This window comes from Impatiens glandulifera, unplaced genomic scaffold (assembly GCF_907164915.1).
Source record: "Impatiens glandulifera unplaced genomic scaffold, dImpGla2.1, whole genome shotgun sequence".
Classification (NCBI taxonomy): Eukaryota; Viridiplantae; Streptophyta; class Magnoliopsida; order Ericales; family Balsaminaceae; genus Impatiens; species Impatiens glandulifera.
In genome coordinates this window covers 38,297-110,385 of record NW_025919589.1, presented here as the reverse complement: position 1 = coordinate 110,385, position 72,089 = coordinate 38,297, and the positions used below count along the sequence as shown (strand labels likewise).

The following is a 72,089-nucleotide window of genomic DNA, read 5'->3' as shown; positions in this document are numbered from 1 at the left end:
TTAGAGGGATTCGATTTATCGTCAATGTCAATTGCTTTGTTAATCTTGATTATTTTTTTTGGAAAACTGTTTAACACAATTTTATTAAGAAGTCAAAAGTGGAAGGGTTAAGAATTAAAACTAGACAAACTCTAGTTTTGATTATTATATGACAAACAAACGACCTTAGAGTTCTAAATGGTAGTGTGGTAAAATACTATCACCCTAAGAATGAAGATGAATAATATCAATCGCAGTGGAATGCATAACAATAGCGTAAAAGTAAGAAAAAAACGAAAATAACAACACAAGAATCTTACCCAAGTTCGGACCAACAATGTCATACGTCCTGATTTTGGAGAATCGATTCAATAGAGTTATAATAGGGAATACAAACTCTAACTCTCTCAATTTACAATCTATATATAGGCTTTTAGATTCATAATTAGAGTAAAGATCATGTGATATTTTTGACATCTCCACCATGATATGATATCGTGGTGAATTAGTTGATATTTCTATAATAATACGATTTGATTGACATCTTCACCATTATGTGATTTCATGCTTTTTTAAATCCAACAAATAATCGCACATATTTTCCTTCCCCTTTTTGTACATAACATTGAGACACACCAAATTGGGCCTCAAAACCCTAGGCCCAATTCCACAAATTCTCCACATTGCCTCTATGTCTATTGTTAAATGAATGATCCTCATCACAAAGAACACCTTAAAATTGATTCTCTTACTTCTCCGATTACGTTCCTACCTTTGTGACGTGAATTAAATCGTAACATTTCCGAAACTTGATTCCCATCACCACCTTTGTGGACATAACTATGGGATTCTCATCTGTGTGAACCTTCTCCACAACTACCGCTCCACTCGCTATGACATCTCAAATGTAGTGAAGCCGGATGTTGATGTGCTTTATGCGCTCGTGAAACATCGAGTTCTTGGACAAGTGTATGGTGCTTTGGTTATCGCAAAACAACTCCACTTTATCATGCTTCACCCCAAATTGACCCACGAGACCCTTCAACCAAAGTGCCTCATTGATGTCCTCCGTCACAACGATATAATCGGCCTCCGTCACAACGATATACGCGGCCTCCGTTGTTGAAAGGGCAACTACGGATTGTAATTGTGCCTTCCAACTTATCGAGCATCCAAATAGGGTAAACACATATCTTGTTAGGGACCTTCTCTTATCGAAGTCACCTACAAAATCAGAATCAACATATCCTCTCAGCTCATCATCACCTACACCCACCCATTTAAAATAAAGACCGACATCTAAGAATCCCCCAACATAAAAGAGAACCACTTCATCACCTCCCAATATTCTTTCCCCGGGTTCTCCATAAAGAGACTAACAAGACTAACCGCATGAACAAGATCGGGTCGCGTACATATCATGACATACATTAGGCTCCCGACGACACTCGCATATGTGGTGTTTCCTATTTTCACATTTTCCTCCTCGGTATCGATGATATCTTTTAGGAGTGGTTAAATGAGTAACTAATAGCATTTGAACCGCCTTAGCGTCAAACAATCTGAACTTGGCGACCACTTTTCAGAGGTAGCCACTTTGAGACACGAACAAGTAGCCTTTCTCTTGATCCCGCTCAATCACCATCCCTAAAATTTTCTTTAACAGCCTATATCCTTCTTCTCGAACACACTCCCTAGCAAACTTTTGACCTTGCAAACCTCTTTCTTGTTTCCTGATACGATCAACATATCATCAACGTATAACAATAGGAATACCTCGCAACCATCAACCCACTTTACATAGACACAATTATCGAAACTACTCATCACGAAACATGAACTCATCAAAGTGAAAATATCCTTGTCTGGAAGATTGTTTCAAACCATAAAGAGGGAATTTAAGAAGACATGCCTTTCCTTCATCACCGTGTTGGACGAACCCATTGAGTTTTTCCATGAATATCTTCTCCTCCAAGTTCCCATGAAGAAATATCTTCTTGTCTATTTGCTCGAGCTCCAAGTCAAACTGATTCATTAGAGCGAGCAACACGTGAATGGACGTGTGCTTCACTATCGGAGAGTAGATATCGTTAAAGTCGAATATTTTGCGTTGTGTGATGCCCTTAGCTACCAATCTTGCCTTAAACCTTGGCTTGTTACTACCCTCTACACCTTCTTTTCACTTGAACCAACCACTCTCTAATTCTTTAGTTTGTCCACCGAGTCCCACGTCTCATTTTTGTCAAGCGATGTCATCTCCTCCGGCATAGAACGCTTACATTTAGTTCTCTCCTTACTCTCCATCGCTTCTCTAAACAATCTGGGCTCTGAATCTTGTGCCTCATCTTCCACAAGGAATGCAAAATTCGCCAAATTGGAGTAGTTAAATCTCTCCGGAGCTTGAATTGTCCTGCGGTCTATATCTTGCGCTAACTGATAAGAGCTAAGGTTCTTGTTCGGATCTGCAACTTCCTCCTCTACACGTCCATCTGTTTCATCCTCTTCACTAGTCTCCTCCGTGTCTACTAATTCTTTAGTAATCCCTCCTAGGAACTCCATCTCAAATTTGGTTCTCTCTTTAGCGATTTCGTCAACTTCGACTGATTGTGTTACTCCATAATAGAACTTGGTTTCCCTAAAGACCACGTCACGGATAATGATGCACTTTTTTGTCTCTCATTCATTATAAAATAGTTTCCAACCCTTTACTCCCTTAGGGTATCCAATAGACATACACTTCTTCGCTCTCGGATTAAGCTTTTCATCTCATTGGTGTATGCAAGCCACGCACACAAATACCTTAAAGTTATCGAGTTTTGGAGGAGCATCATTTCAAACTTCTTCTAGTGTCTTGCATTCCAATATCGTCGATGAACAACAATTGATAACATAAACCGCAATATTAACCGCCTCACCCCAAAAACGGTTCGTAGGTAGGCCTTAAACAACATACACCGGACACGCTCAAGTAATGTTCTATTCTTCCCGGTGTAAGTCTCTACTATTTTCTTCCATTCATTGAACTTAGCAAATGCTTCATCCTTGTGCTTCAAGATGTATACCCAAACCTTGCACGAACCTTCATCAATGAAGGTAATAGATAAAGTACCGACCTCCACCTAGAGTTGCAGTCCTCGTCGGCCCCCACAAATCTGAGTAAACATAACTGAGTGTCTCCTGAGTCACTTCAACCGACCACCCAAACTTCACCCTTGTAGCTTTACCGTATACGTAGTTCTCACAAAACTCCACATCATCAAGTTTCTCCTTGCCAAAATAGACTCTCTTATTCAACTCCTTCAGACCCCTCTAACTCACGTGCCCCAATCTCTTATGCCATAGACTCATGGGCGATACATATTGAGGTTTTGTAAGTGCCGCCATATCACCAACCAAGATGTTGCATTGAAAGACATAAAGACTCTTCTCTCGTACGCCTCTCATTAATACTAGCGATCCCTTTATGACCCTCAATACGTTCTTCTCACCCTTCCATGAAAAACCATGTTGGTCTAGTGAGCCGAGAGATTAAATTCCTCTTAAGATCTAGGATGTGTCATACGTCCGTCAATACCCTCTCGATTCCATCATGCGTTTTCAAATGCACTATTCTGATCCCCATCACCTTGCAAGACTTGTTGTTACCCAATAAAACATCGTCCACCGAAGTCTTCTCATAGGTCTTGAACCTACTCTCGTTAGGTGTCATATAGAACGAACACCCGTAATTCATAATCCAACGTTTGTTGGACTAATTAGTGGAGACACCGAGAATATCCACACTTTCGTACCCATTCTCGACTTCTTGAACGATCGTTGCTTCTCCACTCTTCTTCCCGTCATTACTCAAATCTCGACAATCTCTCTTAAAGTGTCCCTCCTTGTCACAATTGTAGCACTTAGTAGATTTCTTCCCGAGAGACTTTGAACACCTCTTCTTCTTACTTTTATTGTCTTTCCTCTCGGTTCTTCCTCGAACCAAGGGTCCATCTCCACTTACATTGCTCTCTTCATTCTTCTTTTTTTGGTCCTTCGATCTCAACGCACTCATCACATCATCGAGGGTAAGCTCATCCCTCCCATGCTCGAGTATGTCTACGAACGTCTCATACAACTTTGGTAAAGAATTCAAAAGCATCGGCGCCTTATCCTCATCCTTGTATTTCTCCCCGATGTTTTCCAAATCAAGGAGAATCTTGACATAATCGTCGAGATGCGTCTTCACGTCCTTCCCCTTAGTCATTCTAAACTTGAAGAATCACTACTTGGTGTAGATCCGGGACGACAATGTCTTAGTCATATACAAAGACTCCAACTGAAGCCACACCTTTGTTGTCTTCGTTACACTAGTAATCTCTCGCAACACCTTATCACTAAGACTAAGAATCAATGTGTTATAGGCCCTTTACAACACCTCCATCTTTTTCTCTGCGTCCATCAAGGCTGGTAATTGTGATTCTCCCTTGAGTGCTTTAGCAACTCCCATGTGGCATAAGTGTGCCCTCATCTTCATCTTTTATAACCCAAAGTCCTCTATCCCATCGAACTTCTCGATATGAACCCTAGAAGTGACTCATCTTAAATCTTCAAAATAATTGATCGAATCAAGAAAACACACAAAAAAAATCGAATTGCGTCCGCCTTAGCCCAACTTGGCTTTAATACCAGTTTGTGGTGAAAAACTATCAACTTAAGAATGAAAGTGGAATAATAGCAACCGTAGTGGAATGCAAAACAATATCATAAAAGTAAGAAAGAACGAATTCTCAATATCAACCATATAAGTCAACCCCATCTCAAACCTTCACAATAATTGACCGAATCAAGAAAACTCACCAAAAAAATTCGAATCGCAACCGCCTTAGCCAAACTTGGCTCTGATACTAGTTTGTGATGAAAAACTATCACCCTAAGCATGAAAACGAAATAATAGAAACCGTAGTGGAATGCAGAACAATAGCGTAAAAATAAGAAAGAACGAAAATAACGACACAATAATCTTACTTAGGCTCGGACCAACAATGTCATGCGTCATGCTTTTAGAGAATCGATTCAATAGAGTTATAATAAGAATTACAATCTCTAACTCTCTCCATTTGTTCTAGGTTTTTAGTCTCACTCTCTTATCATTTATAATGTATATATAGGCTTTTAGAATTCAAAATTAGGGTACGCCCTTTATCTTGAAAAGCATTTAGTGCGAATCTATGTTAGGCTCGTGTCCACTCAACAAAACAAAATTATTTTTCTTCAACGGTGAGAATGTGACATCTCTTAAATTTTTTTAATTTAATTCATTATTTGCTTCTTTAATTCGTAAAAAATGAGATAAAATTTACGTTTATCCACTCATTTTATTTGTATTTTTCTTATTATTTTTTAAGTCAACACCAAATTTTTTTTCAAGCCCATCCTAACTCGAATCATGGATTCGTCCTTGAATATATATATAAATATATAAAGAAAAATCTAATTATCAAAATGGATTAAAAATTGAACTTTTTGTGACTCATGTTATGAATCTAAATCGAGCACACAACAAACAACAAGATCTAGAGAAGGGAGCCGAATTGTAATCTTAGTCAGAGAATCGCATAGGCAGAGGCAGAGGCCTGTCCCGGGACCGGAGAATCACGTAGGACTAATGAATTATTTTCCTATATGATGCATGATAGGTTGAAGAATAAAATGAAAAAATTACAAAAAAAAAAATATCTAAATATAAATGACAAATTAACATTAACGAGTGACCATAACGTTTTAATTATTTTTAGGTTTTGTTGGAGAAAGGAGATACATGTATCAAATATGCATCTACAATAATATAACCTTCAAAATCTACTCATAAGATTAAATTCAAAATTATTATTTAGTCCATAAATTAATTATTCATTAAATTGCTTTTTATCTACTACAGTAAATCATGGTGATTCTATAATTAATTATTAAATATATGTAAAACATATAAATATATTAATCATTCAATGTACTCATATATTTAAAACATAATACACTAATAAGATGTTACAATGTCAATAACTAGTTATAATATCATTCTTATTAATATATATCTATATATATATATATCATTTAATTAATATTAAAATAAAATAAACGGTTTTATCTTTTCAAAATAATTATTATAAAATATAAATATTATATTACTTTACTATTATTGCAATTGTTTTTTAAAAGGTAACTATTTCATTAATTCATAAATACAAGATAGATTAAACTAGTATTTGTGATGTATTAACAAATCCACAAGTTACACACATAATTTAATACAAGTAATGCATGATATAATATATCTTACACTAGTAAAAAAAACATATTCAAAATTGAAACATCTATGTAACATATTTAAAGTTGAAACATTGAATGACTTTTATGTACAAAATCAAAATGCCAACTAAACAAAGAATTTTAAGCAATGTTATTGAGATGTATCACTGGGAACTAAAAATAAATAATTCCAGATTTCACGCTCTTGTGATATAATAAGGCGACATAACCACTCATTCAAATAGTTAACAATAATGTTGGATACTTTTAACACATACATGAGAATGGTAAACTACATAAAGGTTCAATGCTAAGTTAATTTTAAGCCATAACTTAATAAACTTGATACATTTAATATTTCTCTAAGCCTTTAGATGCATATTAGTAGAGGAAATATGAAATGCTGAATAATAAAGAATCATATTCTTTTGAGACTTATATATATGTAAAATAATAAAGAATCATATTCCTTTGAGACTTATATATCTGTAAAAGTTTTAACATACCATAAGTTTAAATTTAATGAATATGAATCCAATGCACCTAGTAATGTGAATAAGACTAAAACAGTAAAACATTAATTGATCAATTGATCTCCTCTTGGCCCTAGCGGCAACAAGAGGAGGGAGTTTAAGCCCGTCAGACGACAAGTTTTGCGCATGGTTAAATGACGAAGTGTGTTTACGAGTTATTTGTTTAACCCCTTGTGACCACATTTTATCCCATCTTCTAGCCTAACGACAACAAGAAGTGGATATTCCCAATCTCCTTGAGAGGTCCTGGGTTCGAACCCGTCATATGACAAATTTTACGTCCGATTAAATGGTTAAGTATGTTTACGGGTTATGTACTTAACCTTGTAATCAATTTGTCATAGCAATCTTTTCAGTTGCTGTGATCTTTCTAGCGAGTGCAATAACCTATATTAATTTTTCCAGTAGATATCTAAATAATAATACAAATTCAATCTTATAAAACTGTGACATTTCTATGTGAGATTAATGAATTACAAAAATATGATTCAATGAGAGGGAGAGAATTCTTGTAAATAGACTAATAGAGTTAGGATAATTAAGCAAATATGTATAAGAGTATGAAATGTTTAAGCTAACATTTTAGGACATGTAGCCATAGTTAATGACAGATCTCATTTTTAACAAAAATAACAGGATTATAATTAATACATTGAGCAAGTTGGAGAATATCAATGGACTTGCTTACTTCAATGTTGGGCAAACGATAGAAAAATGGTTAATTATTGAAGTAATCATCGAGCCTCACCTCCCAATGTTTTCTATTATATTTTTGCGGCACAAATACGTGTCGGCATATTAGAGTTGGTAAAACTAATATTTATTGTAGTTTATTTTTCTTATTTCACCCGTAAAATTTATAATTCTTATTTTCATAATACTGAAGATTCTCATTCTCAGTCAGCTGCATAGACTCCATGATGTCATTTCTTATTGTTGGGTTCTCACCAGATAGTCATCAAAAAGACACACCAGTTTATAAAACTGCAGCATATATATGTTGGTGTGATTTTGAGTCGAGGAGCAAATAATCATATTCCCCGTTTGCCAACATAGGCATCATATTGTCTCCATTAGGAGTTGGTTTGGACGCAAAATAACGTGTTTCATATGTCGACACGATAACCAACTCTAAGTAAACATAACACAACATACAAGTGTAAACACGAGTTAACACGACACAAATAAACATGTTGACAAAAGTTATCATGACTCGAATAGGCCTCATTGTATTTTCAAGGCATGATATGACACGTATAAAATGAGTTTCGACACGACACGATACAATTAAAATTTCAATACGATGTTGAGGCACGATGCACATCTTTAATCTCATCCGCAGCTACATTCATTTATCGTTCAAATTTAAAAATCATGAAAACCATATACATCTCATTTATGGACACAAACTAAGTTGATTGCGTGTTATACATATGATTTTTCATATCAGCTATTTTGCAATGTCACACGATCAACAACATCTGAGATTTTGAAGTTTTCACACTTGTTGTCGATAAGGTTGGATATCTTTGTGTGTGCTTCTTTACTATTATCTTGATTCATTCCGGTCTGAATTTGGTTTTTAAGTGATATGTTACTAATTTCTTTACTATTATCTTCAATGATCAAATGAAACTTTAATGCATAAATTATTTGAAACCCAGGCATTGTTTTTTTCAAAATAACTAATAAACCATAAACCTTCCAACCTAGGAGTGGGACCTTTCCCACCAAATAAAAAAAAAACAACTTCACCCTTAAATCTAAAAAAATATTTCTTTCATTACATCTTCTCTCTTTTATTTGCATTTTCTCTCAATCCCCTCTCATGGAGGCAGTGATAGCGCCTTCTCTGGATTTTACGAATTCAATTAGGTTTGTCGGAGACCGCCAATCCACTCCTCATCATATGTGTAGTGGCAGGTGTTTTTCTCACTCTCATTTTTTGCTTATTTCTCCCTTCAAATCTATAATTATTATTTTTCGAATACTGAAAGTCTCCCCTCAGTCGGCATCATCGAGACATTTGTGATTGTTGCGATTTCGCAAGAGAGTCAACTAGAGGACTTTCTATGTCATCATCACTGCAGCCTATGCTGTTGTGATTTCGAGAGGGGAACAAATTATCATCTCCCCCTTCTTCCAACGTCAGCATCATGATGTCCACATTATGAACTAGTTTGGACCCCAAACGTGTCCAATATGTCACGATTATTCTGGGTGACAACCTGACATGGAGACTCATCTAGAGGTGTAGTACGTAGGAGTAGAGCTAGACATCGTGCATAAACAGTCGTATTCGACTCGGGCAAGTCGTGTTATCCTCTAAATTGTGTCGTGTCATGTCGTGTTATTTCTCAATATTATTATGCGTGTTGTGTCGTGTCTTATAACTCACTCAAAATATTATGATTCACAGGCTCTTTCGTGTCCATGAATTTATTTGTGTCATAATAATTCGTGTTTAAATTCGTGTTCCGTGTTATTATGACTAAAGTTGGTTATCATTTTGATTCAATCGTCGTGTCGATACCTTTTCATGTGTATCATTTCTTATCTTGACACACTCATATTAATTATTTATTTTTATATATATATAATTAAATTGTAAGTAAAAATTATAAAATATGATAATCAATTAATTTATTTATTCTAGTTTAAAAATTTTAAATTAATTTAATAAGTTAAATGTGTTATTTAAAAATTAATTAATATTTTAAATATGCATATATAAATTTTAACATATAATTTTATAAATAATAATTTAAATTTCAATTATTTAAAATGTATTTTAAAATATTTTTTTATTCAAACATTTTCTCTCTTTTATTTACCTTTCATATCTCAATCCCTTCTCATGAAGGTAGTGATAACACCTTCTCTGGATTTTACGAATTGAATTAGGTTTTCCGGAGACCGTCACCCCAATCCACTCCTCATCATATGTGCTGTGGCGGGTGTTTTTTTCCCTCTTTTTTTTTTCTTATTTCTTCCTTCAAATCTATAATTTTTATTTTCCGAACATTGAAAGTCTTCCCTCAGTCGGACATCATCGAGTCATTTGTGATTATTGCGATCTCGCAAGAGAGTCAACTAGAAGACTTTCCGGGTCATCATCACTGAAGCTTATGCTGTTATGATGTTGTGATTTCGAGATGGGGAACAATTTATCACCTTCCCCTTCTGCCAACGTCATCATCATGATGTCTAGTTTGGACGCCAAACAACATGTCCAATATGTCACGATTATTCTGAGTGGCAACCTAACCTGGAGACTAATCTAGAGTTGTAGTAGAAGTAGAGTTGGACATTGTGCATAAACTGTCGTTTTCAACTCGGACAATTCGTGTTATACTCTCAATTGTGTCGTGTCATGTCTCAATCTTATGCGTGTTGTGTCGTGTCTTAACTCACTCAAACTATTATGATCCACAAGCTCTTTCGTGTTCATTAGTTTATACGTGTCGTGATAACTCGTGTTTAAATTCGTATTTCGTGTTATTACGACTAAAGTTGGTCATCATTTTGACTCAATCGTCGTGTCGATCTTCGTTTTCATTTGTATCATGTCTTATCTTGACACACTCATGTTAATTATTTATTTGTATATATATATATTAAATTATATTATTAGTAAAAATTATAAAATATATTTATTAATTTATTTATTTATTCTAGTTTAAAAAATATAAATTAATTTAATAATTTAAATGTGTTAATTATGTTATTTAAAAACTAATTAATATTTTAAATATTCACATATAGATTTTAACATATAGTTTTATAAATAATAATTTAAATATCAATAATTTAAAATGTGTTTTAAAATATTTTTTTCATTCAAACCTCTTATCTCTTTTATTTGTATTTCCTATCTCAATCCCCTCTCATGAAGGTAGTGATAGCACATTCTCTGGATTTTACGAATTGAATTAGGTTTGCTGGAGACCGTCACCCCAATCCACTCCTCGTCATATGTGTTGTGGCGGGTGTTTTTTTCCCTCTCTTTTTTTCTTATTTCTTCCTTCAAATATATAATTTTTATTTTCCGAATACTGAAAGTCTTCCCTCAGTCGGACATCATCGAGTCATTTGTGATTATTGCGACCTCGAGTCATTTGTGATTATTGCGATCTCGCAAGAGAGTCAACTAGAAGACTTTTCGGGCCATCATCACTAAAGTTTATGCTGTTATGATGTTGTGATTTCGAGACGGGGAACAATTTATCACCTTCCCCTTCTACCAACGTCATCATCATGATGTCTAGTTTGGACGCCAAACAACATGTCCAATATGTCACGATTATTCTGAGTGGCAACCTGACCTGGAGACTAATCTAGAGTTGTAGTAGGAGTAGAGTTGGACATCGTGCATAAACTGTCGTTTTCAACTCGGGAAGTCGTGTTATACTATCAATTGTGTCGTGTCATGTCTCAATCTTATGTGTGTTGTGTCGTGTCTTAACTCACTCAAACTATTATGATCCACGGGCTCTTTCGTGTTCATTAGTTTATACGTGTCGTGATAACTCGTGTTTAAATTCGTGTTTCGTGTTATTACGACTAAAGTTGGTCATCATTTTGACTCAATCGTCGTGTCGATGTCCGTTTTCATTTGTATCATGTCTTATCTTGACACACTCATGTTAATTATTTATTTATATATATATATATATATTAAATTATATTATTAGTAAAAATTATAAAATATATTTATTTATTTATTCTAGTTTAAAAAACTTAAATTAATTTAAATGTGTTAAATATGTTATTTAAAAACTAATTAATATTTTAAATATGCATATATAAATTTTAACATATAATTTTATAAATAATAATTTAAATATCAATTATTTAAAATGTGTTTTAAAATATTTTTTCATTCAAACCTCTTATCTCTTTTATTTGCATTTCCTATCTCAATCCCCTCTCATGGAGGCAACACCTTCTCTGAATTTTACGAATTCAATCAGGTTTGTCGGAGACCGTCACCCCCAATCCACTCCTCATCATATGTGTTGTGGCAGGTGTTTTTTTCCTTCTCTTTTTTTTTCTTCTTATTTCTCCCTTTAAATCAATTTTTATTTTCAGAATACTGAAAGTCTTCCCTCAATCTGTAGGAATTTTCTTTAGTCCTAAATTCATGATTCTAAACAAATACATATTAGATTTCTTTTCAGGCTTTAATCTATAATCTTATAGATCGATAATATCTAACATGAATGAATCACAATCCTAATACATAAATTTCTCTATGTCCATAAGTTGATTAAACAAGCGGAAGCGTACCTGAATTCATGATGAAGATCTTTGAGTTTGGGTTTGCTCTTCCGATTCTACAAGCGGTTTTCTCCCTTCTTCTCTCTTACGATGGAGGTTAATGAGAAAATGAAAACTGACGGACTTGTGAATCGGGGAACCACAACCCTTTTATATTTATTTATTTATTTATTATTTAACCATCATAAATAATAAATAAATTGACGGTTTCTACACATAACCGTTCCGTACTATTAATTATATTAATTATGTGACTTATTCAATAAAAAATAATAAATACTTAATGATCACTTTATTTTTATTGAATTCCAAATAAAAAAAATAGCCCAAACACATTATTTATATTTATTAGTTCAATAAATCTAACAATCTCCCACTTGGACAATATATTCAAATAACATAACACCCATTTGAGCAGTATGCTCCAAAAAGACCTTGGGTGGTAATCCCTTAGTTAGCGGATCCGCAATCATAGAGTTTGTACCAATATGTTCTATATATAAATGACCACTCTGAACTCTTTCTTTAACAACTAGGAACTTGATGTCAATGTGCTTTGACTTAGTTGAACTCCTATTGTTGTTCGAATACATGACTGCTGATTTATTGTCACAGAATAACTTTAGTGGTCTTTCAATTCCTTTCAGAATCTTTAGCCCAGTGACAAAATTCCGCAGCCACATTCCATGATTGGATGCCTCATGACATGCTATAAATTCAGCGGCCATAGTGAAAGAAGCAATGAGTGTTTGTTTAACACTTTTCCATGAGATTGCTCCTCTAGCAAGCATGAAGATATAACCTGAAGTGGATCTCCGACTGTCTTGGCATCCAGCAAAATCCGAATCTGAATATCCAACGATCTCCAGTTGGTCCGATTTCTTATATGTGAGCATGTAGTCTTTAGTTCTTTTCAAATAACGCATAACCCGCTTGATTGCTACCCAGTGATCCATACCAGGGTTACTCAGATATCTGCCTAACATTCCGACAATGTATGCCAAATCTGGTCGAGTACAGACTTGTGCATACAACAAACTTCCTACTGCAGATGCATAAGGAATTTTCTGCATTTCTTTAACTTCAAGATCATTCTTAGGACATTGTTGAAGACAAAATTTGTCTCCTTTAACAACGGGGGTGTTTCCTGATTTACAATCCTGCATGCCATATCTCTTTAGTACATTTTCAATGTAACTCTTTTGTGACAATCCAAGTATACCTCGAGAACGATCTCGATGTATCTGAATTCCTAATACAAAAGAGGCATCACCAAGATCTTTCATTTCAAACTTAGTTGAAAGAAATCTTTTAGTTTCATGCAGTAAGCCTGTATCATTGCTAGCGAGCAATATATCATCAACATATAAAATCAGAAAAATATGTCTGCTCCCACTAAATTTGTGGTATACACAATCATCAATTAAATTACTCTCAAAACCAAAGGAGATAATAATTTCATGAAATTTGTGATACCATTGACGAGAAGCTTGCTTGAGACCATATATGGATTTCTTTAGTTTACAAACCATTTTGTTTGGATCTCCCACCACAAAATTTTCTGGTTGGTTCATAAAAATTGTTTCATCAATGTTTCCATTTAGAAACGCAGTCTTAACATCCATTTGGTGTAGCTCAAGATCAAAATGCGCCACTAATGCCATGATCGTCCTAAAAGAGTCCTTTGTCGAAACAGGGGAAAATGTTTCTGTAAAATCAATACCTTCCCTCTGAGTGAAACCCTTTGCAACAAGATGTGTCTTATATCTTTCTACATCACCCTTTGAATCCTTTTTGGTTTTAAATATCCATTTACAACCAATAGGTTTCGCACCTTCAGGTAATGAGACTAGATCCCAAACGTCATTGTCTTCCATAGACTTAATTTATTCATTCATGGCAATAATCCATTTATGAGAATTAGAACTATGCATTGCTTGATGTAAGTTGATAGGATCATCTTCCATCATTTCAACGCTATCCTCATGTTCTTGGAGAAATACAATATAGTCATCCGAAATAGCATTTCTCCTTTCTCTCGTGGATCTCCGTAATGGCATTTGTTCTTGAGGTTATTGAGTTTGTTCTTCAGGAATGTTTACCTCATTTTCAATGGGAAGATTTGTATTATTGTCTTGAAGTTCTGGAATTGCTTCTTGATTAATATCATAAATAAATTCATGATTATCATCAGTAGCAATTATAGGAATTTGAACAAATTCCTCTTCAAATACAAATTCCTTAGTATTTCTCCCCTCAAACTCAATATCCTCAAAGAACACTACATTTTCCGTCTCAAAAATAGTTCTGTTCGTGGGAACAAAAAACTTATAACCCCTTGATTTCTCATAATATCCAATAAAGTAACAACTAACTGTTTTGGAGTCCAATTTCTTTTCATGAGGCTTATAAGGCCTTGCTTCTGCTGGACATCCCCAAATATGAAAATGCTTTAGGATTGGCTTTTTACCGGTCCAAAGCTCATAAGGAGTTTTAGTTGTTGCTTTAGTTGGAACTCTATTGAGAATATATGCTGCAGTCTTTATTGCTTCTCCCTAGAGAGATTCCGGTAAAGTAGAATGAGAAATCATGCTTCTTACCATATCTTTAAGAGTTCTGTTTCGTCTCTCAGATACACCATTCATGCGAGGAGAACCTGACATAGTGTATTGAGGTACAATTCCACATTCCTCTAGGAATTTAGCAAATGGTCCTGGACGTTGTTCTCCTGATCCATCATATCGACCATAGTATTCACCACCACGGTCAGATCTGATAACTTTAATTCTTTTACCAAGCTGATTTTCTACTTCAGCTTTGTATGCCTTAAACACGTCCAGTGTTTGGGACTTCTCACTAATGAGATAAAGGTAGCCATATCTTGAATAATCATCTATGAACAAAATAAAATATCGTTGACTATTCCAAGAAGCCGTAGGGAATGGCCCACAAATATCAGTATGAATGAGTTCTAAGACGTCTGTAGTTCTGTTGACACCCAATTTCCTTACGTTTGTTTGCTTTCCCTTAATACATCCAATACAAACCTCAAAATTGGAAAAATCAAGAGAATCAAGAATTCCATCATTTACAAGCCTTTCAATTCTGTGTTTAGATATATGACCTAAACGCTTGTGCCAAATTGATGCAGAATTCTCAGTTGTTAATTTTCTTTTAGTACCGCGATTACTTGTATGCAAAGTTTCATTATATAAGGCAATTGTATCAAATAAATATAGATTATCATAAACTGACAAAGAACCATTTGCAATAATATTTGAATTTAAAGAAAGACTAAACTGACCATTTCCAAATGAACAATAATAGCCAAATTTGTCCAAAACAGAAATAGAAACCAAATTCCGTCTAAAAGACGGTACAACAAAAGTGTCTTTCAAATCCAAATAAAAACCAGTTCTTAATAATAATCTAAAATTCCTAATAGCCTCAACTTCAACTGATTTGCCATTGCCCACAAAAATGAATCTTTCATCATCACTTGGCTTTCGGCAGCTCAGGCAACCCTGCATAGAAACACTAATGTGAGTAGTAGCACCAGAATCTACCCACCAAGTGTGACTCGGTACTGAAGTTAAATTAACCTCAGAGCAAACTAAAGTAAGAGATTCACCTTTCTTTGCACGCCATGCGTGATATTTAGTGCAGTCCCTCTTCAAGTGTGTGGATTGCCGACAAAAGAAACAACTAAATTCCTCATTTTCTTTAGTTTGTTGTTTCTTTTGCACGGGACCACCTGCAACTTCTTTAGGGTTCTTCCTTTTATTATTTTTATCTCTGAAATTACTTCCTGAAGCCAAATGAGCACTTTCCGTCCGATCTTGCTTCAATCTCTCTTCTTCTTGCACACAATATGAAATTAACTCATTAAGAGTCCATTTCTCCTTCTGACAGTTATAACTGACCTTAAACTGATTAAACTGTGCAGGAAGAGAGATCAAAACCAAATGCACGAGCAATTCATCAGAAAGCTCTAATTTTAGTGCTTTTAGTTTTGAAGCAAGGTGAGACATTTCCATTATGTACTCCCTTATGTTTCCTTTTCCCTTATACTTCATTGAGGTCAAACTCGCAAGAAGCGTGCTTGTTTCAGCCTTATCGTTTTTTGCAAAACGTTTCTCAATTTTCTCAATGAATTCCTTAGCATTAGTGACTTCAGAGATATCACCCCTAAACGTTTCTGGAATTCCTCGTTTAATGATCATTAGACACATGCGATTTGATCTTTCCCATTTTTCAAGGTCCTGTTTTTCAACAAGGGAACCTTGATCCGTAATAATGGGTCGATCAATCTGAAGCGCAAGGTCTAGATCCAAACACCCGAGGATAATCAAAACATTATCCTTCCAATCCTTAAAGTTATTTCCATTCAGTATAGGAATAGAATTGACATTGGCAGATATTGTAGATGCGGAAGCATTAACTGAAATTAAACAAAAAATACTATGAACACATTTTTCACATCTTGATTAATAAATTCACATTGAGATTTTTCCATCAAAAAAAAATATCTAGCACAACATTAATATTTAGTCTTTGGACAGAAATATTAACTTGTAAGTGATATTTTGTGCAATGATCAAATACTGACAATAAATCCTGTCAAACAATGATTCTATCTTTGGATTGAATTATTGTTCACATGGAACCGAATAATCGTCACATATTCATCATCACAGGTACTTCTGTAATTCCCGACAATATTAATCTATCTTTGGACCGATATAATATCCGCATGAATTACAGACGTACTTATCATTTAAAATCTATATACCGAATCAACATTCATAAGATAGATTACCTTGGTAATATGTTGTTTCAATTGATTAGTTAGAATAATAAACTCCTTAAATCTCAAAAGCCTAATTGAATTTATTAATTAAATTCTTAATTCCTTAAATTCTTAATTGTTTTCTTAATATTATTTTATTCTTTCATAATATTATGAAAAGAAAGAGATATATAACCCGTATATATATTTTAAATATAATTCTTTAAAAAAAATATAATTCTTTAATTATATTTTTTATGTTCCAAATAAAATAAATATATATCACATAATAAACATAATAATTAACTATTTTATATATATTCAATAATATATATCGGTTACAGTTTTCTGTAAATATATTTAATAATATATATATCGGTAAATATATTTAATAATATATATATCGGTTATTTTCTGTAAATATATTTAATAATATATATCGGTTTCATAGATTTAATAATATATATATCCTCTTAATTCTCTTAATTATAGGTGATGTGATTTATTTATAATAAAATATTTATTTATTAAATAAATAATTAAATTTTTGAACTTTTCAAAACTTAATCTTTAATTTATTATTTAAATAATAACGGTTAGACTTAGTCCTGAATTTAATTATTTATTTAAAAAAAAAAATAATAACCAGAATCGCAAACCCAAAAAATCATTATCCAAACCCAAAAAATCATTATCATCATCTTTAGTACGATATCTGAATTCATGATTTAATCATAATATGATATCATAAAAAAAATCTTAATATCAACAAACTAACATAGAGATTGGCTCTGATACCAATTGTAGGAATTTTCTTTAGTCCTAAATTCATGATTCTAAATAAATACATATTAGATTTCTTTTCAGGCTTTAATCTATAATCTTATAGATCGATAATATCTAACATGAATGAATCACAATCCTAATACATAAATTTCTCTATGTCCATAAGTTGATTAAACAAGCGGAAGCGTACCTGAATTCATGATGAAGATCTTTGAGTTTGGGTTTGCTCTTCCGATTCTACAAGCGGTTTTCTCCCTTCTTCTCTCTTACGATGGAGGTTAATGAGAAAATGAAAACTGACGGACTTGTGAATCGGGGAACCACAACCCTTTTATATTTATTTATTTATTTATTATTTAACCATCATAAATAATAAATAAATTGACGGTTTCTACACATAACCGTTACGTACTATTAATTATATTAATTATGTGACTTATTCAATAAAAAATAATAAATACTTAATGATCACTTTATTTTTATTGAATTCCAAATAAAAAAAATAGCCCAAACACATTATTTATATTTATTAGTCCAATAAATCTAACACAATCGTACAACATTGAGTCATTTATGATTGTTGCGATCTCGCAAGAGATTCAACTAGAAGACTTTCTAGGTCATCATCACTGAAGCCTATGTTGTTGTGATTTCGAGACGGGAACAAATTATCATCTTCCCCTTCTTCCAACGTCAGCATCAAGATGTCTACATTAGGAACTAGTTTGGACGCCAAACAACGTGTCCAATATGTCACGATTATTCTGAGTGGCAACCCGCCTAGAGACTCATCTAGAGGTGTAGTAGGAGTAGAGTTGGACATCGTGCATAAACAGTCGTTTTCGACTCGGGCAAGTCGTGTTATACTCTCAATTGTGTCGTGTCGTATCATGTCAAAATCTTATGCATGTTGTGTCGTGTCTTAACTCACTCAAAATATTATGATCCACAGACTCTTTCGTTTCCATTAGTTTATTCGTGTCGTGATAACTCGTTTTTAAATTCGGGTTTCGTGTTATTACGACTAGAGTTGATCAATATTTTGACACAATCGTCGTGTCAATACCTATTTTCATTTGTATCATGTCTTATTTTGACACACTCATGTTAATTATTTATATATATATATATATATATTAAATTATATTTTTAGTAAAAATTATAAAATATAATTATTAATTTATTTATTTATTCTAATTTATAAAACTTAAATTAATTTAATAAGTTAAATGTGTTAAATATGTTATTTAAAAACTAATTAATATGTTAAATATACATACATAAATTTTAACATATAGTTTTATAAATAATAATTTGAATGTCAATTATTTAAAGTCGACTCAATAAATCTCCACCTTGACTTAAATATTCTCATTTTTGTAAACCATTGTGTAGTTTCAGAACCGAATACAGTTTCTTCGTAGGTGAATGGTTCTGACATATTCACCTTCTTCAGAATGGCAATCTCAACGGTTGTTTTGCTCCTATTGATAACTTCAGCAACCCCATAAGGCCTATCGTTTTTGTAGAACCCGCATCTTGATCTTCCATATAATCTTTCTTCCAGAATGACAATCTCAATTGTTGTCTTGCTTCTACCGCTAACTTCAGTAAGCCCATAAGCCATGTCGTTGTATTAGAGTTCGCATCTTGATCTGCCACATTATCTTCTCCTCCAGAATGACAATCTCAATGGTTGTTTTTGCTCCTGTTGACAACTTCAACGACCCCCATAAGCCTTGTTGTTTCAGTGAAGCCCGCATTTTCATCTGTCACATTATCTTCTCCTCTAGATTGACAATCTCAATGATTGTTCTACTCCTACCAATAACTTCAGCAACACCATAAGCCTTGTCGTATTAGTAGAGCACGTATCTTGATCTGCCACATTATCTTCTCCACCGGAATGACAATATCAATGGTTATTTATGCTCCTATTAACAACTTCAGTGACCCCCATAAGCCCTGTTGTTTCAGCAAAGCTCGCATCTTGATTTGCCACATCGCACTCTTCTTTTGAACTTGTTGTCTTGATTCTTACTACTGTCATCTCAATTGAAAGAACAAACAATCGAATAACCTAAAGCTCTGATACCAGTTTGTTGTAACGGAACGCGTGGGATGACGTAATCAACAAAGAACGACACAGATTTTAACGTAGTTCACCAAGATAAAACTTGGCTACGTCCACCAGAAAGAGAGAATATTATTAGTAGATCAGAACAAAGATTACAACCGTATAAAGTAGGGTTATGACACGAGTTTATATAACACTCGGTCCCCCAAAACCCTAACAGTTACAGAACTGAGACTGGTGAAAACGATGCTCTCAAGCCAAAGACTTCAACTTTCTGAAGTGCACGACTGCACCTTTAAATAGTCTTCAACTAGGTCAACACAATATTTTGGTAAATAATCTCCAAAATATTATCATAATACTTTCCTAGTTATATTACCATAATAAAAGATCATATTCTTTTATTGTTAATCTTATTTCCTTAAATCAAGATTACACACCAAAAAGATATACTTTTTTTTTGTTCAATATTCTCTTTCATTGCCTCATCAATTCAAGACATCTCAACATAACTTCCCTATACTTAAATAATATATGTCCAATATATTTTAGTGCCAAATAATTAAAATTATTGAAAATGATAATTCTGATACTTGTTAAGTATGATATTCACTTTGTTCCTCTTATGAGAGTGAGAGGGAATAGAGAGTAAAGAAGAAACGGTAGCAGAGGATCCTGAATGAACAAGTATGTGATCACTTCAAAATGTATAAACACTTAATTAAAACATTCAGTTATTTTATTTAAATAACTCAAACATTGTCTCACTTTTCTTTTATTATTACTTAATTCATTAATTAAAATATTAAAATATTTTATTTATATATATAAATACTCTTTAAACTTTTTTTATCAAAAAAATATTCTCAATTCTTCAAAATCATCACAAATTATTTTTTTTTCTTTTTATTCAAATAATTTCTTTCGAACAGGCCTGGATAATAAAGTATGAAAATGAGTTGTCCATATTATTTTATCCTAGCATATGAATATTTTGTATGTGTTTTACAGACAGATGGTCCTTTATGTGCTTTACACGTGTATGCTCTTAAAGAGATGTTGATTGTCACTATTCGGATCAAATCCTATTTGACTTTTCTACATGAATAACTCAAGTTTTCTCCCCCATAATTTCCAAACAAATGAAAATATTAAATTGATAACTGGAAATTTTGAAATAAAAGAATGGACTAATTAAGGACATCTGAAACAAGTTATAATCATAACTAAATATTAATCAAGATCATGCATTGCAATTTTCATAATTTTACTTGAAGCTCTATCTTTTCTCAAATAATATTCCAGAAGTACTGTTAATGAATTACCATGCTTTTTCATAATTTAATTTCAAAATTAAGAGTGTAGACACCCATTTCTATAATAAAAATATTAGAAATGAATTTGGTAAGCAATTATAATTTTTTTAATAAACTACCAAAGAGTCTAATTTAATTAAAATATTAATTCAAAAACATTATTGAAGGATACCCTATTATAATTTTTTAATTACCTCAAAAAATAACACACAAAACAAAAAAAAAGTTATTAACAAAACAAAATTTATATAACATTTTCAAATAAACCAAAAAGAAATCAAAATAATAAAAAATAATAAAACTATTCAAAGAGCTCAGAGTGGAAGAACTTTTCTTTATTTTGTAATGCTCTACTATTAAATTATGAGTCTCCACTAATAGGGTGGAAGAACTTTTCTTTATTTTTTCATATATATTTTGTAAAACATGTAAAAATGTAGTTGGGAAAGTATTAAGTATTAGTAATATATTAATTAGATGGTGCTCAAATTCAAATCCTGATTAGAAATGTGAATTTTTAAAATAAATTAAGATTGACTATAACTTGTTTCATAACTAAAATTGGCTGGCAATCTTGGATATATATTTGAATAATAAAAAAAATAAGATTAGAAATAGATAAAGGAAATAAATAAATAAATAAATAAAAAGTTGTCCTAGAACAAGTGAACAAAATATATGACATGTAAGAAATTTCCTGGAAATTTCCATTGGACCCTACATTGTCTTTTTCTTGTCCTTCTCCCACTTTTGATTCTTCAAATCTAATGTCATTTATTTACTTAGAACTTAAATTGGGTTGCTAACTTATACTATCTCTTAAAATTGAAGGGCTTTAGTAAAAAAAGGTTGACCCCTCTTCTAACATGAACTCTTGCTTTCCCTTTTTTTAAATAATAAAATATGTGTTACATACAAATTTAGTGATAAATTGTATTTATAATGTTTTCTTAAAAAAATTGGATCTGAAATATAAACATTAATCTATTTGACAAATCAAATTATCTAACTAGTCACTTGTTATCCAAATAAATTATAATGCATATTTTTTAAATTAAATTTGTGTTTATCAATTAGATATAAGTCACATCTATAAATTTAATTTTAGTGTCTACATTATTAGCCAACCACATATACACAATTTTTTTATAAAAATTTTATATATACATTCAAACTTTTATTTGAAGAGTGATAGGGGAGGAAAATGAAAATAAGAAATGGAAGAGAGAATGACGTGACATCACCTTATTGGTTGAAAAAATAAAAAAAGTGTGAGAAAATATGGGAGCGAAAGATTTTTTTTTCAACTAATCAAATTACGCCAAATCATTTCTTCCCTCAATTATTTTTTATTTTTTACTTTAATTTTTTTTTTGAAGAGTGTTGTTCATGCCAAATATTTTGGACAATCTCAACAAATCAAAACCATGAATTCACACTTTAATATGCTGTTTCTATCCCACAATTCATAACTTCTAGCTTTTATTTGTTAGTCCATATTAAGTTACCATTACAATATTCAAATCATAATTAATTTATATATAATTAATAAAGAAAAATATATATATATATATACATGAAAGATAAAATAATAAAAATATTAATTAAGAAAGAGAAATTAGTAATTATTAAAGAAGAGATAAATTAATAATTATTATGAGAAAATTTAAAATTATTATTATTATTATTATTATTATTATTATGTATATTACACATAAAATAAGATAATAAGATATTTTATATAATTTGTGTTAAAAATATATATTTATATAAAATTAATAAAAAAAACAATATATTTATATGAGAGATAAAATAAAATAAAAATTAAAAAAAAATTAATAATTATGATAGAAAATATAAATTAGTAATTATGGATATGTAATTATTACTACCGTAAATTAAATAAATTAGGAAAGAGAAATTACATGATAGGGTGGAGAGAGAGAGAGCGTATTTTACACCTTCAATATTTTCAATTAAGCGTCATTGTATCTATATAAATATTCAAATCATATTTTTTTTTGGTGGGTACGAGTTTTAATGAGAAAATATCTACCGTAAATTAAATTATGTTACAAAAATATTATTTCATCTAAATTCACATAGGTAAAAGGATTGATAATTGTTGTAACTCAGAAAGTGTTAATTCCAAACAAGTGATATTGACACAAAAACCAAATAATTAAAGTTGTCATAAATTCTATAAGAAAACAAAACATAATAAATTGTACAAACTACTACACTCTCATATTCCAACTTGTGAGTTTGTACTAAGCAATAATATGGGTTTTCACTTGTTAGCCAGTATAGCTAAACTAACCCTCATCATCAATGGTCATTGTATAAGTCCTCTTATGGCTGGATTGGCATGGCCATTCTTCATTTTGAAGATTACTTGCAGTTTCAGTCCCATAAAAGAAGTTTACAAAGATATGATTTACGCCACAAGTCTTTTCTTCTTTCAACTCCGTCAGATCTATCGCGGTTCTGACGGAATCCTCGCCGAAGGAGGAGGAGGAGCAAGGTGGGAAAGAGCACTCCGGCTTGTTTGTCAAAGGCTGATAAGGGCGGCACCAGTTGGATTTGAATCAGATGAGGAAAGCTTGCGTGGACTATCTATGCTTGCTTTGTGAAAGATTTAATTTATTTGAATTCGAATGATCATTTGAAACTTTTGTGTTATTTCATGAGTCTTGTTTATAAAGTTGTATAAAACCTAATTTTCTTTCTTAATTAGGGTTAATTAGGGTGTACTCTCGCGGTGGTTATGAGGTAATAGTTTTTGTTTATTTCTTTTTAGTTGTTAACCGGGCTCAAATTTGTTGTTCCAGATTAGGTGCTCCACTCTACACCACCTTCATAAAAAATGGTTAGTTTATAAAATAAGTCAAAATTAATGACGAAAGAAAAATGAAAAATCAACTGGTATAGGGTGGAGCATTAAATCTGGAACAGTAGATGTAAGGTGTGTTGTTAACTAGTCATAAATTTTGTCATAAATAACTTTGTTCTACACAAATTTAAAATTATTTCGGTTTTCTTCTTAATTTATTTTTGAAATATTGAAATAACATTGTTTGGAACATATTTAAAGATTATCTATAAGATAAAGTAAAATATTGAAGATTATTCTAGATGAATGACAAAGCGCATTACTCAATGAATTATTTTTTGGTGGGAAAATCTATACTACAATAATAGGACGGTACATAGAATCATATTAAAAAAATTAAAAACCAAAACTATCCAAGATTGTGAGAAGATATGTAAAAAAAGTTATCCAAAATGATCCATTTAAGTTCAAATTTGTGATCTTTTAGGTATTTGTCCAAAGTTTTTTTTTATTTAATCTATAGAAAAATCAATTTTACAATTAATTGCATCACTTAAAATAATTTTTTAAATACTAAAATACTCTTTTAATTTTAAATTTATTTTTACATACTAAATATTTTAGTAATAAATTTTAATAAAAAATTATACTTTTCATTTCATTTATTTTTTATTGTACTATATTAATTAGTTTAACAAAAAAATTATTATAATTAATTTATTAATTATTTTTTATTTATTATATTTTATTTAATAAATTCGTATTTTTAAATAAATTCAAAATCAAACAAAATTTTATTATTAGCACGTTTTTTATTTATTTTATTTTTTATTGTACGAGAATAATATTATAAAAAAATACTAAATGTTAAGATTTATTAATGCAACAATAAATTTGTGTGGCAATTTCATCTCGAAAAATATTCACGGTATTTGGTTTAAAATATCTTTCATCTTCCTCGTCTTTCATGTAATTGTCATTAGTAGTCCCAATTCTTCCTTCATTTCGATGTCTATCAAAATTAATGAGAATTTATTGTATCATATTTCTCCTGATAAAATTATACAATCCCGCAGTTGCATTAAAATATTCAATTGTTTTTCAATTGAAGATCCTTGAAGAGAACTCGAATAAAATATTATGTGCCATTTGTTTTTCCAAATTCTAAAAGTTCTCTCAATCACAGATTTAATGGACGAGTAGTGTTTATTGAACGCCTCTTTTGCATTATATGATTGTTGTTGTTGTGACAAAAATTGATGCGGGAGATATAGGGTATGGCGATATGGTACAATGTAACCAACCATATTTTGTAGGCTGCATCAACTAGGTAATATTTACCAAAATAATACTAAATTTTGTTGCATATTTTATTTCACAATTGAAATAATGAAGTAGATGCGGAAAACCATATATTGGATTATTTCAAATTTTGTCAAGGACCAATGAATCGTGCATAGAACCCATAGCACCAGCGACAAAATATGTAAATAACATATTGTAGTCACATATCTCTATGACATTTGTAGTTGTATAACTAGTTCGACCACGCCAATTTAGTGACTAGTTTGTCTTTAGGATGTACTCGTACATGAGTGTCATCAATAACACCAATACAATTCTATTAAAGACAAGACATCAAATAATATTTTATTATTAATATATAAACAAAGGAACCAATATTGTTAAAGTTAGAAAATGACAAAATATTTACCTTAAATAATTTTTAAATGTTAGTTATGGTGAAATTGACATGAACTTGGGTTTGATTAGTGGGTTGCATCTCATTATATATATAATAACACTAGTAGAAAAAAGGGTATTAGTAAGGGCTAAAACCGTTACTGAAAGCATCGAACGCCGTTACTGAAACTTATTTGTAACGGCACATAAAACCGTTACCAATCGTTACAAAAAATTACGTTACAGAAACTTCACATGTATCAGTAACGGCGTTCGAAAACCGTTACTGATAGTCATTGAATAACAGTAACGGTTCTAGCCGTGTAAAAACCGTCACAGAAACAACACGAGTATCTGTAACGGTTTTATAAAACCGTTACAGATAGTAATGGAACAACAGTAACGGTTTTAGCCGGCTAAAAACCGTTACTAAAAGACTGATTTTATCTGTAACGGTTTTCGAAAACCGTTACAGATTCTCGTGTTGTTTCTGTGACGGTTTTTTATTTCTTAAACCGTTACAGTTAGATTATTATTAACGGTTTTTGTAATTATTTAACCGTTACTAAACCCTAATAGTTTTTTTTTTTTTTACAAATTTTTACCTATTTAAAACCTCAATCATTAATAACCAATAACCAAAAACTACAATCATCGATAACCAAAAACCCAAAAATACAATCATTAATTCAAAACAATAATCATCCACAAACTACAATCCATCCAAAAACTATAATCCATCCAAAAACTACAATCATATCACAAATTCACAAAAACCATTAATTAACGTATTTCAAATTACATTTCAACTGACCAGAATTGAAGTGGGAAAGAGACGATCACGAGGAAGGGGATCATCTCTAAGTAGGAGGGGCATCATCTCGAGTGGGAGGGGCAGGTGGAAGTTGATCACGGGGAATCCTGGATAATAAGAAGTTCATTGTCGATCTCATCTCAAGCATCTCATCCCGCATTCTCTCACGCTCTCTTCGAGCTTCTTCACGTTCATCTTCACGCTGCATCAATAACTCTTCGCGCTCCATTTCACGCTGCCTTTGTGCTTCCTCACGCTCCATTTGACGCTCGAGTAAGGCTTCTTCGCGCTCTCTCCGTGACTGAAGCTTCTCAGCTTCACGCTCCTCTCGCATCCTCTGTATCTCCTCAAGTAAAAGTGTGTTTTGCGTGTCACCGCGCTGTGTGCTAGTACCACCACGAGCATCAGGTCTAAAAGATCTAGGTGTGACACCGGAGCCCAAACCCACAACTCACCCATGTCCCTGAGACCCAAATGCGCACTCAGCCAACTGCAATTCATTTCTATTCGGGTCTTCTTCTATAGCAGTTCGCAAGGCAGTCTACAAACACAAATTACATTCGATTACATACATACATAAAATAAATAAAATAAATATAACTAATAAACACGACTTACCACTTTTCCTTGAATAATAGGGGGAACCTCCGGATTTGGATCTTGCAGAGTCGGTTTCTTTGTACGAGTGTGCAGAAATAATTCTGCAAAATTAGGCGACGTACCGGTAGTCTTCTCCTGTACAAATTTAATTATTAATAAAAACGTAATAACATTATAAACTTTGTTATTCAATGATAAAACGAACCATTTGCTTCTCCACTTGCGAAAATGAGATGATGCCCGCATGATTCTTGTACACAACATGCGACCTATTTTGCGCATTCACAGCACTTGTTTTCTGCAAATAAAAAAACATTTGTGTTTAATGAATGATTAATGTAAGAGCTATTTATAAACACATTAATTTACCTTGAATTCCGACGTGAGAAAGCGACGATCAAGTAGATAATTCCAATCACTAATTTCGATCTCGGGAGGGGGATTTGCCCTAATCGCTTGCTCGTCACCTTCACGGGATTTAATGTACATGGTGTTCCAATGACATCTCCATCTATCCCATAATTTGTTGGCTTGAAATAAACTTTGTCTTCGATAGTTGTTGATGTCATCCCCCACAGCCACGAAAGGATCCTAAATAGTTAACATTAAAATACGATTATAGATTGTGTTGAATACATAATGGACTTAATATTATAAAAAGTTATATACCGTGATAGCCATCCATATGTGATCTAGCTGTGTGGAGCTCAGGTCCGACCAACGCAAAGTCCTATGAGGTAGTGCATTGGAGTCTCGAATGACACTCCCAATATGCCTCGACCAAGCTGTCCTATTCTCGCACATTGGTTTACCATCAACAGGGTTAAATTGAAGAGTCATCTTTTGCCCCGCTTGCAATCTACCAACAACTTTATTCTTGTTCTTGCCCCGTCTCCTTCTCGAAATAGATCCTAAAATTAAACAAAAAATTATATAGGATCACAACAACTAACTTAAGCAAAAACACAAGTACCTCCATCTTGCTCCTCAGACGGGGGCTGTGTCTCATCATCATCATCATCACCGGGGATAGTGTTGGGTACACTATCAACATTCATAACATCATCAAGGTCCAAATCAATTTCCCCGACAGAGTTACACAATTGCACGGGATCTTCTGAATGCTCCTCGGTCCTTCGTACAAGCTCGTGTAGCGCGCTGCTTAAACTCTTACCTTGCATTCTTTTAGGTTCCATGATAGCTTCAAATATTGAATGTAATGTTTATAAGACAAATTTACAAGTAACCCTTCATAGAAATTAATTCAACCTTAATTAGAATAACGGGGATTTATTGGTGTCACAATTTTCCATTCAAGCCTTGATGCCATATCTGTAGAGTAAAAGACTTGTTGTGCTTGGCTTGCCATTATGAATGGTTCATTTAATTGAGTCTGTAGAATCCTGTTGATATTTATACTAACATAACCATACTTATCAACTTTAATGCCCCGATCTTTGTGATAAACATCAAACCATTTGCATTTGAAAAGAATCACTCGTCTTCCACAAAAGAATATCACTTCTATGATTTCATTGATCACTCCATAGTAGTTAATAGTCTCGGTCCCATTATTACCAACAACCAAAACCCCGCTATTTTGGGTAGTCAAGCTCTCGTCATGTTTTTCAGTGTTAAACTTGTACCCATTTATTTTGCACGAGTTTTATTTCTTTGCATACAATGTAGGCCCACGTCCTAAAATCTTAAGATTCGTTGTCCTATCGGATTGATCGGTTAGTTGCTCCACCTATATATTCATTAGAAATTATTGTTAAACTAATTGTCATATACTAAAAAAGAAAATTGTTGAGATGATTACTTACTCTTTCTTGGAAATATCTAACGTATTGTTTATCCCGAGCCTCATTGGAAATATTAGGAGGGCATGATTGAACGAAATCGCTGCGCAAATGACAGATTAAATTATTACTTAAATCATAGCTCATAATGACATTAATGGACTTACTTATAATATTCTTCAGCTTCGCGACAATTTTTTAAAATGTACCAATGAGCACGCTCACGATCACCCGGTTCATATGTGTAGGATGTGCCATTAGATAAGTCTTCCATAGTGATGAAAATGGAGAATGTTGTACTTGTATTTATGGATTCATCATTTGACTCTTGATCGTCCAAATATCGGGCACACATGCTCATACTCTCATTCAAAAGGTAACTCTCGCTGATTGAACCTTCTGGAAAGTTTCTGTTCCTAAGGTATTTCTTGAGTGTGCTCATATATTGTTCAACTGGATACATCCATCGATACTGAACAGGCCCTCCAAGACAAGCTTCAAAAACTAAATGAACTGACAAATGCACCATAATATCGAAGAAAGAAGGTGGAAAGATCTTCTCCAATTTGCAAAGTGTCAAGACAATGTCGTCATGTAATGTTTCCAATTGTCCGCGTTGTAAACTTTTTTGGCAAAGCAACCGAAAGAACCTTGCTAAATTCACCACGGCATCGTACACATCATCGGGAAGTAGGCCACGTGTAGCTAGTGGAAGGAGATATTGTAATAAAATGTGACAATCGTGACTCTTCAATCCTGATATTTTTTTCTCCTCCATGTTTACACACGCCCCAATATTTGAACAAAAACCGTCGGGCATTTTAATATCTTTCAAAAACTGACATAAACGTTTCCTATGTTCTGAGGACAATGCATAGGGGGCCGGCGGACACCGAAGAACACCATCAACTTCAACCGGATGTAAGGAATGTTTTATGTTCATTATGACCAAATCTTTCCTTGCTTTAATTCCATCCTTGGACTTTTCTTTGAAATTCATTAAAGTTCCCAACAAACTATCACATATATTCTTCTCAATATGCATTACATCCAAATTATGTCTCAACATCAAAGATTTCCAGTAAGGCAATTGAAAGAATATACTGAATTTGTTCCAATTATCACCTCGGGATTTATGTATAACTTTCGTTTTCTTAGGCAGGTACTTTGTCAAACAATTTTCCTTTAGATCTCGCGCTTGCAATTGAATTTCGGAACCCGATAATAGTACAGGAGGATCTCTATGCTCCATATGCTCGTCAAACGTATCGGTCTCTTTGCGCCATCGATGATTAGACGGGAGGAATCGTCGATGATTCATGTAACACTCCTTCTGGCAATTTGTTAACCTCAAAGACGCGGTGTTCTGATTACAAGACGGACATGCCAATTTACCCTTTGTACTCCATCCAGACAAATTTGCATAAGCCGGAAAATCATTAATAGTCCACATAAGAGCTGCCCGTAAATTAAAATATTGTTTTCTGCTTGCATCGTATGTCTTCACACCGGTATTCCACAATTCCGTCAACTCTTCAATAAGTTGCTCTAGAAATACGTCAATACAATCACCGGGACTTTTTGGTCCTGGAATGAGCATTGAAAGAAGAAAATTGTTTTTATCCATACATGTGGTAGGAGAGACGTTGTAAGGGATTAGAATAACTGGCCAAATGCTGTACGATATTTTTCCGCTAGCAAAAGGTTGAAAACCATCACTAGCCAAACCAAGTCGCACATTTCGAGGTTCTGTTGAGAAATTTGGGTACAAGTTATCAAAGGTCTTCCATGTCATTGAATTAGCAGGATGCCTCAACACATCATCTTCGGGATTGTTATCTTTATGCCAAGTCATGTGTGGAGCAGTTTTGGAACACATGTATAATCTTTGCAACCTCGGTTTTAATGGAAAATAGCGCAGCGACTTGTTGGCTATATACTTACCATTCACCTTCGTTCGAATTGCACCATTAGATTTTTTGACATTCCACCTAGAAAGCCCACAAACTTTACATTGCTGCAAATCCTTATCCTCTTTACGAAAAAGCATGCAATCATTCTTACACGCGTCAATTGTTTCGTACGATAGGCCCATGTCTTTAATGAATTTCTTGCACTCATAATACGAATTCGGTAGTTGATTATGAATTGGCAGTATTTCCTCCTTCAATAAACTCAACAATAAATCAAATGACGTGTTTGTCCACTGACCTACATTCTTGATGTGAAGAAGTTTAAGAAGAGTTGAGGCTTTGGAAATGCGAGAACCTTCATACAAAGGTAGTTTCGAATCGTCCAACAATTTGTAAAACGTATTAGCATCATCAACGGGAGGCTCATTTTCACTCGACCGTTCATTATTAATGTTGACATTAGGGTATAAATCACCAATAATATCTTCCATTAGATGATCCTCAACAATAATATCTTCCATTAGATGATCCTCACAAACTTCATCAGGTTCGTCTTCCATGATATTAGTCTCGTTATTTGGTGGTTCATTAATCGGTTCGTCTTCAATTTCATCATCTGATTCATCTTCCTCCACATTCTCGGTAACAGCATTTACAAGTTGACGTCCAATTGATCTCTTTTCACCATGAAAATACCAAAAACCATAATTTTGTCTTATGCCGTATACAATCAGATGGGATCTAACCACACTCTTATTCTCATATACTCGATTTGCACACCTTACACAAGGACATACAATCGATGACCTACCCGTAGACCTTTCAGTAAATTCTATGAATTTGTGAACCCCCTCACTATATTTAGGATCGGTACGAAGTATAGTCATCCATGTTTTGTCTGGGATTTCCATCTAACCTAACATACAAATTAATAATCCAACAACCTAACATCAATAATGAAACATACAAATCATTTATTCATCTACTAATCCAAACATGCAATAATCTAACATACAAAATATCTAACTTAATCTACCAATCTAATAATCTAACATACAAATTATCCAATAACCTAACATACAAATTATCATTGAATATTATCTAACCTAACATACAAATTATCCACTAACCTAACATACAAATTATCCACTAACCTAACATACATATTATTCACTAACCTAACATACAAATTATCCACTAACCTAACATACAAATTATCCACTAACCTAACATACAAATTTTCCACTAACCTAACATATAAATTATCCACTAATCTAACATGAATAATCTACTAACAATCTAACATTGATTGTAAATAAGAACTAACCTGAATTTTGAAGTGTAAACAACAATCCGCGGCAGCAAAAACAATGGGAATTTCAAACAGCAAGCTATGAAATTTATGCAACCTGATTCAACAAAAATATTCCAAATATATAAAATTTCTAACATTGATTGTAAATTTTACAACCATGATACTTTAAATTTCATGAATCAAAATCATCAAGACAACAACCTCCACCTTACAACGGGAAAGCAAAAGAAACCAATTAATGGAGTACTAGTTAAAGTAAAGTTGACGAATATGTATTTATATAATTATACTGAATATATAATTAATTACACATCTACCCGTGTACTAACCTCCCAACTAATTCTTAATGGATGCAATCAGTCTATGATATATATTTATATATAGCATTACCCCAAGAAAATAAAGCATAAATTTGAAGAAAAGAAAATAGAGAACAAGTATTGTTGCTATTGTTAATCATTAAAGAATCAAGATTCATTCAAAGCAGCACATCAAGACTTTTATCATTTGAATGAATACCAATATAGTATATATAATAACTAGGAATTTTCAAAATTGTTCTCACAGTTTGTAACATTTATATATAATAACATTTATGAACTCAACTTTCAAAGTATTCTAAAATAACAGCAGCATTTCTTGTTAGGCCCATGTTCTAACAGTTTGTAACTCAACCAATATTACAATTCAGTTTTGTATCTTCTTCAATAATTTTCAGAATTATTCAAAGCATAGTCACAAAACAATCCTATATTAGTTGTGGGTAAACACAAAACAATCCTATATTCCAAACAATCCTATATTCCAAACAATCCTATATATCTAGAGAAATGCTAACCCAAGAATAACAATCAAAAACAGAGTATGAACATACCTAGAGAAATGATCCAAAACCAGTCTGTTGTAGTAGACTATGTTGAGGTAAACTGGCCTGAATCTAATTCGAAACAAATATTAAGAAATCCTAAATCAGAATCTAATAAATATTGTCAAATGTACACAAATATTAATACATTGGAGGGAGAAGAGAGTTTAACCTGATTTGGTTCGATCGGCGGTGGGCAGCGAATCGGCGGATATTGGAGGGAGAAGATAATGGAGCGAATCGGCGATAGAACGGCGATATTGGAGGGCAGAAGATATTGGCAGCGAATGGCGGATATCGGAGGGAGAAGATATTGGAGCGAATCGGCGATATTGGAGATGATCGGCGATATTGATTGGTGGATGAAGAAAAGGGAAGAAAACTTACCTGGCGGCGACTTCAACACACGGCGGCGACTTCAACACACGGGCGGCGGCGCTGATCGGAAAGAAGAGGAGAAAGCGCGGAGGAAGAAAAGAAAAGAAAGAAAAGAAAGAAGAAGCCATTCGCGGGTTTATTACAGACAATCTGTAACGGCTATATAAAACCGTTACAGATAGGCAACCGTCTTTTCGTCTTCTTTTTCATTATCTGTAACGGTTTCTCAATAACCGTTACAGATATGTTATTAGTAACGGTGTTGGAAGAAAGTCGTTACTGATAACCTTCTACAATAACGGTAACTTAAGCCTTATCTGTAACGGTTAATAAGATAATAGTTACCGATAGTGGGTAGTATAGAAGAAAAGACGGCTCATTATCTGTAACGGTTTCTCAATAACCGTTATAGATAGGATATTAGTAACGGTTTATGTTCTAAACCGTTACTAATAGCTCACGCAAAGATAAGTAACTGAAGTCTTATCTGTAACGGTTATAGTAAAAACCGTTACAGATATTCCTTCAGTAACGGTACATTGTTACTGATATCCTATATTAAAAACTTTAAATGCAGCCTTATCTGTAACGGTTTATATAACCGTTACTAATGAACTAATAATAGTAACGGTTTAATATAGCCGTTACTAATAAAAACTATTAGTAAGGGCGTTCGAGCGCCGTTACTAGCAGTCGTTACAGAAGACCTATTTTCTACTAATGCAACGCTTACAAAATTATTTAGAGGTGCACTATACGCGCTATTTATAATCAACGCGCTATTTATAATCAATCAGGGTTTATTTCTCTTATAATTTATATTAATTTTCTTTCCTAATTAATTTATATAAATATAATAAATGAGTTTTTTTTAAAGATAAAAGAAAGAAATTATATATATATATATATATATATATATATATATATATATATATATATATATATTATCTCTCATGAATATAAAAATTTATTTACTCTATTATATAATTATCATATATAACTATTAATTTTATTTATAATATATAAACTAATATTTTAATTATATTTTATTATATTTATATATTTTAAATATATATTAAAAAGATAAAATGAAAATAAGAGAGAAAATGAAAAATAATTTATTTAATTATTAACTTTATAAAAAAAACATAACCCTCTCTAAATAATAATAATAATAATAATAATAATAATAATAATAATAATAATAATAATAATAATAATAATAATAATAATAATAACGCTTAACAAAATAAAAATAATTAGAAGTTGCATTATAAGTTCTCTTTCCTAATTAATCTATACAAAATATAATAAATGAGTTTTTTTTAAAAGCCAGAGATATTATCCCTTACAAATGGACTCCTAATCTATATATATATATATATAATGATGGGATTGTCAGGTCGAGAGGTATGTTTCGAACTTGCAACCTAACAAAACGAGTACAATTATTTAACCAATTAGGCTACAAAGACTTTATATTTTAAATTCAACACCATATTTGATAAACGCGAGACGTTTTAATATTAATATAAGTTTAACTTTTTAACTAACTAATATATATATATATATATATATATATATATAATGATGCTTAATTTTTAAAGTGTCCGGATTGTCGGGTCGAGAGCTGTGGTTAATTTGGATACTTGGGTCGGATTGTGGGTTGACCCGCCTTTAAATTTAAAACGGTTAAAAATAAAATTAAAAATACTAAAAGTATGTTTCAAACTTACAACCTAACAAAACAAGTACAACTCTTTAACCAACTAGGCTACAAAGACTTTATATTTTAATTTCAACATCAAATTTGATAAACGCGGGACGTTTTAATATTAATATAAGTTCAACTTTTTAACTAACTAATATATAATGATGTTGAGTAAATGGATACTTGGGTCGAATTGTAGGTTGACCCACCCAAAAACTTAAAACGGTTAAAAATAAAATTAAAAATGTTATCCGTAATTTTTTTCAAGTTTTTTATATTATTACTCGTGCAAATGCACGGGCTAAATACTAGTTGTATTAATGATTTTAATTAATTTGATACTATTATATACATAGTAGACTTTGAATGACAAAAAAAAGATGTTCATTGCTCCCATAATTCTATCATGGGCAAAATATAGAAAAGTGATTAATATGTCCTTTTCAATTGAAATTTTACTTCCAACAACAACTAAATTGTAATGTGTTATACAACGATTTATCAGTCGTCTAACATATTCACAATTCATTCTTATAGCTCAAAAACATGAATTATATTTATTCATTATGACTTATAAAATTTCAGTACCACGAGTGGAAGGATTTTTAGGTAAACATTGAACTTGTTCATTCAATAAATAATGTTCCGCAAACGTTGTAAAACAAATTACGACCAAATAATTTACAACATTATCATCAGATAAATTACTCGTGTCAATTTCATCTAAATTTATTTATTCTTTCTATTTTTTTAAAATAACATAGAAATACTAATAATTAAGAAAGAGATATGAAAAAACAAACCCAGCAAAGAATAGAGAGATGTGTTATGATTTGTGTAGAGAAAAATATGGCCATAAAAGATAACATAACGTCTTTATATTTTCTTTATAGGGTAAAAACTCAATTATTGTTTTTATTTTGTCCATAAGATAAAACAATGTATGTACTTATTATTGTTGTTTGTCCATTGGATAAAATTTTAAATGTACATATTATTTTAATTATTATGTACATAATATGATAAAATGATGTATGTCATTATTGTTGTTTGTCGATGGGATTAAATGATGTATGTATTTCTTTGTTATTTATTCATAAAATAAGGTGATGTTTGTACTAAAAAATAAATTTGGTAAAAGAATGTTATCTTAAAGATAAAAACATGATTAAAAACATGTATTATACGTATATATAGTATATATAATGATTAGTTTGTGAATTGAGTATTTTGTATAATTATATCAGTCCTTTAATATATTATCATTAATTTATTATAAATAAATTTCAATAATATACTCTAACGTAACATAATATACTATTTAAAGTAACTCATTTTCATTTAACAAAATAAGCATACACCTTATTATTACTCTAATAAAGGTCATCACACAAATAAAAGTGATATTATAGTTTATAAATACAAAAATATAATTATAACATATATCACAAAAATAAGTCATAATCTTCAAAAACTACAAGAGATAGAACTATCAAATCAATGTTGAGTCATTCAATAAATAATGTTTCGCAAACGTTGTAAAACAAATTGCGACCAAATAATTTACAAAATCATCATCGGATAAAGCACTTGTGTCAATTTATCTAAATTTGTATTCTTTCAAATTTTCGAAAACAACAAAAAAAATACTAAAAATTAAAAAGGAGACCTGAAAACTCAAACCCAACAAATAATAGAGAGATGTGTTATGATTTGTGTAGAGAAAAATATGACCATAAAAGATAACATAACGTCTTTATATTTTCTTTATAGGGTAAAAACTCAATTATTGTTTTTATTTTGTCCATAAGATAAAACAATGTAGGTACTTATTGTTGTTTGTCCATTGGATAAAATTTTAAATGTACATATTATTTTAATTATTATGTACTTTTGATACATATGATAAAATGATGTATGTCATTATTGTTGTTTGTCGATGGGATTAAATGATATATGTACTTCTTTGTTATTTATTCATAAAATAAGGTGATGTTTGTACTAAAAAAATAAATTGGGTAAAAGAATGTTATCTTAAAGATAAACATATGATTAAAAATATGTATTATATCGTATATATTTGATGAATGATTAGTTTGTGAATTGAGTATTTTTTTGTTTAATTATATCAGCCCTTTATATTTCATCATTAATTTGTTATAAATCAATTTCAAATAATCATACTCTAACATAACATACTGCTTAAAATAAAGTCATATTCATTTAACAAAATAAGCATACAGTTTATCATTACTCTAATAAAGGTCATCAGACAAATAAAAGTGATATTATAGTTTATAAATACAAAAATATAATTATAACATATATCACAAAAATAAGTCATAAGTTTCAAAAAATACCATAAATAGAACTAACAAATCAATGTTGAGTCATTCAATAAATAATGTTCCGCAAACGTTGTAAAACAAATTAATGCGACCAAATAATTTACAAAATCATCAGATAAAGCACTTGTGTTAATTTATTTACATATCAACAAAGTTTTGAACAACCATATGATTGTTTATATATTTTCATTAGATAACAATCCAGATCAAAGTAAAATAGATTGAACATGGCAATTCACTCCGACCAATGGAGAAAAAACATGTCATAATTAGTCAAATAGGTTCTAACAAAAGCAACGATATCAGCAAAATAATTATATAGAGGTCTAGATCTTGAATCTTCCCACAAAAATATTTTTAATCCGAGGTTCACTATCTAAATTAAGTTCATAGAAAAAAATTGACTTCTTACTTTGAATTCAACAAAATTAAGCACTTACAATTTCAGCATCTTCATCCCTAACCTCAATCTTCTACCTTGAAATAATTTCTACAATTTCTTTATAACTTAGTTTCAATATTCTTTTGTAACTAAATTCAATCATTATTACACCTAAAATATTGTGATTTTTTAACTCAATATATGATTATACTTAAAATGTACACCACTTATTACAAAATATTTATCACTCTAAATAACAACATTATTCTTATTACAAAATACTTTACGAAATGTCTTAGTCGAAAGTTTAGGGTGTAGTACATCTCTTAACATAAATATTTTGTTACGACTTTTAGCGCATTCAATAAAAAAATTTGTTTTTTGTTTTTACCACATAATTTGAAAATACAGAAACCAACATTATTTACATAAGATTTATAAAAATTGCGTACTTCATCTTCAGATGAAAATGTCATCCCAATTTTAGGACATATCTTTTTTAAATTCGTCGAAGACCATTTTAAACTCGGCGAAGATAGGTCTTCATGTGTTTCATTTCTTCATTTCCATAATAGTTTCTTTACCTAAATTTATTAAAAAATGCAATACATGTAATTATTGTTTGAAAATTGAACAATATTACTACCCAAAATAAAGTTGAATGATTCCCTCACTAGAACAATCGGTTGATTATTTTGTTACTAGAGAAAAATAAACTCTGAAATACCGAAAAAAAATATTTTTTATTATATTTATACGAGTTCATATCGAAAAAAATTAAACAAGGAGAGTAGACATGCATCATCATCTGGTTCAATTCAATCTCACTTTATAAAAAACGAGAGAGGAATGAGACGTGGAAGAAGACAATATGGTCAAAAAGACGGACATGAAGACAACATAGGCTGTGATAGATAAATTGTAGTCTTTATTCTGTGTTTGTAATGTGATTTCATTGCTACCAATCAAAAACTTTTGAGTCATTTGTTTGTTATCTTATTATTAAAACTAAGGTTTGTTATGTTTTGATTATTAATCATTCTACTTTTTTAATTTTTTAATGAAATAATGTTAAACCGCTTAAAAAAACAACTAATAATCGTTGTTGTGTTAAGTTAGAACTTAACGTTTAGAAGGTATTGAGAAATATTAAATGGACATGATAAAAACAAAAAATATTAATAAATAAAAAAAAAAGAGAAAAAGTAAAAGATGATGTCAAAAGAAAATGAGAAATATTCATGGATATTTAAAATAATGGGAAAATAAAATTTATTATTGTTGGACTATCGCAATCATTATTCTAAAATATATAATAGTTTTTTTTATTATAATTTATAATTAATAAAAATAACTATAATAACCTTTATTAACTTCGGGCGACTTCTGTAATTGGGGCTAATAGTTTGGTTTTAGAATAAGATTTTGAAAATCACATAATTTTCTTGGAATTGTTTAATTTTGAATTATAAGAGATTGTTTTTTGAGTCATCCAATTTTATTTTTATTTTAATATATTTTTGGGATTTATATCACCTAATTTGGGGTTAAAAAACATGTCAAAGGTCAATCATGCATGGTTAATCAAGTCTAAACATGATCAGTGTTAAAAATATATTTGACGTAGGTCAAATTCTGGTTAAAACAGAGGTCAACGACAGGTTAGAGGTTGACCAAGTTAAAGTTAAAAAAACGAGTCAAATACAAGTCAAAATGTATTGATCGGATCAAATATGTGTTGAACATGATAAAACAATTCAAATCCTTGTTAAACACGTTTAAAATGTGTCTGACCAAAACTAAAAACATATTAATTGTACTAAAAAACCAAAATTTAGTTTGGGTTAAATAAAGTGTTATGCCCTAATTTGGGTTGATGAATTTACCCATTTGTTCACAGTTATCCTACCATTTCTTTTATAAAATTGCATTGGTTGACTGATATTATATCTTCTTTATAAGGTGACACTAAAAAATAGGCCTTAATGAAACAAAAATGTCACTATTATCCCACTTCCGATTGAAAAACAGTAAATGTAAGGTAAATGAATGTATAAATTTAAATTATGTTGGTACCTCGTGGAATCCTTGTATAATGTGAAAAGCATACTTTTTTTTGTATATGTAGAAGATACAACTTACCTTTTGAAAACAAGAGACTACATGATAGTGTACAATTGAGTCTTTTAACAAGTAGCCGACTCGAGAAGTTACAGCTCCTTAAGTACCCATGCACTTAGAAGAGGAGCATGACTTACATTGTGAACATCAGGTTGTTTCTTTTATTGAGGTTCTTTTAAAGGAGGATCCACTCGACAAAACCAATGAGTGAATGGAAAGGAAAATGGGTCTCATAGTTTATTGCCAAAGAATCACACTAAATTGATTAATGGGTCTAAATCCTTTATAGTTGGCTATCAAAATAAAGACTTTAAAATCCATGCTGATTAAGATTGAAGTTATATCTTTATGCAAGGGAAATCAAATCATTTGATGACATTGAAAAAAAAATGGTTCTTTAAGAGTGAATTAATTAGCCCTTACAAGAGTTACTAAAGCTAATGAACACATTTCACAAGAGAAGACCATATCTAGTGACTAAAAAACATGGATATCAGCTTTCAAATCCCATCAGCATTGTTCAACTATATTGTTGTTATATGCAGCTAAGCAATTATAATACTGTTATCACCATTATAACTAGAAAAGTTCTAAGTTATACAAGGTAAATATGCAAACCATAATTGATGTGAAAAGCTACAAGATTAATGGGTGGTGGTGTTACCATCAAATGCTGAATACTGATCATACCCTTCTCCTCTTCCTCGTCAATTGCTCGCATATGTCTGCATTTCTTCTAACTCAACAGGATCTTCACTCGTATTTTATCACCTAGTTTCACAAAGACAACATATCATTACTATGAATCAGTTCAATTTGTTTCCTTCAACTCATTGTTACTAACAACAATTAACAATATGATCAAAATAACATCTAGATTCAGTTAGTGGGAATCAAAACACAAAGGGAAAATACTAGAGATCGAAAACCCACCATCTATTGATGAATATTAAGCATAGATTTAGCTTCAGTTTGCTCATCCAAAAGATTCTCACTAGTGTATTTGCTCAAAAGCTCTTTCTTCTTCTTCTCCACCACCATTCTTTCAATCTCTTTCACATCCGGCAATGGAACATGCACCACAAACTCTTCTTTCTCCCTCTCCGCCTTCTCCTTCTCTTGCCTCTCCTCTTCCACAACATCCTCTTCCTCCTCATACAAAATCTTTGCAGCCAACGATGGAGCCACAACCGCTTCTTCCCCACTTTTCACCCCCTTTCTCGCCTCCCTCTTAATCTCTTCCATAGCTTTCCACTCCGCCACCGCCTCTCTCCTCATCCTCTCCTCAGCAGGTCCCTCCAACTTCTCAAGAATACCATCTTCATCATCCCTATATCCATAATACCTTGCATCAATTCTCTTATATATATCATGTCGATTTCTCCGTCTTCGAAGCTCAGGAGGCTTATCAAACAGTTCTTTCACACCGGGAAGTTTCTTAGCAGCACCGAAATAACGGTAGCCAGGACCACGACCGCTAGGGTTTGGTACATCAATAATATTACCATCTAAATCAGTCATTTTAGCCATAGATCTTGTGTAATTCGGTCCTCCAAGCTCCACGATTCGACGTTCCCAGTGAAATTTCTCACGTATGTGTTTATTGATCTCATCGTTGATATCTCGAAGTCGATGTTCACCAAGGCCTTCGTTCTGGATCTCGGCTACTTTTCGGCCAATCTCACGCATGATCTGCTGTCTCCATTTGTCTGCCTCTGCTAGATCGCGACATTCTGAAGCGAGGTAAGGACGACGCTCCTTTGGCTTCTTCTTTTCCTCGGCTTTCATAGTAATGAATCGATTGAGCATCGACTGCGCTTTCTCTTCGTTACGAGCCATCTTTGCAGTATGATTGAAAACCCTAGAGTGATGATTTGAAGTATTGAAAAGTAGATCGGCAACGAAGAACCCTAAAACCAGAGAGCTCTAGAGAGAGAAGCCGTAGTCGGGGATAGTGTTTTAGATGGAAGAGGTTTTTAGGTTTATCGAAGGTCTGTGTGGTTTTGAAAGAATATATTTCTTTTTAGGAAGCTTTATTTATGAAATTAAAAAATAAATATAATTTTATTTATATTTGATATGAAACCTATTATAGATAAAATATATATATATATTAAATTAAATTTTGATGAAATATTTGATTAAATCTTTACCCTTTTTGTGATTTTTATAAAATAAAAAATTTAATTTCTAAAATAAGGCAATTCAAAATTTAATATTTTTTAATATTATATTATATTAATATAAATTAATATTTTCTTTCAAATATAAAAGTTATATATCTCATTAATTTTTGTTTTTATTATATTGAGTTTGAAAATATTGAAGAAAGTAATTTTTTATTATTTGTAAATAAGTTGTATAATATATTTTTTAATAATAAATAGAGTGAAACATGTAAATCTAAATTTTGGTAGCAAAATAATAGATAGGAACTTTAATGGATAATATTTTAAATATAATAATTATATGTAATAATTTATTTAATTTATTTTTATGTTAAATTATTATAGTTGTCTTAACTGAAAAAATAAAATTTCAAATTCAAAATTGATTTTACAATTAAAGATAATAAAAAAGAAGTAAAATTTGGTTCGAAAACTCCAATAGGTTTGTTTTATTCTATTTATGTTCGGTTTTTGAATTTACTTAAAAAATAAAAATTCAAAAACTAAAATCTAAATATTCGAATAAGTTGAAAACTGAACCTATGTTGAATGACCCTCTTATATTAGGTAATTATGTAAAAATTTATAATAATCTAAAAAATAAACTTTAAAACAATTTTAACAGAAAAAAAAAATTATAATCTAGATAATGAATCATGATTTATAAAATAACATGATAATGACTTTAAAACAGTCATTATAAATCACTTTCAATATATATATATATATATATATTTTTTTTTTCCTAAGTAAGACTAATTGTTGAGTGGTAGATAGGCATGGCAACGTTGCCCGTCGGATCGGGTACTCAAAAGAATCAAACTATTCGGTTCGGGTAATTCATTTGATATTTGATTTTTGGTTCCGAGTAATTTCAAGTCTGGTTCCAGGTCAGTTCCGAGTACCCGAACAAATTCAATAATTAAAGATAACAAACATTCTGTGTGCATTCGGTTATTGGAGAAAGAAGGAAGAAGAGATACAATATAAAGACAATTAGGCTTGAACCTGGTTCCGTTTTTTTAATATATATATATATATATATATATATATATATATATATATATATTTAAATATTATCTATTTATATATTATATAATATATGATTGATGTTATATTTTATTTTATATAATATTTTATAAATTTTTTTATTAAGTAATTTTTCAAAGCTTAATACACATGAATTAATTTTTTTTATCAATTAATAATATAAAATATTTTAAAATATTAAAATTTTGTACAATTTGATCTAAATTAAATTTAAAATATAGATAAAAATTTAAAATATTTTAATGAGTTAAATAACTAAAAAAAAAAATTAAAAATCGGGTCCGGGTACCCATCGGTTCCGAACCGATATTTCGGGTAATTTAAGAACCTAATTTTTTGGGGCAACTTCAGGTCCGGTTCAGGTCGGGTCCGAGTCCCCCGAAACCCGGAAATTTGCCATGTCTAGTGGTAGAGTGGAAAAACTCATTTACTCAATGTCTAGGTGCAAATTTTCAATAGTAAAAGTTTCCAAATAGGTTCCACAGAATTTGATTCAATATTTGCATAATGATTCAGCTAATTAGATCACTATGCTACTCTTACAAGTACTAAATGATATAATCATACAAGTTAACATGATAGAAATCTCTATTTATAAACTTCTAATTGATGTTATTGCATATAAAGCATTCAATGTATGATCATAATATGGTAAAACATACCTTGTTGTTGATTGCCTTCAACCACATTCAACAAAATCCTGCATCAGAGTTTCAACAAAGCTTTAATTCAATGAATTATGTAAGATACAAGCAATTAGAACTTACAGATTTCATCTCATGTCCCTATTGTTAATCATATCCATAACTGTGAATGCTGCTTTCAAAAGATTATCTTTTTTATCCTCAAGAATCTTCTTCTTTTCAAGTGCATTATCTTTACACCTTTGTATATCTTCCATTACCCCATTCGAGTTATCATCAACATCACTAAAACACAGTTTTAAACATGAGAATACAAATGAAGATGCAAGAAATCAATATTTGTAATAGAGTTGTTAGCTCACTTTATCATCTTCACCATGGCACTCATCCCTTCTTGAACCTGCTGTGAAAGTTCTGCATCCATGAACAGAATACACAGTTGAAAATCATGTCATATCAGGATCACTGAATGTGGAAACTGAAACCTGGAAACTAGAATTCAATTTCAACCAAGTAAATCGAAAAACCTAACATCCTTCATGCGTTTGATTTATTATAATACATTTATACTGAATCAAATGAACAAATACCACTAGCAAAAGCATGTCATATCAGGATCTGAAACCAGGAAACTAGAATATCAGCAAAGGATAAACACAATTTCAACCAATTAAATCGAAAAACCTAACATCTTTCATGCGTTTGGTTTATTATAATACATTTCTACTGAATCAAATGAACAAATACCACTAGCAAAAGCATGTCATATCAGGATCTGAAACCGGGAAACTAGAATATCAGCAAAGGATAAACACAATTTCAACCAAATAAATCGAAAAACCTAACATCCTTCATGCGTTTGATTTATTATAATACATTTATACTGAATCAAATGAACAAATACCTCATATCAGGATCACTGAATATGAACTGAAACCAGGAAACTAGAATATCAGCAATTTCAACCAAGTAAATCGAAAAAACCTAACCTCATTCATGCGTTTGATTTATTATAATACATTTATACTGAATCAAATGAACAAATACCTCATATCAGGATCACTGAATATGAACTTAAACCAGGAAACTGGAATATCAGCAATTTCAACCAAGTAAATCGAAAAACCTAACATCCTTCATGCGATTGATTTATTATAATACATTTATACTGAATCAAATGAACAAATACCTCATATCAGGATCACTGAATATGAACTTAAACCAGGAAACTAGAATATCAGCAATTTCAACCACGGAAATCGAAAAACCTAACATCCTTCATGCGATTGATTATTATAATACATTTATACTGAATCAAATGAACAAATACAAAGCGAATTCAAAAGCTAGCAACTAATATAAGATCACGAATTTGTTATTATCATTGAATAACAACTGATTGCTATGAAATTGACGGGATAATGCATAATCAGAACTACATTGTTAATAACTGTAGTTAAGATCTCCGAATAACTTAACTACGATCATTGGAGAAGGTAAAGAAAGCTATACAGGAAGTAGAAGAGAACAACTAAAGCAATTTGTAAACGGAAATTTCATAATTCATGGAAAATAGACAGAGATTACCAACGAGGAGAGACGATAGCTGAGATTCAGAATCTAAAGGAGCCAGTTCTTGAGGAGAGGTTGAGCTCGCCATTGCAGCTGTTCGATGGAAGAAAGAGAGAAAAATTTAACTATCGACCTAATTTTAAAATCTTTCCCTCAAAGAAGTAGTTGTCCATGGAGGGAAGAAAGGGGAGAAATTCTTAATTATATACCTAATTTCAAAATCTTAAAAAATTTAAATATTATTAAAATATTTTAGAAAAAGAAATGAGTTGGGTAACGAAGTTATAAAGAAATAAGATCACGAATTCGATTTGGTCTAGCACATGTGTAGGATCGAGAAAATAACTATGTTCGGGAGAAGATGTTTTTTTTTATATATTTATCTCTCTTACCCAAGTGACTGATGACGTCATATTCGTGTTCCTAATTTGTTATCCTTTCTTTTGGAAACAAAGTTTGAACTTTTTAAATAGTTTGATTCAATTTATTTTCTTAAACATTGTTAATTTTAAATGATTATGATACATACAATTTGATATATAATCATTTTTAATTTTATTTATGTTGAGCTTCAACTATTAGTTCCCTTTATAGATTCATACTTGAATATTGAATATGAGTGTGCAACTTAAATTCTTCCAATTGAATTGTCTAACACAAACTAAACCCATCAATGAAAATACATTTTCTTTTGAGCTAGCCATATCAACCACTGAGAAGAGGCATGAATGTTCACAAGGAGTAGGGAACTCTTCTCAACCGAGTTCGAACAACCATTAATTTGAATATCGGAGAAAAAGTTCAAAGTCATACATGTGTTACACCAATGAAGTTTTACGCTAAATAAAGTATTATTTCAAAATCTAATAAAACCATAAGCATAACTAGTTGTCTCTACAAATTTGTAATCAAATTTATGTACTCTCGTACTTCAATGTTATAGAGACAAATTTATGTAAGAGTTGTATTGAGATTAAGTACATCAAAAAAGTAAGTAAATTATTATATACTAAATATTTCCGTATCTAAATATTTTAAAATTTATAATACAACTAGTTAAGTGGTTTTAAAACGGTGTTAAGATGTTTGTATTTCGGTTCAATTCTTCACCAGTAATAATTTAGTTATATTAGTTGATTAATACTCAAGGTCTATGAAAAATCATGTAACAATAAATAAATGAAGTCCATTTATTTCATGAATATTATAGTTGTTAGCATACAATAAAATTACACTGGTTTAGGAACATGATGATTGTGGAAGATAACACCAACAGCATCATCCGGAATGTACTTGCCCCAAAACCAATGTTGTTTCCAAACCCAATTCATCTCCTCAATCGGCACATTCTTTGTCTCGGGGACGAATAAATAGACAAAAATAGTCATCAACAAGACGAATCCGGCGAAGAAAAAGAATAGTCCGAACTTCATGTGACACAACATAGAGAGAAACAATTGGCCGATGATGAATGTGAATAACATGTTCACCGAGACATTGATGGACTGACCAGCCGAGCGAGTCTCTAAAGGAAAGATCTCGCTCGGAACCAACCATCCGAGTGGACCCCATGACCATGCGAAGGCCGCGACATAGAGACATATGATGATGAGAGTAATGTTTCCCGTTAATATGGAGAATGACCCTTCACCACCAAGTCCGAATGTCTTGCCTATTAGGGTTCCAACTATAATCTGCAATTTATATGGTTTTGTTTCATTTAAGGAAATCACAAAAGTTATAGATTGAATAGGTTATTTAAAAATAACCTTATTCGGAATATTAAGTTAAGTAAAAAAAATGTAAATTCTGAATTAGAGTTGCATTTAGACGAAAAAATGTTGATAAATCAATTGATTGATTAATTAGATTATATTATAGAACATAACTTACAACTTGCTTGATTTTGGTTTTTTTAGGTTTTTTTCATTTTTTTTTGGTATCTTTTTAAAAATTTAATCCTATTTGATAAAAAAAAATGTTAGTTGGGGGATTTTAGTTGATTTAATTATTAAAATTTGTTTTGTATTTATTATTTAAATTTAATAAAAATAAAGGAAATATATTTTTGTATTTAGTTTTTAAAATGAGTGATTTAATAATTATAAAGATAGTAAGATGATAAAGAGAATTTAAAACCGGTTAAAATTCAGATAGAATGATGTCGAAATTATAGGGAAATAGGACGAAAGGACCTAAAAAGGGTCTTAAACGCGCTAGTTAATTGCGCAAATGACCACTTCAAAATATTTTGACAAAATTATCCCAGTCGCGTAACGCAAAGGCAGGATCGTCATGCGAAGGAAAAACCTATTAAATTATCATCGCGTAACGCGAAGGGCACGATCATTCTGGACTTTTCGCAGACTTTTTCTTCGCGAGACGATGCTGCCCTTCGCGTTACGCGACGGGAATAATTTCGTCAGAATATTTTGAAATGGTAATTTGCACAACTAAATTTATGCTCTTGTCACCCCCATATTTAATAGCCTTTTTAGGGTAATTTCGTCAAATTTTCCAAATTATAAATATTAAAATAAATAAAAAGTATTTATTATTTGAGAGAATAATTCAACCAATGTGACTATGATCTAATAGTGGATTCTTTTAGATTAAATTGAAATACTAACTAGTAACATCAAATAAAGTCTATTACTTATATATCCATACCTGGCAAATAAACATTTGAATTCCTCCTTGAATGAACAACACCCTTCGTCCAAACTTATCGACACTAAAAACCGAAACCAAAGTCGCAAAGACATTCACTAGGCCCGTGATGACCGCGCTCATGAGCGAGGCATTGTCGCCGAACCCCAATGTCTTAAAAAGGACCGGAGCATAGAACATGATGACATTAATACCCGTCATTTGTTGAAAGAATGGAATGAACACCCCGATAACGAGTTGTGGCCTATACCTCTTTTGTAGTATGTCCCTCCAAGGATGTTGGACCTGCTTCGATGCCTCAGTGGCATCGACTAGATCCTGAAATTCCGCGTTCACGTTAGTGGTACCACGAATTTTTTGCAACATTTCTCTTGCCATTTCCGGTTGTCCTCTCTCGATGAGGGAGTTTGGAGTATCGGGAAGGAAAGTCGCGCCAATTGTCATGATAATAGCGGGGACCGCGGCTAGACCTAATGAGATTCTCCAACCGTAGTCGCCCTTTATTTGGGATGTACCATAGTTTACTAAGTTGGCCGCAAAGATACCAATCGAGACGGCCAATTGGAAACCGATGTTAAGTGCTCCCCTCATATGCGATGGTGCCATTTCCGAAAGATATAATGGCGCGGACTGTATAACCAATGGATGTATTATAGTAAAATGTCAATCTTTAACACAAAAACAATTCATATCTAGATTGAGTCGGGAATCTCATTACCCTTTTTTTGGCTTTGTACGTACACATTAATTTTTCTTCACAATTCTTATGTTTTTATCGTTGTGTGCTTACAAACTATCAGTTTCATCGTATTCCTCATTTAAAATAAACACAAAACAATGTTATTGTTACCTGATTAGCATAACCAATGCCGACTCCAAGCAACAAACGGCCAATGATGAGCATAGTCAGGTTATTGGCGATGCAATTGAAGATAGAACCGACAAGGAAAACGCTGCCTCCTAGAATCATGGAGACCTTACGCCCCAAAACCCTAGTGGTTGCGGAAGCAAACAACGAGGCAACCAATGCAGCCAAGTAAAGAGAAGACGTGAACAATGTGAGCATGTGGTTGTCGAATTTACAATATTGGTTAACATCTTTATTACTCTTCTCCTTTGCATAAATATTGGGAAAGAATTTCTCCAAGAAATCATCCATAGAGGTTACACCTCCTACGCATATACATAAGTTATTACTATTTAATCGATCTTATGACAATTTCTCGATGAACAATCATAACAAACATGTTTATATATATGTACCTGAAATACCAATATCGTAACCAAAGATAAGGCCACTCGAGGCAGCAATCACGCATGTGACAATGACAAATGCCGTTACACGACCCTCATAACTTCCCGAACCTCCATTAGAAACGAGCCCTCCTCCGGCCATCTTTAAGATTAACCCCAACTATAATTGTGAAATGAACTCCAATTTATGTTATATATATATTTTGTAATTTTCTCCTTCAAGTAGGATTCCTCTATGCTTTTTTTAATTTTATTTAAATTATTTAGAACAATGTCAGCATTAACAAAATAGGAAGGAGTGATTGATGAGTCCTTTTGCGATTTAAAAATGCTATGAAAAGCTATACAAAAAATATGTAAAATCGCAAAAGGACTACATGCATAAGGTTGGGGATAGGGCTAAGCCTTGTCCACTTTAATTCAACAAAGAGACATTCTTGGGTTTTTATATATATATTTTTTCAAGTTTACTAAATTTGGGGACAAAAATTTGTGGAGATTTCTTTGGTTCTTAAGGAAAATATGTTAATATCCACATAATCATGTGTGATTAAGATAAGGAGATGAAATTAGATCTAGAGTTTTTTTTTTTTTGGATTTTTCAGGGTAAATTATGAAATTTGTCTTGAGAACTAATAAACTTACTAAATATTAAAAGAATAAAAGTTTATCATTTAAAAAAAACAGGCATTTACTATTTAACCCTACCTATTGTGTTAAAAGAAATCTTAAACTTAAAAGCACAAAATTTACATTTTTTCTTGTTAAAGTAACTATATTATCTAGTATAAGCTAGCATAATCTCATTGCATATCTCAATACAAATAAGTTTTTAAATATTACCGCAATCAATAGAGAATAATGGGTTAGACTGAAAAGAATAAAAGTTTATGGGCTAAATTAAAAGTGAAAAAAAAATTAATTTTAATACATTAGGATTGATGCTTATGAAGATTTCGAAATGACTTGGTTTAAAAAAAGATTTCCAATGATATTTTTTTTTTCAAAAACAAAAATCAAACATTTTTTTAATACATTAATAATTTGACATTTGCAACAAACATGGTAAATATTCAGATTCAAATAGCTTTCAAGAAAGAACATCAAACCAAAAATATTATTTGATATTATTCATTGGTTTGTGAAAGATAAAAACATAATATTTTAGTTCAACATTTCTAAAAATCGATTGTCTACGATGTTGGTGGATCTGCGACTGCCGATGTTTTAAATCCACTAGAGTGGCAGGTACACGACCCATTAATATCGCAATAGGGTGTATATGGTAAACACCATGGTACTAAAGGCCTACAATCTTTTACAGTCTTGCAACCCACTGGTGGATGTCCTCCTTCAACCATTGAAATTTCTGATGAACACAATCTATATTTAGAAATAATACAAAATAGGAAGAAAAATAAGAAAAAGAGAAAATATTTACCAAACAATGGAGTTGCAGCAATAACAAGGAGAAGCAAAAGAGACATTTTTAGAATAGAACTCATCTTTCTCAATTAATGTATATGTAATTAACTTCTTTTTGTATAATTTCATGTAATACTTATTGCTATTTATAGGCATGATCAAATAAGATGATAGATAAATCATTTGAATTCTAAAAGTAAAAAAATTGAATAAGTTTGACTTTTTCATGTTTTAATTATTTTTATCATGTAAAAGAATCATTGTTTTTTATTTTAAACTCACTTTTCATATAATATATATTTATAATATCTTTTACTTTTTAGTTTAAAAACTTTTTAAATAGTTGTGAGTAAACATATAATAAAATGTAACTTTAAAAAAACTTTTATAGAAAGAGACTATAAAATTTATTATTAAATTTTATAATTACAATTAATAACTGTTTTTAAATATATATGAAAAATTGGAAGAAGGGATGAGAGAAAAATGAAATTAGAAAAGTGAGAATTTTTTTATTATTTTTCAAGTCTCATTTTCATTCCCTCACCAATTACTGATGATTATTTAATTGGTTAAAATATAAAAAAAATTCTTTTTTTAATCTCTTTTTCCCCACATTTCCCTCCCTTTTTCCCTTATATATATATATATATATATAATTGTTGATAAGGTGGAAGAATATTTGATTTGTTGACTAAAATTAATAATTTATCTCAGTACATAAGTATTTGTATTTATATATTATTGTTTAATAACTTATTGATTTGTTTTTGAGATTAATGAATAAATTAAATAATAAAAATAAATATTAAATTATAATTTTTTTAATATAATATTAAAAAGTTTAATAAATTAAATAACAAAATATATAAATATATAAAATAGGATGAAAGTTGTGCACCCACCATGATAAAACAATATTTTATTGATTAAATTGTGAATAAATCAACTATAAATGTTAGGTAAGAAAGGATTTAATTTATTATGTTTTACTTATTTATTTATTTTTATTAAATTATATTATTTTTACTCTAAATTATATTTTATTTTAAATTTATCTATTTTATGAAATTTAGGATATAAACATGTTGACTAGAAGACTATAAGTAATTACTGTTAAGTAATGATTAAAGACAATTTTTTGATTATATTAGGTTTGTTTAATTTTTGTAAGATTAAATATTGAGATAATACAATTTTGAAAAATATTTTAATTATATTTTTTGGATAAGTATATTTCATATGTAGTGTGCGATCTATTAATTTAAAATAAAGCATTAATAAGTGAATATTTTTAATTAAATATAATATAATTAATCTTTATTTATTCTAGTTTGAATTATTTTTGTTATTAAAAATTATTTTTTAATTTTTAATTAATAGGAGAAAATAAATTATTTAGCTCAACCACAAATAAAAAATTATATTTTTTTCATTTTTTTTATATATATATTAACCATAGTGAGCTGAAAAATAAAATTTACCTCTAGTTAGATTTCAAGTTCACTTATTTATTGTCACATTATTCTAACTCATACACAAAATTCTCCTTCTATCATTATATATATATATATTTTTTTCAACTTTTTTATTATTAAATTATTATAAATGTTTTATATATATATATATATATAAAACATTTATAATAATTTAATAATAAAAAAGTTGAAAAAAATATAAATTATTAAATATTTTTTAAATAGAGTAAATGTTATTGTCTATGTCACGTAGAATCAGATAAGATCTTCTGCTACCGAATTGGGTGTTCCCATGTTGCGGACCAATCAAAACTCAGCATTATTATTATATTAATAAATTAAAATTGGGTTGAAAAGGAAGAAAGAGAACCCGGAACCCGTATTTTATTCCGGGTTCAGCAGAAACAGAAATGAGTGAAACTTTATTCACTTCACTCTGTTTTACATGACCTTTGAAGAGACAGTCTACACTGTTTTACATAAGGTTGTCCATGTAAAACTGATTGATATATATTCACTCAGGTGAATATAAAATACATTCATGTAAAAACAGTTTATATGATAGAAGTGAAGCAAACTTCACTTGATATTAAATTTGTAAGATATTTAAATGAATTTACTTTAATTATTTTATATGATTATATATATATATATATATATAAACATGTTCAAATTTTTTTTGTAATATATTTAAATAAATTTATAAAACAAAATATTTTAAAATTTATTTGTAAGATATTTTTTAAAAAAATAATTTTATATTTTATATAATTATATATTAAATATATGTAAATGTTCATGTAAAACCACTAACACATTTATGTAAAAACATTTATAAGTTAATGTAAAAGCATTTATGCATTCATTTAAGTCTGCAAAAAATATAAAAAGAAAACAAGCGCTACCAGGTGAAGCTAGCTTCACCTGGGTATTTACAGCGCTCAAATGAGTGAAACAAGCACTACTAGGTGAAGCTTGCTTCACTCAATATTTACAGCGTTGATAGAAGTGAAGCAAACTTCATTTGATATTTACATTTGTAAGATATTTAAATTAGTTTATTTTAATTATTTTATATGATTATATATTAAATATATATATATATATATATATATATATATATATATATAACAATATATTCAATTTGTTTTTGTAATATATTTAAATAAATTTGTAAAACAAAATATTTTTAAATTTATTTGTAAGATATTTAAAAAAATTATTTAAATTATTTTATATTTTATATAATTATATATTAAATATATATAAATGTTCATGTAAAATCATTAACACATCTATGTAAAAACATTTATATGTTCATGTAAAAGCATTTATACATTCATGTAAGTCTGCAAAAAAAAAAAAACAAGCACTACCAGGTGAAGCTTGCTTCACCTAGGGATTTACAGTGCTCAAATGAGTGAAACAAGCACTACTAGGTGAAGATTGTTTCACTCAATATTTACAGCACTAATAGAAGTGAAACAAATTTCACTTGATATTAAATTTGTAAGATATTTAAATGAATTTACTTTAATTATTTTATATGATTATATATTAAATATATATATATATATATATAAAACAACATGTTCAATTTTTTTTTTAATATATTTAAAAATTTTTGTAAAACAAAATATTTTAAAATTTATTTGTAAGATATTTAATAAATAATATATTTAAATTATTTTATATTTTATATAATTATATATTAAATATATATAAATGTTCATGTAAAACCACTAACACATTTATGCCTTCATGTAAATCTGCAAAAGAATAAAAAAACAAGCGTTATCAAGTGAAGCTAGCTTCACCTGGGTATTTACAACGCTCAAATGTGTGAAACAAACACTAACAGGTGAAGTTTGCATCACTCAATGTTTACAGCGCTGATAAAAGTGAAACAAACTTCACTAGATATTTACATTTGTAAGATATTTAAATTATTTTGTAAATATATTTAAATTAATTTGTAAAACAAAATATTCAATTTTTTTAATATATTAAAATAAATTTGTAAAATAAAATATTTTAAAATTTATTTTTAAGATATTTAGAAAATATATATATTTAAATTATTTTATATTGTATATAATTATATATTAAATATATATAAATGTTCATGTAAAACCACTAACATATTTATGTAAAAACATTTATACGTTTATGTAAAAGCATTTATGCCTTCATGTAAATCTGCAAAAAGAATAAAAAAAACAAGCGATATCAGGTGAAGCAAGCTTCACCTGGTAACTTGTTTTTTTTTTTTTTATTCTTTTGAAGACTTACATGAAGACATAAATACTTTTACATGAACATATAAATGCTTTTACGTAAATGTGTTAATGGTTTTACATAAACATTTATATATATTTAATATATAATTATATATAATATAAAATAATTTAAATATTTTTTTTAAATATCTTAAAAATAAATTTTAAAATATTTTGTTTTACAAATTTATTTATATATATTATAAAAAATTTTGAATTGCTTCACTTCTATCAACGCTGTAAATATTGAGTGAAGCAAGCTTCACCTGGTAGTGTTTGTTTCACTCATTTGAGCGCTGTAAATACCCAGGTGAAGCTAGCTTCACCTGGTAGGGCTTGTTTTGTTTTATATTTTTTGCAGACTTAAATGAAGGTATAAATGCTTACATTAACGTATAAATGTTTTTACATAAATGTGTTAATGGTTTTACATGAACATTTACATATATTTAATATATAATTATATAAAATATAAAATATTTTAAATATTTTTTTTTTAAAATATCTTACAAATAAATTTTAAAATATTTTGTTTTACAAATTTATTTAAATATATTACTAAAAAATTTGAACATATTTATATATATATATATATTTAATATATAATCATATAAAATAATTAAAGTAAATTCATTTAAATATCTTACAAATTTAATATCAAGAATTGAAGTTTGCTTCACTTCTATCAACGCTGTAAATATTGAGTGAAGCAATCTTCACCTGGTAGTGCTTGTTTCACTAATTTGAGCGCTTTAAATACCTAGGTGAAGCTAGCTTCACCTGGTAGCGCTTGTTTTTTTATTCTTTTGCAGATTTACATGAAGACATAAATACTTTTACATGAACGTATAAATGTTTTTACATAAATGTGTTAGTGGTTTTACATTAATATTTACATATATTTAATATATAATTATATAAAATATAAAATAATTTAAATATTTTTTTTAAAAATATCTTACAAATAAATTTGAAAATATTTTGTTTTACAAATTTATTTAAATATATTACAAATTTTTTTGAAAATGTTATATATATATATATTTATTATATAATCATATAAAATAATTAAAATAAATTAAATTAAATATCTTACAAATGTAAATATCAAGTGAAGTTTACTTCACTTCTATCAGTGCTGTAAATATTGAGTGAAACAATTTTTACCTGGTAGTGCTTGTTTCACTCATTTGAGCACTGTAAATCCCCAGGTGAAGCAAACTTCACCTGGTAGTGCTTGTTTTTTTTTTTTTTTTTGCAGACTTATATGAAGGTATAAATGTTTTTACATGAACATATAAATGTTTTTACATAAATGTATTAATGATTTTACATGAACATTTATATATATATTTAATATATAATTATATAAAATATAACATAATTTAAATAATTTTTTAAAATATCTTACAAATAAATTTAAAAATATTTTGTTTTACAAATTTATTTAAATACATTACAAAATTTTTTGAACATGTTATATATATATATATATATATATATATATATATATTTATTATATAATCATATAAAATAATTAAAATAAATTAATTTAAATATCTTTCAAATGTAAATATCAAGTGAAGTTTAGTTCACTTCTATCAGTGCTGTAAATATTGAGTGAAGCAAGCTTCACCTGGTGGTGCTTGTTTCACTCATTTGAGCGCTGTAAATACCCAGGTGAAGCAAACTTCACCTGGTAGAGCTTGTTTTTTTTTTATTCTATTGCAGACTTACATGAAGACATAAATGCTTTTATATGAACATATAAATATTTTTACATAAATGTGTTAATGGTTTTAAATGAACATTTATATATATTTAATATATAATTATATAATTATATAAAATATAAAATAATTTAAATAATTTTTTTAAATATCTTACAAATAAATTTAAAAATATTTTGTTTTACAAATTTATTTAAATATATTACAAATATTTTTGAATATATTGTTATATATATATATATATTTAATATATAATCATATAAAATAATTAAAATAAACTAATTTAAATATCTTACAAATGTAAATATCAAGTGAAGTTTGCTTCACTTCTATCAGTGCGGTAAATATTGAGTGAAGCAAGCTTCGCCTATTAGTGCTTGTTTCACTCATTTGAGCGCTGTAAATACTCAGGTGAAGCTAGCTTCACTTGGTAGCGCTTGTTTTCTTTTTATATTTTTTACAGACTTAAATGAATGCATAAATACTTTTACATTAACGTATAAATGTTTTTACATAAATGTGTTAGTGGTTTTACATGAACATTTACATATATTTAATATATAATTATATAAAATATAAAATAATTTAAATATTTTTTTTAAAAATATCTTACAAATAAATTTTAAAATATTTTGTTTTATAAATTTATTTAAATATATTACAAAAAAAAATTTGAACATGTTTATATATATATATATATTTAATATATAATCATATAAAATAATTAAAGTAAATTTATTTAAATATCTTACAAATTTAATATCAAGTGAAATTTGCTTCACTTCTATCATATAAACTGATTTTATATGAATGTATTTTATATTCACCTGAGTGAATATATATCAATCAGTTTTACATGGACAACCTTATGTAAAACAGTGTAGACTGTCTCTTCAAAGGTCATGTAAAACAGAGTGAAGCGAAGGAAGCTTCACTCATTTCTGTTTCTGCTGAACCCGGAATAAAATACGGGTTCCGGGTTCTCTTTCTTTCAACCAAATTTTAATTTATTAATATAATAATAATGCTGAGTTTTGATTGGTCTGTAACAGGGGAACACCCAATTCGGTAGCAGAAGATCTGATCTGCATGTAGAATGTAACACTCTACAATATAAATATATATTTTATAATAGAATTTTTTGTTTATTATTCAACCCATTTATACATTTTCTCAAATTGAATTTAACAGTATAATTATACATTTTAGTGTTAAAATTGAACTTGTTTATGTGTAAACAATTTGATTAAATTGTTAAACGAATGGTTTTAAATCGAACCAAATGATCAACCCGAAATAGATTAAATACGCTGAACTAACCTACTCATGATTAAAATTGAAAAAATATGTATAATTTGATATGAACTAAAACAATTAAATCTTAATATTTCAGCTCCACATTCAACCATAATGTAAAATACATATAAATAATAACACTGAAATAAATCTTTTTTGTAAAAGAAAAAAAATCTTTAATAAATTAATTTATATACAATTTATTATTATTATTACTACTATTTTATTTTAAAAAATAGATATAATTATATTATTTATAAATATTATTATTATTATTTTGAATTATAAAGAACTAGAATATCTCATAAACGTACTCTTTTCAAATGACTCGCACCGGTGGAGTTTGATAAATATTATTTATAAACTAGAGAGAAAAATTCTAAAAATTTTCGGCGAGAATTTTATAGTGATGGAATCTTGAATTTCTTCCCCAAATATGTGCACATTCTCATATTCAATCAAGAATCGCGTCGAAATCAAGATCGTCGGCACGTTTGGCACGATCGACACGTTCGACACGGTCGGCATGTTCGGCATAGTTGCTCGGTCACGCGATTCAGTTAATTTGGTAGTCTATTACGGGAAACGTGGTCGGAGTAAAGATCGTCGGCACGTCTGGAACGATTGGCACGTCTGACACAATCGGCACGACAGGTACGTCTGACAAAATCAGCACGACAAGTACGTCTAGCACGTTCGGCACATCGAGGAAAATCGTCTAAGGTTTGAATAAATTTTAATCTCACATCTTGCCTAACCAAGATGAGCTAATTTCAAAACTTATTTAATAAAAACAACCCAAATTTGAGAATCAAATAACAAACATTTTGTTAAGATAGGTTTCCTTGATTCTCTTGTTGTTAATTGGAAAAAAGAATAGTACATATTATTTACCTATCCATTTGTTTTTTCTATAGAAATTGAATAACGTTGATGTATAGTTCCACCAGAATGAACTAAAGCTTTAACTTCAGCTTCCTTCTTCCTGTCAGACCTATCTCATTGTATTCTAATTAAAGCACCACGAATATCCTGAAGCATATACTTCATAAATGCAACTCACAATAATAATTACATCTTCTATCTAATTATTCCTATAAATCAAATAAACAAGCTTAGATCGATAACCTGAAATGAAAACAATTTATGAACTCCTAATTTGAGAAGACTTCAATTTCTTAAAAGTTTTCTCAAACTTACTCTTCCCTCTCCCCAAAGCACTACCAAATTCATCATCAAGAAGTGGGCTTTGTGTTAGATTAATTTATAATTAATTCAATAATTATTGGGCTTTTAATGCAATATTTATAGTGTTGGACTATTATGTAATAAACATAAATTAAAGTGATCAAATATAGTATTAAAGAGGTTTATGGGGTACGTAGGTTATTGAATAAATGCGTAGAGACCAAAAGGTTATTTAAATATCTATAAAGGCCTAGTTTATAAATAACCGAAATCTAAAAAAAGAGGGTTATGGCCCCCAATCTACACAGCGCTACACTATATGAAGCCCATTGGACTTAATACTTGTCGATTTGTATTAGTAAGGTTACGACATTCAATAGGTAAGACATCTCTCTTGTCTCCCCATCGATAGAGAGGATTTACAGAGTGAAAAATCTCAAAGTGAAGTTAAGGGCTATGCTAGATTGGAAGATCCATCAACCAAAATTCATCCCAAGGACAATCAAGAACAATGAAAGCTAAATGTATGTTCCGCTTCTAGTAATTGAATTGATCTATCATATTGAATCCCTTATTTATCAGTTGATGGCTATTTAAAGTTTATATAAAGTATTATTAGATTTGGTTTATAAAATCTAACCATTGGTATTAAAGCCTACCGTCCATTGATTCTCAAGGAATTGATAATTCAATTTGTTTTTTCAAAATCCTAGTTTTTATTATCTTGATTAAATGCATTTTGGTTTATATTTTATATGATTAGTTGATGATATTATGCATATATATTGTTTTAACAATTATAAAAAGTGATATTAGGTTTTTATTGTGAATGAAAGTTCTAAAAAAAACTATAAAGTATAGAAGATTGGATTATAGGAATTTTATATAAAGAAAAATCCTACCACATATAGAAGATTAAATTCTAGGAATTCCATATAAGGAAAAATCCTACCAAATATAGAAGATTGGATTTTAGGAAATCACTAAATTTAGGATGATTGCAATCATCATTATTAGAAAGATCTTGTAACTTCTATATAAATGGGTCTTGACCCTCCATTGTAATAAAAAAATACTTTAAAGTCAATTTTTTTTAATATAAAGTGTATTTTATTGCAGCAAATCAATAAAGATTGAATATTTGGTAATAATCAAAAGAGACCCAATGAAGCATGATGTCACCAAAGTGGCATCTCTTGTGAAAAAAGTCTAAGAAGAGTATTAGATATTGGTGTGTATAAACAGTAATGAATATTAATCGACCCAAAGGAATGTTAATATTTGACTAAGTTTATACACACACTTGTGGTGGTATATGTGTAACAATTATAAGGTAAGCATGTGAATAATACGTTGATACAAAGATATGCCTATTATTTGACCGCACTTATTGTCAATGTTTGATCACTACACCAAGATTACTACTGTAATTAATATTACTATCCAAAGACTTGATATTAATGTTGCACTAGTGTCTTGAGATGAGATTTTGTCAATATTTTATTTTTTTTAATGATTTTAACTTTTATCATAATTTAATTATGGTTCGTTCTATTTTTCAGCTAATGTTAAAATATCTACTAACATGAACTCCATTCCCATTCTAAATAGGAAAAACTTTAAGGATTGAAAGGACATTTATATTGTTCTAGATTGCATGGATCTAGACCTTGCATTAAGGATTGATACCCCCACGACTCCTCTAGAAAATAGTTCTAGCGGTGACAAGGCTAACTATGAGAAGTGGGAAAGGTAAAATCGCATGTGTCACTAAAGCGTGGCATTCCAGAGGCATTTAGGGGTGCAGTATCTGAGGATATTATTAATACAAAGGTGTTCCTTACTAAAATCAAAAAACGATTTGTAAGGAATGATAAGGCAAAAACGGGCGCGATTTTAGCACGCCTTATTACCTTAAAGTATAAAGGCAATAATAATATAAGGGAGCACATCTTGAAAATGTCCCGTATAGTTTCAAGGCTAAAGGAACTTAAGCTTAATCTTTCTGAAGATCTTCATGTGCATCTGATACTAGCTTACTATACCAGTTTAAAGTGAACTATAATTGTCAAAAAGATAAATGGTCTCTTAACGAGCTCATTTCTTATTACGGACAAAAGGAGGAAAGGTTGAAAGTGAATAGGACCGAAAGTGTTCATATAGTTACTACTCCGAAGGTTAATAAGGTTAATAACCTAAAGAGAAAGAATAAGGAAGTTGTTAAGGGTCCCGAGTAGAAGAAATAAGTCACATCCTTGGTACAAGATAGAAAGTGTTACTTTTGCGGCAATGCGGAACACATGAAGAAAGAATGTAACAACTTTCGTGCTTGGGTTGTCAAGAAAGATACTAAAGGTACATTTTTTAATTTAGTTTATTCAGAGATTAATTTATCTTCAGTTCCTAGAAATACTTGATGGGCTACTACTCATATAAGTATTTCTACGCATGGTTGCCTGAGTCATTGGTTGCCAAGTGATTCTTAAAGAGTCATCTATGTGGGTGATGGGAAAACGGTGTCCGTGGAGGAAATATGAATTTTAAATTATTGTTAAAAACTGGTTTTATTTGAATTTAAAGAATACATTTATTATAACGTCTTTTAGACACAATTTGATTTCTAATTCAGTCTTGGACAAATCCGGTTACTTTTGTTCATTTAGAAATTCAAATTTCATTTTATCTTTAAATTCAAATATTGTTGGTACTAGATTGGTAAATACTTACGATAATTTATACTTGTTTGAAACTATTTCATCTTATAATGAACCCCTACACGTGGAATTACGTGGTACTAAAAGAAAAATTAATAAAGAAAATTTGGCAACATAATGGCACTGAAGGTTAGGTCATCTCTAGAAATATAGTTGAAAGACTTGTGTCTAATGGAATTTTGGATTCCCTTGATTTTACAGACTTTGATGTTTGTATTGAATCTGTAAAGGAAAAGCAAACTAAATCAAAAAATCTAGGTGTTTATAGGTCATCAAAAGTTTTAGAATTGATTCATATAGATATTTACGGTCCATTCCCTTCGGCTTCTTGGAATGGACAACAATATTTTATATCATTCATTGATGACTATTATAGATTTGGATACCTATACCTTATTAATGAAAAATCACGGTCCGTGGATGTTTTTAAGTCATTTAAGGCTGAAGTTGAGAAACAACTCAACTGAAGCATGAAATGCGTCAAATTTGGTCGCGGTGGTGAATAAAACGATAGATATGACAGTTCAGGTGAACAACGTCCATGACCATTTGCTAAATTTATAGAGGAATCTAGTATCGTCCCACAATGCACTATTCTTGGGTCACCTAGCATTAACGGTGTATCTAAAAGATGAAATAGGACTCTAAAGGATATGCTAAGAGTATGATCAACCATTCTACCTTACTATAGTCACTCTAGGGAGAAACATTAAAAACAATAACATATATTCTTAATAGGGCACCCACTAAAGCATCTAGTAACACCTTATGAACTTTGGACTGTGCGAAATCCTAGTTTAAAGCATTTACATGTTTGTGGTTGTCCAGCTGAGGCAAGGCCTTATAGGCCTTTAGAAAAGAAATTGGACCCCAAAATAGTATATAGCTACTTTATTGGTTATTCTGAGCGAAGAAGGGGCTATAAGTTTTACAATCCCACACTAAAGAAAATTTTTGAAACGGAAAATGCAGTATTTTTTAAGGATGTAAAGTTTAAGGGGATAAATAATATAAGGGACATTGATTTCGAGGAGGAGGAATCTTTGACTCAGTCTTCGAATGAGTTAACTTCTCTTAGCGATGTGCAGGTTTCCATACCTGTCATTGTTCAAGAAGCGATTATGAATCCTCATATGAACAATATCGAACTCCCCTTATTTAGGAAGAGATAATTCTTCCTATAGTTGAAACTCAACAACCTCAAATTCAGGAACAAGTACCTTTGCGAAGGTTCACTAGAGAGAAGAAGAGCAATATAGGATGATTTCATCGTATTTCTTCAGGAACATGAGGAAAATTATGGTTCGAGTAAGGATGATTCACTCACCTTCACTCAAGCTATAAATTGTTCCAATTCTCAAAATTGGATCGAAGCAATGAAATGAGGAGTATAAGTCGATGCAAGATAATAAAGTATGAGAACTTGTCCCATTACCTGAAGGTAAGAAACTTAGTGGTTGTATATGTATTTTTAAAAGTAAAAGGGATTAGAAGGGTAATGTGGAGAGGTTTGAAGCACGTCTTGTGGAAAAGGGCTTTACTCAAAAGGAAGATATTGATTTTAAAGAAACTTTCTCTCTGGTTTCATCAAAAGACTCTTTTAGAACGATAATGGCACTTGTAGCACATTTTGATCTTGAACTACATCAAATAGATGTCAAAACAACGTTTCTTAATGGAAATATTGATGAAACGATTTATATGACGCAACCACAAAATTTCATGTCGGTTGACTCTAAAGAAATGATTTGCAAATTGAGAAAATCTATTTATGGGCTTAAGTAGGCTTCTCGTCAATGGTACCATAAATTTCATGAAGTGGCTATCTCGTTCGGTTTTGAGGTAAACATTGTCGAGGATTGTGTGTATCATAAGTTCAGTAGGAGTAAATTCATCTTTTTGGTACTTTATGTCGATGACATTTTGTTAGCCACAAATGATAAGGGCTTTTTGCATGACACTAAGAAATTCCTATCTAGGAATTTTCAAATGATAGATCCAGGTGAAGCTTCTTTTGTATTAGGGATCCAAATCCACTGAGATTGTTCTCGTGGTGTTATTGAATTATCGCAAAGAAGCTACATCAATATAGTACTTAAAAGATTTGGCATGCTTAAAAGTAAGTTGATCGACACCCCTATTGCTAAAGGTGATAAATTCAGTCTTAGTCAATGCCCTAAGAACAATTCGGAAATTAAGGAAATAAAGTTCATTCCCTATTCTTTGGATGTAGGGAGTTTAATGTATGCTAAGTATGTACGCGTCCGAATATTACATTCATAGTTAGAGTATTGGGTAGATATTTAAGTAGCCCTAGGATGGACTGTTGGCGCACAACCAAAAGGGTTATGAGATATTTGAATAGAACAAAGGATTATATGCTCACATATAGGAGATTAGATGATTTTGAGATTATCGGGTATTCCGACTCTAATTTTGCGGGATATAGATTTTGAGTAGGAAATCTATATCTGTTGGCCGGTAGATTGATTTCATGGAAAAGTGTTAAATTGACACTTGTTGCGTCACCCACTATGGCGGTAGAGTTCGTTGCATGTTACAAGACATCAAATCACGAAGTATGGTTGTGAAATTTTGTCACTAGTCTGCGCGTTATAAAGGTTATTGAACGACCACTAAAGTTATAATGTGACAATAAATTAGAAGTTATGTATTCTATTAACAATAGAAGCTCGTACAAGTCAAAGCATATTGACATTAAGTTTCGAGTTGTGAAGGAGAGAATTCAAGATGGTCAACTTTCAATAGAGTACATAGGTACAAACTCCATATTAGCATACCCACTAACTAAGGAATTAACACCTAAAGCGTATCATGAGCACACTAATCACATGAGTTTTAAGTAAAGATGGTAATTTGAAACCGCCCTACGAAAACCGAACTAAATTGCCCCATTTGGGACGGTTTTTCCCCGAAACCGAACGAGGATGGGGTGGGGATGGTATTTGTGTCCCCCTCCTCGATCTCACTCCAATTCTACCCCGAACATTATAAATATAATTAAATATATTAAATAATCAATATATTTATTTATATATTATATTTATAAGTCATAAATTTATTTCTTTATAATACTATAAAATTTTAATATATTATAATATATATTATATTAAAATTTCGTTTATATAATTTTATTGTATAATTTTTTTTTTATATTTTTTAATATTTTAATAACGGTGCCTCACGGGGATTCTCTGAAACCGAACAAAACTGAACAGGGCGGGGATGATATTAAAAAAAATATCCCCAAAGTAAAAACGGGAAGGAATGGTAAATGCATTCCCCCCCCGAACCACTCCATTGTCGAGCGTTTATTCAATGATATATCAATTTAGTGGGTGTTTGTATTTATTTTATTTTTATACTCTATTGTTTGTTCCAAACGTATGATTTTACGCGTTTTAGTCAATAAAGTTTTGGATATTTTACTGATCAGATTTATCCATTTTAAAGTATTCATTTTATTCTCTCAATTAAATTTTAAATTTCTTTTTAATCTTTCAAAGAGGAGAAAATAAACATGTGGTGATAACATTAATGTATTTTCATGTTATGCATCCATAATTGATCTATGTCATTTAGTTATGTTGGTAATGTCACCATGGAAGGTTTAGTTACGATGATGCTAACGAAAACCGCTATGATCCTTTATTATTATAGTTAATGGGCCAAATTGTAAGGGATGCCCTAAAGTTTATAATAACCATTTAAGATAGCAATAAAGTTACACTATTGTAGATTTGCATATTCGGCCTAGTGGGAGATTGTTGGATTAATTTATAATAATTATTGGGTTTTTAATGCAATATTATAGTGTTGAGATATTATGTAATAAACCTAAACTAAAGTGATTAAATACAGTATTAAGGAAGTTTATGAGGTACATAGGTTATAGAATAATTGCGTAGAGACCAAAGAGTTATTTAAATATCTATGAAGGGATGATTTATAAATAATCGAAATCTAAAAAAAGATGGTTATGGTCCCCAATCTATACATCACTACATTGGATCAGACTCATTGAACCTAATGCCTATCGATTTGTATTAGTAGGGTTACGACATTGAGTAGGTAATAGATCTCTCTTGTCTCCCCATCGATAGAGAGGATTCACATAGTGAGACAAAGTGAAGCTAAGGGCTGTGCTAGATTGGAAGATCCATAAACCGAAATTCATCCCAAGGACAATAAAGAACAATGGAAGCTAAATGTATGTTCCGCTTCTAGTAATTGAATTGATCTATCATCTCAAATCCCACAATTGACGGCTATTTAAAGTTTATATAAAGTATTATTAGATTTGATTTATAAAATCTAAAACTCTCTTCTAACAAGAATATAATTTCCTCAATCTACTCCATGTTCTTCCAAAAGTTCTCATTGTAGGCTGTTTATCAACTTAATGTAAGAGTATACTTTCCTTTTACAACCCAAAAAACAGATCATGGTTTTGAGTCTTCACCTAGAATCATTTATAAAAAAGTGACCTTGAGTAAGGGGAAATTGATCCTTATAAAAATGGTCGGACATTAAGTAAATCTGAGTAATGAGACGAAAGAAATCATGGAGAATAGGAGATAGAGGATACTTGTCGTAGTAAGTGTTAGATACATTAGTTTTATTATATTTATTAGCAATTAATGATATTTTAGTCTATTGTAATCCGTAAATATATAGACTTTTTTATTACATTCAGTTTATTTAATGCTTGCTAATAAGAAACCTTAGATTCTCTCTTTATCTTATCATGGTATCAGAGCCTCCATTTATGGATTCTCTTTGTTCAACGTAAAACTTTCAATCTACATCTTTCGATTTGGATTTGGTGTTTGAGTATGCAATTGTCAATGGTTCATTTTTGCTTCCTTTTTTCTCTAGTTTATTTGTTTGGAAATTTGTATTCATGTCGCATCGTGTTGCGACGTTCCATATTCGTGATATTATATTTGTGTTGTCTTTGTTGGTATTTGTATTTGTGTCGCGTCGTGTTGTGTTGTGCCACGTCGTGTCGCGTCATGATGTATCATGTCATATTTGTGCTACTGTATTTGTGTTGCCATTGAAGATTTGTATTCATGTCATGTCGTGCCATATTTATGTATTTGTGTTGTCGTTGGAGATTTGTATTTGATCCACGTCATGTCATATTTGTGTTTCCATTGGAAATTTTTGTTCGTGACGCGTCGTTCTAAATTTGTGCTATTGTATTTGTGTTGTCAATGGAAATTTGTATTTGTGACGCATCGTGCCATATCATGTCATATTTGTTATTGTTGTTTTCACCATGTATAATCGTAAAGATGATTCATCACCGAGTGCGCAATGGACTTATCTTTCACCGTAAATTAGTAATACAATTGATTCTCTAACCTTGGATCCATATATATTTGAGTAGTTTGAGTAGTTTCTCGCCTCACAACCACATGCCATGTCCGACTTCTTTCATAAAGGTTTGTTATTGTCTGATAATTTAGGTACACTGTCTCTCTTATGGATATTAGATTCAGGCGCATCTCATCACATATCTCCTAACATTAACTCATTTATGTCAGTCAATTAAGTTCCACCATCTTCTGTCATGACTATCGATGGTACTCAAAAGCCATTGACATGAATTTATTTTGTACATACATCTTGTTTTTCTCTCCCACATTTCTATCATATTCCCCGTCTTTCATTAAATCTTTTATTTGTTAGTCAACTGTGTGATTATGGTTTCACAGTTTTGTTTATTTTTTCCAATTTTTGTGTTAAGGACCCACGGTCACAGAAGGTGATTAAACATGCCGTAGGAAAGGAGGACTTTATGTTTTGGATGAACTCAAAGTATTAGATGTTGCTGCCTCCAACATTGACTTGTCAACCTTTCGTTTCAATCGTTCATTTTCAGAATTTTACCGTTGGGATTCTTGTTTGGGTCATGTCTGAGTCTCGTTTAAAGTTTTTAGTGTCTGTTGAAGCTTTATGTTGTTTAGAAAATCATGACATTTCTGTTTGTAGTGGTTGTAAATTGGTTAAGTTTTCAGCATTTTGTTATAAAATTATTTCTTTTTCCACTACTTCATTTGATCTCGTGCATTTTATTGTGTGGGGACCTTATTCTGTTTCTTTTAAAGGAGGTTCTCGATATTATATTTTATTTGTTGATGACTTCACTCGTTATGCTTGGGTTTATCTTATGAAACGTAAGTCTGAATTTCTTACTCTAGTCACCAATTTTCAAGCTCTTGTGAGAACCCAACATTGTTCAGTCATTAAATGTTTTAGGTGTGATTTGGGAGGCGAATACACTTCTAATGATTTCTCTCATTTACTTGCCTCTGATGGTACCTGTTAGGATCTAGGTCGCCGCTGGTGGACCGGGGGTTGGACCGGTTAGCGGTTCTCACTCGTAGGGTGGTGGTTAATCCGGTTAGAGATTAACACTGGGGTTTCAATACTACACAACCTGTCACAAACCCTTGAACTAGGTTCAAGCGCGGAAGAGGTTTGCTTTCAAGTTGAAGCGGTACACGTGTATGATAGGCGGAGTCGGTTTCAGATGATGGAGATTTGAAGAATGGTGGGTCGGTTTCGGTTATCTGGATATTCGGTATGGTCAGTATGGAGTCGGTTTGGAGCGGTATGGTTAGGTTAGTCGGTTATGTAATGAAGCCAACATAAAGTAAATAACACAACAGATTTTATGGATGTTCGGAGATAAAACTCCTACGTCACCCCTTCCTCTCGAAACCGCGAGAAGGATATTCACTAAGGAATACAAGTACAATTCGATCGAGACTTATTTCCTGCTCGATAACACTCTTACAATTCACACCGAAATTGTAGCACACACTTAGAATTTAGCACTTAGGCTTTCTAGAATAGCACACTGTTATCACTTGTAGTAAATGCTCTTAGCTCTTGTTATCCCAATGTATGTCCCGCATTTACTCTTCTGCAACTGCCTCCTTTTATAGGTGAAATATGCCAACGGTCATATTTCAAAGCCTTGAATCTGATTGGCTGATCAGAGATGCAGTGATTCAGTGTCTCAGACCTGCCGGTCGTCTCCTCAGACCTGACGGTCAATCTCAGACCTGGTGTCCTGTTTCAGACCTGCCGGTCTGTAAGGCAAACCTGCTGGGTTTGTCTTTTACTCAATGTAGGCACTGTCTGTTTGGACAGTTGTCTGTACTTTGAAGATTTCCTTTCTGGCTTATCCCGAAGTAGAAGGATCCGGTAGTACTGTTTTCTGCAGCCTACAGTCTTTCCTCAGACTTGCATGGATATGGAAGTATTCAGTCTGTTCCTTTGGTATCATTCTCAACAGATACCCAAAATGTCTTCTTGTACTAGTCGGCCACTTGACTTGGCCGAATATCTTTTGGTAGTGAAGTAACCGGACTTCTTCCGGTTATTCTTGTCTTGTGGATGATCGGTTGTTTGATGGTTCCGGTTTTGAGCTTTGGCCGATCCTTTGTGCGGTCACGTTCAGAATTCTCTTGATCGGTATAGTGACTTGACCGGTTCGGTTTCTTCAGTTGGTTTTCTTTTGTTCATCCGGTCCGGTTCCTTGTTCCTGCATGGGAAGTTTGTTTAAGTTAGGTTTATTTGAACCGGTCTGAATTTATCTAACAATTTCTCCCTTTTTGATTATTTTATTTAAAATTATCAAAATCATGTAAGTTTGCAACCGTAGGCCGGTTGTTTTGTTTGGCCGGTTTTTGAAAAAGACTTAGAGAATTTTTCGAAAAATTTTGAGGGAGGAGTTTTGGAAGAGTCTTTATCTTTTATCTAACAATTTCTCCCTTTTTGATTATTTTATTTAAAATTATCAAAATCATGTAGAGATGCAAAATAAGGCCGGTATTCAAAAATAACTTTATATATTTATAGATAACCGAAAAAGACAAAGCATAAATACTAAGGCAAATAAGAAAAGGAAGGAGAGTCCCTATTCTGAGTCCGTGAATTCGTAGGCGCTCTTCTTTTTCTTTGGTTGCGGTTGCGGTTGCCTGGACTGTTGAGAGGGTCGTGGTCTTTTTGATCGGGACCGCAGCTGTTCTTCGACTTCGTCTTCGACTGGGTCGGCTTGCTGCGAAGTACCCGCAGTGATTGGTTCCGAGATTTCATTGAACATCTCCGCAATCTGAACCCTCTTAGGAGCCGGCCTCTTTCTCTTCTTCGGTTCTGAAGCGGAGGCGGCCGCCTTCTTCTTTTTCTCGTGTTCCTTTGCAAATTCGGCCAGCTTCCGTTTTTGCCCTTCCAATCGTGCGGCATCCTCCGCAGCCAGACTGGCCACTTGCTCGGCATACCCTGGGTATAAAATCTCGGCCCTTCTTATTCTTTCGACTTCTAATTCTGCTTCGGTCAGCTGAGACGATCGCGGCGCCTCTTTGTCTTTGCCAGCTTCGGCGTCCAGCGCATCCTGGACCCTTTTAGCCACTAGAGCATCAGCCTCTATAGCCGCGGCGTCCGCATTCTCCTTAGCTTTTAGGATTTCGGCCATCTGTGCAGTAAGAGCCTTTACTTCGGCCACGAGGCTCTCGTTCGACTTTTCGAGTTCTGAGACCCGGTCGATTGTCTGGTCGACCCTTTCGAAGTCCTTCTTTAAGTCTGAGGTCATAGCCTCCAGAGCTTCGGTTCGCTGAACACACTTTTCGCGCTCACCGGCCTCTTCCCACAGCCCGGTGCTGAGTTCTGCTAGGCGTGCTTGATGTTGATCTATAAGCTGTTTTGTCACATCGGCGAACTGCAGGGCCGAATCAAATATTTTATTGCAACAATCCTTGAGCGGTTGAAACTTGGATACCTCGTGTGCTTGAACGCGGTCATTGATCCGTTCTGAAGTGGATGCGTCAAGCTGCTGAAACCAGTCTTCAATCTGCCCTGATATGGACATTTCAAACTTCTTTAGTTGGTCATCAATCCTCCCCAAAACAGTTGCTTCAAACTTTTGGAGCCGGTCTTCAATTTGTTCTTTAGGAGGGACCGAGGCGGTGGCTTCCGGTGGTGGAGAGGGGATTGATTGCTCGGTGGGGTCAGGATCGGCTCTTGCACTGGAATCTATCAGTGCAGCATTCTCATTAGGAGGTTCTAATGTGACCGCATCCTCCAAGTTCGTTACCGCAACTTCTGAGATTGGTACCTCGACATCTTCTAAAATTTGTACCTCAATAGTTTTTGAAGTCGGTATCTCAACGTCTTCTGGCATCGGTGCCTCAATATCCCTTGGTGTCTCAACTTCCTCTCTTGAAGGTGTTGGGCAGTCAACTGGAAATTCTTCGATTACCGGAGCAGTATAGACCGGTACTTGCTTTTGGTTGCATATTGCTTCCAGCCGCTCTATTTCTTGACGTATTTCCAGTTTGCCCTTTTCAAGCTTTAATAATACTCGCGGCGCTATGGTAGACACCGATCCCCCTTCGGCATATTCCTCTTTAATTTTCCGGATGCGCCTTCTCAGTTTCCGAAGATGACTTCTCGGTATCAATAGGCAAGTTCGGCATTGTACTTCCTGAATGGTATTGGATTTTGTGAGGCTTAAGATCATGTCCTCGACTTCCTCCAATCTGGCGATGCAATCCTGTTGCGGGAGGTCCGATAGGATGTCTTTATATTTTGTGTTGAAACGGTACTCATGCCACTCCAAATATAGGTCTATAACGTCCTCGTCTCGCTTGTTGATGCCGTGAAAGATATTCTGGGCTAGTCTTTCGGCCTCGGCCTCATCGGCCTCTTCCCTGTTGTAGCCTTCATTATTGGCTCCTGTATCGCCCCCTTCTTCACCCTCGGTGGTTTCAGGATTAGCGCTTTGTTCGGCATCGTTTGGACTCCGAGCCGAAAGATCGTCGTCATGGACCGTTTCATCTTCGGTCCTCTCCGGGTCGGTTTCCTCAGGGGCCCACTCCTCATCCTCTGTTTGTTGCGGTGGGTCTTCGAAAGTTATCTTTTCTTTCCTCTTTCCTCCGGTCTTTGCTTTTGCCGGGGCATCTTTCTTTGCGGCTTTCTTCTTTCGGCCACCTGTGGAACTGGAGGCCGACTGCGTTCTTGGAAGAAATTGCCTCGATCGAATGATGCAACGTTTTATTAGCCCAACACTGGGACCGACGTTGAGGTTCAAGTGTAGGAAGATCTTACCGAGTTGCACGGCATATCCCCACGACCGGGCTGAATCCGGTCTTACCATGTCCATGAGGTTGCCGAACACTGATCTTGCCCAGTTGACCTCCTTTCCTTCCAACAGACGAAATATCATTTTGATTTGGTCTCTAGTGAGGTTGCTGAAGTTTCCTCCCCTTGCCAGTATCGCCCTGGCGAAAACGTCACATACCGGGATATATTCCGGCTTCAGCGTATTCTTACTTCCGGATGTCGTGATTGGCTTATTGGTTGCCGATAAGAGGTGGCAAGCCGTCTCAAAAGTATCATCGTCTATTGCTGCCGTTGCGTCCTCGCCGGTAGTTGGGAGACGCAAACTCTCGGCCACCACTGCTTCGGTGATCTCGATTTGGGAACCGCAAACCGTTGCGATGATCCTGTCGTAGGAGATGATTGCGGTTTTGAAGAACTCTTCAACCGCCTCTCTGTAAATTACGTGAGGACCGTCTAGAAAATATCCCAGACCGGTTTTGATCAGCAGGTCAATGACTTCCTTTGCTTCGGTTGTCCCATTCTGCCGAATCTCCTCGAAGTCTACTTGAGAATAGAGTTTGAACAACGCCGAATCACGACCCATGTTGAAGAGTTTGAGAATGAGAGAGATCGGCTTCAGAAAGTTTAGGAAAGTTAGAGAGATAAAGTGAATT

At 31.5% G+C, this 72,089-nt stretch overlaps 3 protein-coding genes across 3 annotated transcripts; all 3 read right to left on the bottom strand.

Moving 5' to 3' along the window:
• Positions 1 to 40,277: 40,277 nt before the first annotated feature.
• On the bottom strand, positions 40,278 to 41,787 carry LOC124918196 (pre-mRNA-splicing factor ISY1 homolog). Its single transcript, XM_047458400.1, has 2 exons — positions 40,744 to 41,787; positions 40,278 to 40,581 (listed from the first exon to the last, which is right to left on the bottom strand). The coding sequence occupies exon 1, from the start codon at positions 41,647 to 41,649 to the stop codon at positions 40,747 to 40,749; it is 903 nt and encodes a 300-aa protein (XP_047314356.1). The 5' UTR covers positions 41,650 to 41,787; the 3' UTR covers positions 40,278 to 40,581; positions 40,744 to 40,746.
• Positions 41,788 to 43,690: 1,903 nt separating this feature from the next.
• LOC124918199 lies at positions 43,691 to 45,361 on the bottom strand. Its single transcript, XM_047458403.1, has 3 exons — positions 45,260 to 45,361; positions 44,035 to 44,086; positions 43,691 to 43,957 (listed from the first exon to the last, which is right to left on the bottom strand). The coding sequence occupies exons 1-3, from the start codon at positions 45,330 to 45,332 to the stop codon at positions 43,801 to 43,803; spliced, it is 282 nt and encodes a 93-aa protein (XP_047314359.1). The 5' UTR covers positions 45,333 to 45,361; the 3' UTR covers positions 43,691 to 43,800.
• Positions 45,362 to 46,410: 1,049 nt separating this feature from the next.
• LOC124918198 (sugar transport protein 4-like) lies at positions 46,411 to 49,083 on the bottom strand. The gene is made up of 3 exons (XM_047458402.1): positions 48,765 to 49,083; positions 47,915 to 48,544; positions 46,411 to 46,938 (listed from the first exon to the last, which is right to left on the bottom strand). Exons 1-3 carry the CDS (start codon positions 49,071 to 49,073, stop codon positions 46,474 to 46,476), a joined length of 1,404 nt encoding a protein of 467 aa, XP_047314358.1. The 5' UTR covers positions 49,074 to 49,083; the 3' UTR covers positions 46,411 to 46,473.
• Between the last annotated feature and the right edge of the window lie 23,006 nt (positions 49,084 to 72,089).

What these genes read in the sequence shown, in the direction of transcription:
- LOC124918199 (XM_047458403.1), bottom strand. Translation starts at nt 45,332, where the DNA reads ATGGCGAGCTCAACCTCTCCTCAAGAACTGGCTCCTTTAGATTCTGAA. An exon ending in GCTATCGTCTCTCCTCGTTG is followed by an intron (nt 44,087 to 45,259) that starts GTAATCTCTGTC and finishes TCATGGATGCAG; the next exon opens with AACTTTCACAGCAGGTTCAA. An exon ending in GCCATGGTGAAGATGATAAA is followed by an intron (nt 43,958 to 44,034) that starts GTGAGCTAACAA and finishes ACTGTGTTTTAG; the next exon opens with TGATGTTGATGATAACTCGA.
- LOC124918196 (XM_047458400.1), bottom strand. Translation starts at nt 41,649, where the DNA reads ATGGCTCGTAACGAAGAGAAAGCGCAGTCGATGCTCAATCGATTCATT.
- LOC124918198 (XM_047458402.1), bottom strand. Translation starts at nt 49,073, where the DNA reads ATGGATGATTTCTTGGAGAAATTCTTTCCCAATATTTATGCAAAGGAG. An exon ending in GCATTGGTTATGCTAATCAG is followed by an intron (nt 48,545 to 48,764) that starts GTAACAATAACA and finishes TTGGTTATACAG; the next exon opens with TCCGCGCCATTATATCTTTC. An exon ending in TTCAAATGTTTATTTGCCAG is followed by an intron (nt 46,939 to 47,914) that starts GTATGGATATAT and finishes TATAAATTGCAG; the next exon opens with ATTATAGTTGGAACCCTAAT.